The sequence below is a fragment of the Nicotiana sylvestris genome, chromosome 12 (assembly GCF_000393655.2).
Source record: "Nicotiana sylvestris chromosome 12, ASM39365v2, whole genome shotgun sequence".
Lineage (NCBI taxonomy): Eukaryota > Viridiplantae > Streptophyta > Magnoliopsida > Solanales > Solanaceae > Nicotiana > Nicotiana sylvestris.
In genome coordinates, this window is record NC_091068.1 from 49,539,859 (window position 1) to 49,611,947 (window position 72,089).

At 37.5% G+C, this 72,089-nt stretch overlaps 3 protein-coding genes, 1 long non-coding RNA gene and 1 other non-coding gene across 5 annotated transcripts; 2 read left to right on the forward strand and 3 right to left on the reverse strand.

The window, feature by feature from the left end:
* Nucleotides 1-16,289: 16,289 nt before the first annotated feature.
* On the reverse strand, nt 16,290-27,460 carry LOC104235515 (uncharacterized). Its single transcript, XR_011404508.1, has 3 exons — nt 27,094-27,460; nt 26,893-27,003; nt 16,290-16,576 (listed from the first exon to the last, which is right to left on the reverse strand). It is a non-coding gene; the product is annotated as an uncharacterized lncRNA (long non-coding RNA).
* A 6,875-nt stretch (nt 27,461-34,335) lies between these two features.
* Nucleotides 34,336-38,580, forward strand: LOC138883010 (uncharacterized). The gene is made up of 4 exons (XM_070163664.1): nt 34,336-34,395; nt 36,311-36,385; nt 37,014-37,738; nt 38,028-38,580. Exons 1-4 carry the CDS (start codon nt 34,336-34,338, stop codon nt 38,578-38,580), a joined length of 1,413 nt encoding a protein of 470 aa, XP_070019765.1.
* LOC138884410 (small nucleolar RNA R71) lies at nt 37,467-37,573 on the reverse strand. Its single transcript, XR_011404604.1, has one exon. It is a non-coding gene; the product is annotated as a small nucleolar RNA R71 (small nucleolar RNA).
* Nucleotides 38,581-40,107: 1,527 nt separating the features above from the next.
* On the forward strand, nt 40,108-48,702 carry LOC138883012 (uncharacterized). The gene is made up of 5 exons (XM_070163665.1): nt 40,108-40,390; nt 40,846-41,526; nt 41,865-41,970; nt 42,089-42,220; nt 48,483-48,702. Exons 1-5 carry the CDS (start codon nt 40,108-40,110, stop codon nt 48,700-48,702), a joined length of 1,422 nt encoding a protein of 473 aa, XP_070019766.1.
* Nucleotides 48,703-49,610: 908 nt separating this feature from the next.
* Nucleotides 49,611-57,267, reverse strand: LOC104235514 (linoleate 9S-lipoxygenase 6). Its single transcript, XM_009789302.2, has 9 exons — nt 56,999-57,267; nt 53,174-53,463; nt 52,283-52,523; nt 51,864-52,205; nt 51,702-51,787; nt 51,507-51,614; nt 51,122-51,426; nt 50,753-51,016; nt 49,611-50,650 (listed from the first exon to the last, which is right to left on the reverse strand). The coding sequence occupies exons 1-9, from the start codon at nt 57,192-57,194 to the stop codon at nt 49,897-49,899; spliced, it is 2,586 nt and encodes an 861-aa protein (XP_009787604.2). The 5' UTR covers nt 57,195-57,267; the 3' UTR covers nt 49,611-49,896.
* Nucleotides 57,268-72,089: the final 14,822 nt, after the last annotated feature.

Sequence of the window (72,089 nt, forward strand, 5' to 3'; positions counted from 1 at the left end):
GGAGGTTAGCTAAGCTAGGAATTGAGGATTTTGAACCAGTATTATTGTTTCCTGGCCATTGAGTGTGAGTTGGAGAGAAAAGGCTCTCCCCATCAGTCCCAACTCAATCCATGACTTTGGATGGTGGTCCTAGGGTAATGGGGTTGTGCATAGATCACTCGAATGTTTGGGAGTTGAGGAAGAAAAAGAGGTAGGTTGGCCATCATTTGAGCTTGATGATTTCTTAGGATTTGGATCAGCCTGAATCGTCTCCGTAGAGTGAGTGGGATTCTTGGCATCTTGGGAGGGTTTGGGGTTTAGATTTAATGTAGATAGAGGCTGAGGAGAGGGAATGATGATACCTATTTGCATGCTCTCTGAAAGGGTTAGCGTGCATGGCTTAATAGGAGATTTTGCATGGGATACGTTAGCCACGTGGCAGTCCGATGGGGATATTTGTATGGTGTTTAATTCATGAGGAGCCATGTAATTTTTGGCATGTAGTGTTGAGTTGTAGTCGGATTGGTTAGCATTTGTAATAGGAGTCTTAGAGTGATCATTAATATTATGGGGATAATTGTTATTAGGATTAGTAGAGTAGTCCTTTTGGACGTTAGTGGTTAAGCATTTGTCTTCTAGTGGGTCTAGGAGCGCATGAACCAGTTTAGCTTGTTGTAGGGGGTTCATGCATGCGTGGGTAGTGGTATTATGGATAGTATTGGGAGTTGTTTCTTACAAAACCATATGCTGGTTTTCTAGGTGTAGTTGAGAGAAGCGGTTTTGAGTTTCTATGCGGTTACCAACATTGTTGTTCCTAGGAAATTCAACAGGGGTCGTAGAGGAGAGATTGTACCTTCATTTGCTAGGATCTTTTGAGATGTATTTTAGTTTTTGAGTATCAATGTACTTACCTGTGGCAGCGTTAAACAATTTGACTTATATACCTGGACTTGGGTGTTTGCTACCTGTTTGTTGTCCTGCTAGTGTTTGCCTCTTGGATTGTTTTCTTTTTGTCATGAAAGACACTATGTGCTAGTCGTCGTCTTGTGTTGGGTTGTTGCTGCTATTTTTAACAATGTGTATCTCTATCTGAGTAACAGTGTTTTGAGCATCATTTTCCAGTTTTTGAGGGAAAGCCTTTGCTCCATGACCCAATCTCCCACATAGTTTACAAAGATGTTGTTCTGCTTCGTAGTGGATCTATTGTTTATGTGAACCTATGTAAATAGACTTGATAACCGGTTCTTCCATTAGGAGTTTGATGCATAATCTAGCATACCTACCCCTTAAGGACGATGAAGTGCATGCATCTATCTTTAAAAGCCTTCTTATGGCTCCCCCAATCCTTTGAAGAATTAGACTATCGTAAAACTCAGTAGGAAGTTGTGGTAGTCGTATCCAGACAGCAGTGAAGTTTTGGACTGCTTCAAAATTTGGTTGCCATCTTTGAACTAATAGAAAGTGCCCAAATATGAAGTAAGGACCTTTTTCAAGTATTTGGTTCATATTTTCTTCTTTTTGTAACTTGACTGTGAAATAGTTATTACCAAGGTCTATTAGTGGAAAATTTTCATTTATTTTCCATAGTTCTTGGATTTTCCATTTTAGTAATTGGTGAAAGATTTTTTTTCTTTGAAGTTTTATGATTAATGAGAATTTCCATGGAAGGTAGATTCTTTGCTTGTCTTCCAGGGATATTGGAATTGTAATCGGGAGTTTGTTGTTGTCATTTTTGGATGGGGAAAGCATGAGACCATTTTCAATATCCATGTTGGAACAAGTAATTGGTGGGGTGGAAGGGTCTGTAGTAATATTAATGGTGTTTTCTTGCATTAGGAGGGTGTCCTTGAAAGAAGGCACTGCTGGGATTGGGGGGACCTTTGGAGTTTCCAAATCTTTTCCCTGCTTTTTGTTGCAGTAGATGGCAGTGTTAGAGGGTTTTGGGGGGATTTGGAAAAGAACTTGATCGGAATTCATAAATACACTAGGTGAATTAAGGATGAGGAGTTAATGTGAGTGTGGGGGTAGTTTAGAGAGAAGGACAACAAAATTCGGGTATTCAGTTGAGTAACTTTAGAAAAAATTGAAGAAATAAAAGGTTGAGAGCTCGGAGATACTGATTCGGCTTTTTTTTAGATCCGGTCGGTGATCATCAAAACCGCCACAACCTTCTTATTTGCCCGTTACCACTACTTCCTTCTTCAGATCTGACTATATCTTCTTCTTTTTTAATCTGGTCATTATCACCACCATCTCCTTCCTACAATCACCATTTCTTCTTAATCTTTGATCAAATCCAAAAAATGAAAAAACTACCGCCAAGCAAAAATAGGGGTAGCAAACATAACTCCTTTGTGCTGGTGACAGACTCCTAACCACCACTTTTTTTTTTTAATATTCTGTCAGATTCTTTTTTAATTTTTTTTGCTGAAATGTAACTTTTTTTATTCGTTTGGGCTGCCACTTCAAAAGAGAGTGTGCTTCAAACATTAATATTAGTTTAAAACTATTAAATTGTATTTAATTAATACATTTATATGGAGTTCAGATGGTTAACAGGAATAAACCTCACAAGGCGTCTAAGTAAGTTTAGGGGAGTATCTTTGTATTTGGGCAAAAATATTTATGAAATACTTAGTAAGTACCCGTGTTGTATATCTTTGGGGTATACAATTTACATTTTAGTATACAATATATGAACTGTATACCCCGACGCTATACAACATACATAACTGCTACCATGTAATATTTTGAGGGGCGACTTTTAAAAACGGCTACATGACTAATAAATATTTTATCCGCTTAATTAATTGTAAAAATTAATTTATTTTTTCTTGTCCCATTTTCTACTTATAAGTAGGGTTGTCAATAGGTATTTAAATACTAACTGCACCGTACCATATCAAGCTGATTATTTGGGTTTTTAGTAGAAATATAGGTTATTATATAAATGTATAGTTGTACCGATAATTAAGGTAGGGTTTTAATTTTAATAAAAAAAAAATATTGAACCGTACCGAATAAAGTTATATAAGGAAAAAAAATTATATATATTAAATTTAAAAATAACAAAACATTAAAATTTTTTGGGCCTTGGGATTATGAAAATAATTTAAGCCAACAAGTAAATAAAATCGAAAGTCTCAATTCCCAAAAATTTATTATGTTATTCCTATTGAAACTAAGCTAGTTCCAGCATCTTGAGTAGCAAGCCACAATATATTGAATACTTCCCTTTTATATGATTTAAATTTCTCTTATTGGATACTTAATCTTTTAATATATTCTATTCTTCAGTCACCACTTGATTAATATCTTTTCACTCGTGTAATTTATGTTGCTATTGTCTATGCTTAATTTGTTTTACGATGTTGTACAATAGTGAGATGTATCTCTATTTTGGCTATCTTTCATATTTCTTAAATTATCATCTTTTTAAACAGTATAAACGTCTATATAGCGTGAATATTATTTTTGTGTGTTGTTTTTTATTCTTATTGATTATCTTATCTTGGTGCTCGTTTTTATTTCTATTATATAACATGAAAATTATTTTTGCTTTCTATTTTTTCCGGCAAAAATAATATAAAGAACAATGGTAGTTCTTAGAGAAGAAAATTATAGCGATTAGACCGGTCATTTTGTGTAATTGCACCATATTTTCTCTTTTGATGCTTCACACATATGTATTGGTGGGTTTTATGACTTACGGGGTTGATTAATTTCGTTCCGAGAAAGTTTTGGATTTATTTGGACTCTTTGGTTCTTGGCTTAGAAGCCTAAGTTAGAAAAGTTAACCAAAGTTTGACTTTTGTGAAAACAATCCCGGAACGGTATTTCGATGGCTCTGATAGGTTCGTATCATAATTTGGGACTTGCGCGTATACCCGAAATCGAATTCTAAGGTCTATAGGTTGATTTGTGTTGTTTTACTGAAAGTTGACGATTTGAGGTTTAGAGGTACTCCCAAAAGTTTGACTGTAGGTTGACTTTTGGCTATCAAGTTTGGAATTTGATTTTGGGACTTGGAATAGGTCCGTTATGCTAGTTAGAGGTCCGTTATGTCGCAAATGTTACTCCCCCTTTCGCATTTGTAAAGTCAGCGTAGGTTTGGGTTGGGTCGCATTTGCAACCATTTGGTCGCTTTTACGAAGATGGAAGCTCTGCAATTGCGAAGCCTTTGTCGCAATTGTGACGTCTGAAGAGGTTGTCAGGATTCACAATTGCAAACCCTGTTTCGCAATTTCTAAGGTTCGCAAACGCAAACTCAAGGTCGCATTTGCGATATCTGCAGCTGATCAAATGGATTGAGAGTCGAGATTTAGGCTTCATTTTTCATATCTTAGAAGCCTAGACTCGGTAAGAGGAGATTTGGAGATGTGGTTTCCATCTACAAACATTGGGTGAGTGATTCTAATAGATTTCCAAATATATTTCATGATTGTATCTCAGATTTTAACATCAAATTTATGAGAAAAGAGTAAAATTGGGGATTTTTGTCATTGTTATAAAAAAATAAAAAATTGAGTTTCGAGAATCGATTTGGACTCAGATATAAAAATAAAATACATATATGAACTCGTGGATGGATAGTCGGAATATATCCTTGGACCCGAGTTTTGACCAGACCGGCCCGGGGTTGACTTTTGGGGAATTATGTAAATATCAAAGCTTTATCTATTGTAATTGGTTTTTCTTGCATTGTTTGATGAAGCAAAATACATAATCCATCATCTAGAAACCTTCAACTTGATCCCATCCAGCAAAAAATCACAATGCACAACAAACTCCTTCTTGCCTGTAGAAGATATCCATCTCAAGTTATGGTAGAAATCATCGAAAACTCTACGAAACCCATTTGAACATAACCAAGCCATCAGAAGTGAATTTCTCTAATTCAACCAAGTCACACAGGTCGCCAAGACCAAGAGTATTGCCATAAAACACCGGTAGAACCACACCACACCAAGAGAACCATAAATAACTGATCATTCCCATTACCATGCTGATCTATACCACTACCAAGCTGATCTATTTTTTCGAGTTCCTCTCGACTTGCCTACAAGTTAACACTTCTCATTGTCAGTACACTACAATCTTTAACCCAACGCTCACCAAGAGAGATCCTAACATGAAACCACATCGCCCCAAAGCCCATAAGCCATTGTATTCCCTCTTAAGTACCCAAAAATGTCGCATTCGAGATACCCACACCGAAGAGACCTTATGTGAATTTGAAAATGTTTCCTTTACCCTTCTGATACTGAAATGTAGAATCCATAATGGTATAGAAAAACTGTAATTTTCGACACCATCCACTGCAAATCTCAAATTTTAGCCATTTACAAATATGAAAATTTCTCAAATACCACATATGAATCTTGAACCCATTAGAACCTCCTTGAGAGTCACCCACGCTGCCTAAATCTCTAATGTACCACCAAAATGTGCCGAATGACTTGTGCTCCATTAGCACACAAATACCTTAAGAAGTAACTCATTCCTCTAAGCAACCGAGTGAAATTCCTACTACATGAACACTACCTCCACCTCGAATACCACACCCAAATCATCCCAAGATTTCCACATATCCGCAAAGCATAATACATTATGCATCTAGAAATTTCCTTGCTCAAGTCACCCTCAGTACCAATCTCTTCAAATCATAACTAATCCACAAACATGCCTCAGGCCTGATCTAATGTAACACATACCCATGCAACTTGATCGACGATAGCAGATTCCCCCACTTGGCTCGAATCTATATATACCCACAATACTCTTACTCTATTACTACCATAACCCTGCACTGTAATTCAACTAAACCCTTCATAATCTCATGTATGGCAAATTATAAAATACCTTAAATAATCTTCTAAGCTCACATTCATCCTCGTGATAGTCAAGTCAACTATCTCAAGCGATCAAAACTCAAATTGCAACAATTGTAACCCACCAGTAGAAATAAACTCTCTACATAATCATCATGAGAATCACACAACCTTCGAACATCTTGCAGGAGATAACCCACCTGCTTAGCACCAAACTGTTATCTCTCTATACTCTTTCATGGCCACAACTACTATGCAATTGCTAAATCCTCTCAAGTCTGAACTCGTCAAAAAGACATAAAAACACACTTCATTACACAAACGTACAACTGAAAGATCCCTAATACACTCGAACCTCAGGACTGTACAACACACCAAGAATGAAATCAAGCGCCCAATAGTCTTTTCCACATCTCAAACAAACTCTTCTCGTCACATCCAATCCATCTGAACACATCATACGGTCATATCATACATATCATACACATCATATAGCCATCCAACCACTTACTGAGCCACAAATCCCACTTCTATGGATACTACCAGACGTATAAATCGAAAAGCATATATTCACACAACTGAAACTGTGACGACCCAAATCGATGGATCGCGACAGACACCCGGTACCTTACTCAACCGAGTACCAATGTAACGTATCTTTCTTATTACATCATCATGGTTAAATGGTCCAGAAGGGCCGTCATAAAATAAATAGAATAAAGCATGAGGTAATACTTGACATAGGATGATACAACATGATATACCGATTTATACATATGACGTACGGGCCTATAAGGCCGGCATGATCCTTAATAAACTCAAAACATAGGCTGACAAGACCATACAAGTATCCGTATACATGACATCTGTCTACAAACCTCTAAGGGCACATAAATATCATAAAGGTTGGGACAGAGCCCCTCCATACCAATCGATACATGTCCTATTCATACTGACCAAATAAGCAACTCCGGAGCAAATGGAGCGCACCAACACCTTCTGCTGAGCTGATAGCCTACTTGAAGGACTCTCAACCTGTCTATCGGGACCTGCGAGCATGAAACGCAGCATCCCCAGGCAAAAGGGACGTCAGTACAAATAATGTACTGAGTATGTATGAAATAAAAATCAGTAAATAAAAAACATGAGAGAAATATGGAGCAAAAGACTCGACATGTATGTCCGAATAGCTATGTGAATCATTTAATATTATAATGTCATGTATATGCATATAAATGGCATACCATGCATAGGTATATGTGTTCATAACATCATCAAGCCTCTAAGGGCATCCCATCATATCATCTCAGCCGTTGTGGGCAAAATCATAAATGTATACCAGCTAATCAGGTGGTGGTGCGTATATAACACCGTAACTTTTTTCCATATCCCATATACATATACATGTATATAACGTCATCTGATCATGGGTCAATGTACATGTATAAATGAATGCAATGCATGAGAAGTACATCATTAAAATCTCTCGGAACGTCATAAGACCATTATGTATGTGATTAATGTCATGAAGTAAACTTTATCAACTTACATATTTTCTGAGATCCATGAACAGACGATAGAATAATAAGACATATGGGGAATCAAGAACATAGGAATCTCTAGTATTTCTATGAGTAGAGTCATTTATAGAAGTTGTACATTTGCTTGTTTTGTTTGTATCGTATGGATCATGCCAAAAGGAAAGAAGGGATAACCTTAACATACCTGAGCCAATTCTCTTAACAATCCCTCTAACACCCGTCTTTTTTGATAAAACACGTAACGACAGATCGAAGTAGGGGAAAATCCGTATGATATTCTTGAGAAAGATTGTGCCGTGCTTTCTTAGAATTGCATCCCACGCAGCTGTACTGTTATGAAATTTCATGTGACTTTTTGTTGAGAATCCCATCCGTTACTTGTTGAAGCTCTCATCCATCCCCTTAATGAGTTTGAGAGTTTCTTATTATAGGGGTGGGCTCCACTTTGCAAGATGACTAAGCCACTAAACTCACCAATTTTTTCCACCTTGAAATGTGACTTAAGAGTCATTTATTTGGGCTGCCACGTTAAGGGGTGATTCCCCCTTAATATTATCCACCAAATATCTTAATTAATTAGTTAATCTCCCACTAAAATAAATAATTACCTAATTATCTATATAATTAAGAATTATCTTAAATTACTTAAAATACTACTCACTTTTAACACACCTTATACACCTTACTATCATGGTCATGTGGTACCTTGTATGACACTAGTCCATAAATACCGGGTATTATAGCTTGGACCATATTTATCCCAAAATGTTAAACTTCAACGAAACTCATCTTCTTCGATTTACTTACCCTCTCACCTTCATGAATTTACTTATTACTTGTTTGAAATAGCATAATACTTATGACCTCAAAATAATCTTGTCCTTGAATTGATGTCAATTGTCTTATGACAAATCCAACTTACAATACTACAGGGTATAACATTGTCGTAATATGCAACCGTATAATGCTACATGGTGTAACATCATCGTAATACGCCAACGTACAATACTACGTGGAGTAACATTGTCGTAATACTGCGGAGCATAACAGAAACCACCAAGATCAAGCTGTGATCTAAACCTGGCCTCAAGTCCTCCAAACTGGCCCACCTTCACAACATAGAGAACATATCTCACACCTCATCCATGACATCACAAGTTGTCGAGGCATTGCTGATACCAAATGCTCAACATCACATACGAGTGAGTGGAAGGAATTCAAATGCTCCAAGATGAATCATTGTCGTACGATAAGGAAAAAAGGATAGGAAGTTTATCCTAGATGTCTTGTAGCCTCTCAAAGATAGATATGGGCGTCATCATATCGATCCGCAAGACTCTACTAGACACTTGCTCATGACTCGTAGAATCTATGAACCTAGAGCTCTGATACCAACTTATCACGATCCAAAATTTATCTAGTCATGATGACACCTAACCCAAACCGCTAGGTATGCCAAGTTACAGTCAACACAACTCAAATGAGAATAATAAAAGTAAATGAGTAAAATAACTGAAGTTCTATACAATCTCCTAAGGATTGGTAGTACAAGTTATGAGCTTATAAGACTTAGAATTTACAAAGTTGGTACAGAATAAATAAAGCATTTGCTCGAAATATACATAAACAGATTTGCAAATATAAAGCTACCAAGGACAAGTGACAACTATAATCGGAATGCAAGTAAATCTTCCATACCAGCTCCCACCATACATAACAACCTTAGCTCCCAGATCTGCACGCAAGGTGAAGAAGTGTAGTATGAGTACAACCGACCCCATAACCTCAGGTTGAAAGCAGTAATGAGCTTAGAAAAAAGTCAGAGTCCAATACTAATAGCCAATAACAACTCGCAATAATATAATGAGAACTGTAAAGGTAAATAACTCAAGAGATATATGCTCAGCTTGTTCACAGTTACGGGAAGTAGGCATGCTATTTAAGTATAACAGTTAATTCCAAATCTCACCACTGAAAATAATTAAACATGAGTTTATCAAAAGAACTATATTCCCAATTCACAACACCAGATAAGAATTTTCATTTACCAATCAGCATAAGGAAAGGACATCTCTATTGCTACATGTCAATATACATGTCAAGTCCTCAATTATCATATACCGTCTAGCATGAGGAATATGCATCTCTATGCCTACATGTGAAATATACATGTCAAATCATCAATGTCACATTACCGTCTAACATTAGAAAAATGCATCTCTATCACTACATGTCAAGTATGCATATCAATTGAATGATTTCACGATGATATCCCCAGGTACTCTCACTCTCAACATACTTAAGCTATCTTTCTCAATGCCCACTTCATCACACAAATACAATCACTCAGTATTGTACGGTTGCCTGGCATCAATGCCCCTTACCAAAGCACGTGTATGTAATCATGATCCAGGTTGAACCTTGTATTGTATTACTATCCTATCTTGTTTTATCTGTGTTTTTCCTACTTGTTAGATTAATTGAGATATAACTCATGTTAGAAATTATATTTAGGCTTTGTGGTTAAGACCTCATGAGGCTATCTCTGTTGTTTTGGGTTATCTGATTTAACTATAATTTTACACTCGGTCATGATTCTTCATTTATATATCATATCTTAGTCTCTATTCATCATTCATTATTACATCACATGATATTATTATTTTTTCATATGTGGTGTTGTTGGGCTGAGTGATATAAGATCGTGAGCCCTTGAGACTTGAGAGGTTGATAAATGAGATGGGCCTTAGAACAATGTTGAGAGTGTTGTTGTGGATCGAGTTGTACGCTACAACAAGCCATATTAGTTATTATTATTATTATTATTATTATTATTATTATTATTATTATTATTATTATGATTATGATTATGATACACCCCATATTTTCGCACATGAGAGTACGTCGTAAGTCAATTGATGTAAGCTATGAAATGAGATCATCTTTGAAAGTAAATGAAGTAAGTTAATAATGTTAAGGAGGTTACAAATATTTAAGATCATGGACTGCAAGTACCAAGAGGGTTGGAAGGCTTAGAAGCTAGACGAATTGAAAAAAATAAGTTTCGTCACAAGTCGACAAGTTGGGAATGTTATAAGATGTACTTTTTGGGCGAGACTAGGGTGCTTAACATGATAAGGAGGTTATGTTATAAGTTATTTTTAGTTGTATAATAGTCATATATTATGTTTTGAATTCAAGCGAGTTGTGTAACAAAAGTTGGCAAAGATCATCACAAGTTACATTCATAAATATGCTGAAAATTAGGTCAAATGTAGCTGAGCATTTCTCCCAATGTACTTGGAATTACGGGATGATATACCTACCAAATTGAATATCTACGAGTCTAGTTTCCAATAGAATAAATTGTTCATTGATATAACATTAGAGTAGAGATATATTCGCATTTTCATGAAACTATGCAGACTGGTAGGTGACAAGTAGGTGCATCACCTACTTGCCAAAAAGAGAGGCCTCAATTAAAAGCTCCTAAAGTCGGCCAAGAGGGGACTTTTAAGGGCTTATAAACTCATTTAATTCACTCATATTTTAGATCACGAAAATCAGATTTAAACCCTGCAACTCCTCCCCAAAAATTCCACATAAACCCTAGGATGCTACGATGTGATTCTAGTGTCGAAAACCCCGGACAACTTGTTAGTTGCTCTTTCTACTTCTTGTAGCTGCATTGAGGAACTGATTTTTGATGAAGAAGGACTAGACTTCGTGGGTTATACTTATTCCAAGGTAAGGTTATGCTTCTCCTTCCATTATCTATGCATTTACGAGTTGTAACTCGATCGTAAAGACAAGATCTAGCGAATTTCGAAAGAGTGGTATGTTGTTTGTTGTTGTATCACTGTTGGCTGGTTGTGAACTTATTTTTAAGTTGAATTCATGGCTGTTTTATAGGATAAGATTGGATTAATTATATACTATTGGTTTTGTTTCTCAATTTGAAATAAAAGACAAGTCGAAACATGTTTTAGTAAACTGAAAAATTAGTTTTGAGTTGCTGAACCCGTGGGACTGTGTGGTGGGTTGTTTTGTGTTGCCGTTGGGTTTTCTCTGTTGTTACTATTTTTATGGATTTTTGGAGGAGAATGGGTATGTATAAACACCATATAATGGCAGGGTGGTTGGCTGGTCGTTCGTCGTTACATTTTCGGGTTGTTTGATACTACGAGGGTTGTCATTTTGTGTATGAACTGATTGGGGTGTGTGGTCTATTTGTGGTATTTTGTGATGGGTATAAGGTTGGAAAATAATGTATACATATTGTTATTGTTGTGTTCTTGTTGTTTTTGATGCTATGTCGAATTGGGAGGAAGTAAAGATTATAAGGGAGATGCTACCCGTTTTATTATAAAATAAGCTTGTCATTCATTGTGTGATAGTTGTACCTTCCATAACTTGATGATAGTATTATTATCATTGTTGTATATTAAGGTGCAACAAGATGAGTTTAACGGAGTTATTGGATAGATTGTGATAAGGTATGTTAAGGCTAAACATTTCCTTCATTTTGGCATGATCTCTTAACTACATGCGTTTGATAACGAGACACAAAGAGAAGTTCGTACTCCTAAGTTTATGTACATTATCCCAGTCTCATAAGTTACAGTATTCTCCCTTATTAACACTTTATATTCAGTTAAGTATTATCTTCTCCTAGTCAAGAGAGCAGAGGGTCTATATATATGTATATATATATTGACACCTTGAATCATGACTTAAGAGTCACTTCTTACTTAGTCCCTTGGCAGCCACGTTTTGGGCCTTTTTGGCCTTATCCCAATCCCAATTATTTATTAATCTTCTTGACTACTCCCTCTAGTTCACAATAAGTGACCAATTTGCTTTTAGCACGCAATTAAGAAAATACTAAATTCTATACAAAAATACCTACTATGACTAAACTACCCTTAATTAAATATTTAATGTGAGGAGTAAGAAATTTTTTTAGGGATATGTACATAGGGGTTATTTTGTAAAAACAAATTGAATTCTTTCTTGATTACATAACTGGACACTTATTTTGAACCAAAATAAAAAAGCAAATTGGTCACTTATTGTGAACCGGAGAGAGTATCTTATTAATCTCCCACTGACCGATAATTACCCAATTATTCACATAATTAAGCATTCCCTCAAATTACTTAAAATGTTACTCACTTTTAACACACTTTATACACCTTTCTCTCATGGTCATGTGGTACCTTGTATGACACTAGTCCATATATTCGGGGTATTATAGCTTAGACCGTATTTTACCCCAAAATATCAAATTTCGACGAAATTCATTTTCTTCGATTCACTTACCTTCTCACCTTCACGAATTTACTCATCACTTATTTGAAACAACATAATACCTATAATCCCAAAATAATCTCATTCTTAAATTTAAGTCGATTAACTTACGACGAAATTTTATCGTATGAGAATGCGAAATATAACATAGAGAATTTCCAATTGAGATGAGAGATTCCTTCTTGATTGATATTGCAATAATCTTGGTTGGAAGGATTTTTTGGATCTTATCTTTTATTGCATTTGGTATCAACAATGGGAAGGTTCTAGAATTAGAAGTGGCCTATAAATAGCCCATTAGAACCCATTGTAAATCATCCAGAAGCGAATAACAATTCTCTCTACTTAAAGTTCTCTCTGTAAACACTTGCTTCTTTTCTGCTCAGGCTTTGCCGGGAGCAAGCATAGACTATTCGTGAAATAATCTTTCTATTCACCTAATTGTTTTCTTGTTTAGTCATCCCACATCACTCTTAATATAAGAAGCTCTTAGGATATATCACAAATCAGAATTATTGATAAAATTAGAAAGAAATATAAAAGAAAAAAAAAAATACAAAAACCATGAAAAAAAAAAAAAAAACTGAACTATACAAACCTCGGTATTATTGGCAATATTCTAAAGGAAGTTCAGACAAAAGATGTTTGCGGAATTAATAGATATGAGTATATTAGAAAAGGTGAATTAGTCATACCACAATTTTTTAAAATTAACAACAAATAGGCAAAAGAATTGTTACAAAAAATTTATAACAAGGTAGGTAAGTATAATATTGCAAAACCGTAAGGGAGGTTAGTTTGGCGAAGCCGAAACATGGAGTGAAGTCTCCAAAATTATCCCCTTTTTTTATCGATAAAAGATTATTTTAAAAAAGCAAATCTTATTATTTTAAAAATTCCCACTTACCCTTATGTTGCTATGAAATATTTAACATGAAATAACATTTATAAAAATGTGGAGGCCAGCTACTCATCAAGGAAGCAAAACTGGAGCAAGTTTCAAATAGTATAGTTCGAAGTATACAGGGCAATTATTTTATGGAATGGAAAAATTTTGAATCCAAAGGTGCGCCCTGGTGATGTCGGATAGCTGAAAATTGTACAATTACATTCTGTCAGTCTGTTTCTTGCAAATTAAAATTCAGAGCTGATAATTGGGAACTGATGTTGCAGATCCAATAGTGTAGGCAATGAGTAAATGATCATGCCATGGTGATAGTAAGAGGCTTCAATTTGGAACAATCGCATGAATACACAAGCAGACTCATCTATGGCGTCTTCAAGGCTCCCAGAGTTCATCAATGAAAACCAACCTTTTGATCTTTCCTTATCACAAGCATAATTCACATTGATAAATAAACCTATGCCTCCTATATAAATGGAATCTTAATTTTTTGAATAGGACAAGCATTCTCAGATGATTGTACATATCACTAGGATAGGTATCGGATTAGAATAGTATAGCAAGGTCCAAATCTGTTCAGGTTCAAAAGCATATAGCTACAGCATAACGGCTTTAAGGAGATAGTTAATCGACATACACACAAATTATTTGATGCCGAAAAGACCAAATAATAGGTTGACAGTAAAATTTGAACACTGAAGAATGATAGGAAGATGCAGAGTCAGAAAGTTCTTCGAGAGGGGAAACCAACATTGTTAAGCTACTTGATGAATTGCATGGATTCGAAAGGAGATAAGGGGTATTAACAGAGGAGTTGCAAGGGCGGGAGTTAAAAGCGTTGTTAGCAAGAGCATTGGAGGCACAAGAGTTGTGTTGGAGATATCGAAATTAAAATCAAGAATGAAATAGTTGAAGGGAAGGGATAACAGTACAAAATCTTTCACGGAATGGCCAAAGTCCACGGAAGATATAATTGAAATTGCAAATTGCTAATCTATGGTTGGGAACTTGAAGGGAAAGGAAGGGGTAGTCCAATTCTATTCAGCAGCTTTACTGAAAAACAAGACTTAGAGATCGACCTTCGATGGAATTCCTTTGTAGAGTGATGGGAAGGGATTTACTAACTCGAAACACTGTTTCAAACGGAGGAGATAAGACATCTAGTCATCATGGCTTTTTCTATCATTGTGGTATTATCATTACTGTATTGTGGTATTATCATTACTGTGGATGTCATGAAATGCTAATCAGTTTTATCATGCAGGATCAGGCACGAAGCGTCTTTAATCTATCTTTGTTGTGCTTGTCCCGAAGAAAAGTGGAGCGATGGAGGTTCAACCTATTCTTTTATTGGTGAATGTTCATCAAATAATTGCTAATCAAACCAATTATGGACAATCTGACATCCATATCTCAAAATACATTTGATGGGGGAAGGCAAATCTTAGTCATAGTCTTGATAGCAGAAAGGAAAATCGTAGGAGAGTTGTTCATCAATATTGACATTGTGGAGATAGTAATGCAAGAAGTTAGTCCATTTTTTTAACCAAAACTCATAGCCTTTTACAAATTCAAGAGAAAAATCCATTGAACGTGATTGCACGCCTTTTCATTTTCCAGCTTGCAATGTATCCCAGTCTTCTTTTGCCTAATCCTTGTGTCAAGGAACTCAGTTCCAATCAATGTTGAGTGATTTGTCTGTCTTCTTTTTATAAAAACCATCAATGATTTTTAAGTCTTTCTGAGAGTAGGTTGGACACAATCTTGTAGAAACTACCTATCAAGCTAATGGGTCTGTACTCTCTCACTTCTTCGGCTTACATCCTCTAATGCATCAGCCCTATGTAAGAGGTATTGAAACTTTTTTTCAAATTGGCCATTCCAGTGGAAATAATCTAGAGCTCTCATCAAATCCATTTGATTACGTTCCAACATTTTTCATAAAAAACATAATGCATCCACCAAGATTCGGAGTTTAATCACTTGAACACTGTTGGCTGACCCTTAACTTCATCTTTCTCAAATTCCCATTGTAGCACTCGTCATCCTCACCCGAGATAGCAGGAAGGTTCCCGTGATTTCAGAATGGTCTTTGTTGTTCGATTTACGAGTATAACTTTTCAAAGAAGCAAAGAAACTCATCGCAAATAGTCTACTCATCTATTTCCACATTAACCACAAGTCTGTCGATATGATTATGACGTTTATGTGTGTTGACCATTTTGCGGGGAAAAACAATGTTCTTGTCCCCATAATTTGAGCCAAGGACATCTGGATTTCTGTTTACAAGAGATTTATTCCGCTTCGGCAATACCCTTCAGATCCATTAGTAGATCAGTCTAAAAGGCCGTCTAATTGTTGAATGGCCTTTAAGACTCTATTCTTTCTGTTTCCAAGAAACCCAAAACTAATAATATCCCACCCCTTTAGCTTGTTTTTTAGCATCGTCAGTTTGATAGAAGAAAATGTAACTGTACGACCTTGGCATCCGTCAGCCACGTACTGGGTTCATTGTCTATTAAACCAAGACGTCTACATCAAGATTATGTGTTTTGTTAATCGGCAGTTCACCAAATTAAAAGAGGAATTATTGCATAGATATTTTGGCTTCACACAAGTTGTCACGACCCTAAACCCCAAATCCGGTCGTGACGGCGCCTCTCGTAAAGACAAGGCCAGCCGACACTTCCCATTTCCAATTATTAACAGTTAAACCATAAGAAATAGATCTAAAGCATGATAAGATAATCCAAAGTTAACAGATGATAGCATAATTCGCGGAAAATAACCCAACACAGCCCGATACCGGGGTGTCACTAGTCATGAGCATCTAGCAAAAAGGAATACTCCAATATATATAACTACAGAGTTTAATACAGAAACTAAGAACATAAAGAAGTAAGATAGGGAAGAGCTCCGGGCTGCGAACGCCAACAACTACTTAGAGACTCCTCAGATCCGCCTAAGCCGGAATGATCAGCACTCGGGAGCGGGACCAGATACGCCTGAATCTGCACACAGGGTGCAGGGAGTAAAGTGAGTACTCCAACTTAGTGAGTAATAATCATAAATAAAGACTGAAAGCAGGAAATCACATAAGACACAAAAACATGCTATAATGAAGCAGTAAAAACCCTTTTAAAACAGTAAACTGGTGAAAGATAGGTAAAAATCCTTTAACTCAAATTTAACTTCCTGAAAAGCCTTTTTCAACAATAAAGCAGGTAATAGAAAGTTAATTATGAAAAAATAAACACATAAAACGCCCCTCGGGCACAGTATCAACAAATCTGCCCCTCGGGCAACGTCTCAGAATAGTACCAGCCCCTCGGGCAATCACATAGAACAGTACCAGCCCCTCAGGCTCAATCTCACATCATAATGGGTACCCGCGCTCACTGGGGGTGTACAGACTCCTGGAGGGGCCCCTTACGGCCCAAGCACAATATCAAGCAACCTCGTGGCATCATCACTAGGCCCTCGGCCTCATATCAATCAAGCCACCTCGTGGCGTACATATCTCAGGCCCTCGGCCTCATAATCAATATCAAATGTTTCCTCACAACATAGGCCCTCGGCCTTACTCAGTCAAAATCCTCACAAGCCCCTCGGGCAACAGTAAAACAGTGATTCTCAGCCCAATTATCATTTAAAAGATTATTTAAGTATTTAAAACATAGTAAACATGGCTGAGTACGAAACAGTGAAATATAACATTATTGAGTTCAAGTATAAAGTCAAAACAGTGAGGAAATACTAGTAAAAATCCCCGAAGGGTTCAAATAGTTGGCACAAGGCCCAAATATGACATTCAGCCCAAATCATGATGATAGCAAATAGATTTTAGTCAAATACGCGATAAAATAGTCATTCGGGACGAACCAAGTCACAATCTCCAACAGTGCACGACCCCACGCTCGTCAGCAAGCGTGTGCGTCACCTCAATATAGCACAACGATGTGCAAGTCCGGGGTTTTATACCCTCAGAACATCATTTACAATCATTACTCACCTCGAACCGGTCAAATCTCTAGCTCGCAACCCCTCGAATCGGCCTCCACTCGCGTCGAATATATCCAAAATCAGAACGAGGACGTCAAAATATGCTAAGGGAACGAAGCCCAAGCGAAAATAATCAAAGTACGACACAAATCCCAAAATTACCAAAACCCGACCCTGGGCCCACGTCTCGAAATTTGATAATTTTTATATCAATAGATTCCCTATCTCCCCACGAGTTCATGATTATCAAAAGTTCTGAAATCCGACCTCAAATGGTCCTTCAAATCCTCAAGCAAAGGTCTAAGTTTCCAAGCCCTAGTTTCCCCAATTTCAGCCCTTAAATTCTATTAATCATAGCTCTAATCCGTGAAATGATAGCCTAGGAACGTGTTTTAGGTCCAAATTCCTTACCTCAATGAAGTTCCCTTAAAATCCCTTTTTCAAATCATCCAAAAAGCTCCAAAGCCGAGATAGAAATGGTGAAAATATCTCAAAATTGTGAAGGACAATTTATATCTTCTGCCGAGGCATTTTTGCATCTGCGGCCCTATAACCGCTTCTGCGGTACCGCATATGCGTCCAACTAACCGCTTATGTGGTCCTTCACTTAACGGCTAAAATCGCATCTGCAATCCACATTCCGCATCTGCGACATCGCAGATGCGGTCCTCCTCACCACTTTTGCGGTTTCCTGCCTACACCCCAACTTCCGCTTCTGCGACTCCTCTTCCGTATATGTGGCGTCGCACCTGCGGTCCCCAATCCACAAGTGTGGAAATACCAGAAGCAGCAAAATGTGCAGCTGCAATAATTCCTCAAACTCCTCGTCAACTATCCGAAATCACCCCGAGGCCCCTAGGACCTCAACCAAAAGCACCAACATATCCCAAAACCTTATTCAAACTTGTACCAATCTTCAAAACACCTCAAACAACATCAAATCAACCAAAACGCATCGGATTCAAGCCTAAATTCCCAAAATCTTCTGAATTCCGCTTTTGATCAAAAATTCAACCAAACCACGTCCGAATGACCTTAAATTTTGCAAACACATCCCAAATGATACAACGAAACTACTGGAACTCTCGGAATTCCATTCCAACCCCTATATCAAAATCTCGCCTACCAACCGGAAATCGCCAAAATATCAACTTCGCCAATTCAAGCCTAAATATACTCCGAACCTCTAAAACTCATTTCGATCATGCTCCTAAGTCCCAAATCACCTCCCGAAGCTAACCGAACCATTGGAACTCACATCCGAGCCCTCTAATACATAAGTCAATATCCGGTTGACTTTTCCAACTCAAGCTTCCTCAAAAGAGACTAAGTGTCTCAAACCTTACCAAAATCATTCCGGATTCGATCCGACCAACCCGATACCACATAACACGGATAATCAAAGCATAAAGAAGTAGAAATGGGGGAAATAGAGCGGTAACTCATGAGACGACTGGCCGGGTCGTCACATCCTCCCCAACTTAAACAAACGTTCATCCTCGAACGAGTCAAAAAACATACCTGAAGCCTCAAACAAGTGAGGATATCTGCTCTGCATCTCCTAGGTAGCCTCTTCTACAGGCCGACCTCTCTGCTGCACTTTCACTAAAGCTATATCCTTTGACCTCAACTTTCGAACCTGACGACCCAAAATAGCTACTAGCTCCACATCATAAGTCAAATCATCATCCAACTGAACTGTGCTGAAATCCAAAACATGAGACGGATCCCTAATATACTTTCGGAGCATAGAAACATGAAATACAGGATGCACACTCGATAAGCTAGGTGGCAAAGCAAGCTCATAAACCACCTCCTCAATCCTCCGAAGCACCTCAAAAGGCCCAATGAACCGGTGACTCAATTTCCCTTTCTTCCCAAATCTCATAACACCCTCATGGGCGAAACCTTCAAAAGAACCTTTTCACCAACCATGTAGGACACATCTCGAACCTTCCTATTAGCATAACTCTTTTGCCTCGACTGCGCTGTACGAAGCCTATCCTGAATCACCTTCACCTTTTCCAAGGCATCCTGTACCAAGTCTGTCCCCAATAGTCTAGCCTCACCGGGCTCGAACCATCCAACTGGAGATCTACACTGCCTCCCATACAAAGCCTCATATAGAGCCATCATAATACTCGACTGGTAGCTGTTATTATAAGCAAACTCTACAAGTGGTAGAAATTGATCCCATGACCCTCCGAAATCAATGACACAAGCACGCAACATGTCTTCCAATATCTGGATAGTGCGATCTAATTGTCCGTCCGTCTGAGGGTGAAAAGTTGTGCTCAACTCAACCTGAGTACCTAACTCTCGCTGCACAAACCTCCAAAACTGCGATGCAAACTGAGTGCCCCTATCTGAGATGATGGAAACTGGGACACCATGCAAACGAACAATCTCCCGAATATAGATCTCTACCAACCGCTTTGAAGAATAGGTAGTACACACAGGAATGAAGTGCGCGGACTTGGTCAGCTGGTCCACAATCACCCAAATAGCATCGAACTTCCTCAAAGTCCGTGGAACTCTAACTACAAAGTCCATAGTGATCCTCTCTCACTTCCACTCTAGAATATCTACCCGTTGAAGCAAGCCACCCGGTCTCTGAACAGTATCAACAAATCTGCCCCTCGGGCAACGTCTCAGAACAGTACCAACCCCTCGGAAAATCACATAGAACAGTACCAGCCCCTCGGGCTCAATCTCACATCATTGTGGGTACCTGCACTCGCTGGGGGTGTACAGACTCCTGGAGGGGCCCCTTACGGCCCAAGCGCAATATCAAGCCACCTTGTGGCATCATCACTAGGCCCTCGGCCTCATATCAATCAAGCCATCTCGTGGCGTACATATCTCAGGCTCTCGGCCTCATAATCAGTATCAATTGTTTCCTCACAACATAGGCCCTCAGCCTTACTCAGTCAAAATCCTCACATGCCCCTCGGGCAACAGTAAAATAGTGATTCTCAGCCCAATTATCATTTAAAAGATTATTTAAGTATTTAAAACATAGTAAACATGGTTGAGTACGAAACTGTGAAATATAACATGACTGAGTTAAAATATAAAGTCAAAATAGTGAGGAAATACTAGTAAAAATCCCCGAAGGGTTCAAATAGTTGGCACAAGGCCCAAATATGGCATTCAGCCTAAATCATGATGATAGCAAATAGATTTTAGTCAAATACGCGATAAAATAGTCATTCGGGACAGACCAAGTCACAATCCCCAACAGTGCACGACCCCACGCTCGTCATCAAGCGTGTACGTCACCTCAATATAGCACAACGATGTGCAAGTCCGGGGTTTCATTCTCTCAGAACATCATTTACAATCATTACTCACCTCGAACCGGTCAAATCTCTATCTCGCGACGCCTTTGCCTCTCGAATCGGCCTCCACTCACATCGAATCTATCTAAAAGCAAAACGAGGACGTCAAAATATGCTAAGGGAACAAAGCCCAAGCGAAAATAATCAAAGTACGACACAAATCCCGAAATTACCAAAACTCGACCCTCGGGCCCATGTCTCGAAATTCGATAATTTTTACATCAATAGATTCTTTATCTCCCCACGAGTTCATACATGTCAAAAGTTCTGAAATCCGACCTCAAATGGTCCTTCAAATCCTCAAGCAAAGTTCTAAGTTTTCAAGTCTTAGTTTCCCCAATTTCAGCCCTTAAATTCCATTAATTATAGCTCTAATCTGTGAAATAATAGCCTAGGAACGAGTTTTAGGTCCAAATTCCTTACCTCAATGAAGTTCCCTTGAAATCTCTCTTTCAAATCGTCCAAAAAGCTCCAAAGCCTAGAGAGAAATGGTGAATATAGCTCAAAATCGCGAAGGACACAATTTATACCTTTTGCCCAGGCATTTTCGCATCTGCTGCCCTATAACCGCTTTTGCGGTACCGCAATGCGTCTGTGATGACTCGGCCGGTCGTCTTAAGAATTAATTCCCCGATCCCCTATTAACTACTTTCCTCGAGTTTATTTCTGCTATTTTGATTTGCCAGGATGTTCGATTTTGAGTTTCGGAGAGTTCTGGGACACTTAGTCCCTAAATGAGAGCTTAAGTGTTGGAAAGTTGGTCGTAGTCGGAATAGTATGAAGACAACCTCGGAATAAAAATCTGATGGTTTTGTTAGCTCCATTGAGTGATTTCGGGGTTAGGAGCATGTTCGGATTGTATTTTGGAGGTTCGTAGCTAATTTAGGCTTGAAATGCCGAAAGTTGAATTTTTGAAGTTTCCGGTCCGATAGTGAGATTTTGATCTGAGGGTCGGAATAGAATTCCGGAAGTTGGAGTAGCTCCGTAGTATTGAATGTGACGTGTGTGCAAAATTTCAGGTCATTCGGACGAGGTTTGATAGACGTTTTGATCCAAAGCGTATTTTTAGAGTTTTTGGAATTCTTAGGCTTGAATCCGATGAAAAATAGGTGTTTTGATGTTGTTTTGACCGTTACGAAGGTTGGAACAAGTTTGAGTGATGTTTTAGGATTGGTTGGCATGTTTGGTTGAGGTCCCGAGGGCCTCGAGTGTGTTTCGGATGCTCAACGGATCATTTTAAGTTGTAAAAAAGTTGCAGATTTTGTTCAGCTGTTGCAGAAGAATTTTACTCTTCGCATTCGCGAGTGGGCCCTCGCGTTCGCGAAGAGTCAGTTGAGAAGGTGAAAATTAATCCTTCACGTTTGCGAGGAAGGCACCTCGTTCGCGAAGGGCTAAGTGTTTGTACATTGCGTTCGCGTGGGTGGTGTCGTGTTTGCATAGAAGAAAATGAGTGGCTGAGTTTCAGTAGATTTAATGCATCACATTTGCTAGGTGGAACGCGATCGCGAAAGCCTGTCTGTGCAAAGCATCGCGTTCCCGAGGTATTGGCCGCGATCGCGTAAGACGAAAAATGGTCAAAATCATTTTGTGTTTCGCGAACGCGAGGGTTTGACCACGTTTGCGAAGAAGGAATTACCTGAGCAGATATAAGATTTCAATATCGAGGGTCTAGCCATTTTTATAAAAACTTAAGCATGGGAGCTCGGATTTGAGCGAGATTTTGAGGGATTTTCAGAGATATCGATTGAGTAACGATTCTAGACTCCTTTTGCTTGTAACCCATTAATCTAAACATGAATTCATCCTTTAATTTCGAAATTTGTATGAAAATTGAGAAAAGTTCTTAGACCAAGAAATTGAGTTTTGATTGGAGGTTTCACATCGGATTTGGATAATTTTGGTATGGTTAGACTCGTGAGAGTTTGAGGATTCTGAAACTATAAATTTTACCCGATTCCGAGATGTGGGCCCGAGGGGCGTTTTGGTCATTTTACCTAATTTTGCATATTAGCTTAGAATTTAATTGTGGAATCAGTTACTTGAAGTGTTATTTATATTATGCAATTAAATTGAATAGATTTGGGTCATTTGGAGTCGAGTACTCGTGGCAAGAGCGTAGTTTCGGGTTGACTTTGAGCCGGTTCGAGGTAAGTGGCTTGTCTAACCTTGTGTGGGGGACCTTCCCCTTAGGATATGATAGGAAAATTTTATTTTGTGTTTCATACAACTGACACTAGTTGTATGAGGCATTTTTTTTGTCTCACAGTTTTGTGGACCCAGAAGTATAAAATTGTGGTCCACAAATTTGTGAGACAAAAAGGAGCCTCACACAACTAATGTAAGTTGTGTGAGACACACCATAAAACTTCTCGATATGATATATTTGATAATTGAAATGCCTTGTACGTGAGGTGACGAACGCGTATTTGAGCTAATTGTTGAAATTCCGATTTTTCCTTAAGTATTTCAATTGAGTTCTTTTTTTTTCTTTTTTATTCTACTTCTGAATTTAGCCTGTTGCTAGTTTAGAAAAACATGTTTAGTTGACTTAATTGCCTATTTGCTTAAACTACCTTAATTACATTACGTGAAGCATGTTAGGCTAGAATTAACTATTTACTTGGTACGAAATTTAGCTTAATTGGGTATTCTTGTGTGCTGCTGTGTGTTTTTACTTTGGGACTACGGGACGGCATCCTGGGAGATCCCCTATACGTATTTATGATCTGAACTGAGGTGCGGGATACCAAGAGATCTCTGGCACGTATATTGAGGATACCAAGAGATTCTCAGGATACCGAGAGATCCCTAGCATATATTGAGGATACCAAGAGATCTTTGGGATACCAAGAGATCCCTAGCTAGCATATATTGAGGATACCAAGAGATCCTGGATACCGAGAGATCTCTAGCATATATTGAGGATACCAAGAGATCCTCGGGATACCAAGAGATTCCTAGCATATATTGAGGATACTAAGAGATCTTCGGGATACCAAGAGATCCCCGATTATTATCCTTGTTATGAGTGGTACTTCCTTGTGGTTAGCCTTCATCTCTGTTTCTGTTATTGTACTCTTATTGTCTTGTGTAGATTTTTACTGTAGATTTTCAATTGTAATGCTTATCTTATCTTGTCATCTTTATATTTATTTAATCTCAGTAGGGCCCTGACCTTCCCCATCACTACCCAACCGAGGTTAGACTTGGCACTTACTAAGTACCGCTGTGGTGTACTCATGCCTCTTCTACGCATATTTTTCATGTGCAGATCCAGGTACTGCTAGTCAGGCCTATCATCCTTGAGGAGGCGACTGCTCTAGAGACTTCGAGGTACATCTGCCGTGTCCGCAGACCGAGAAGTCCCTTTCTATTCCTGCTTTTAGTATTTAGCCCTTCTGTATTTTGTTCTGTTCTTATTAGACATTCCGGAGTTAGAGCTATGTAATATTGATCTTAGCTTGTGATTTGTGAGTTTTCGGGTCTTGGATGTATGTATTGGTATTGAGAGTTAAACATGGTGTGAGTCGAGCGGCACATTTAAACATTGTTACTACTTTATTTCTGTTTTAAATTGTTTTACTTCCGCAAATTTTGGTTTTTCTTCTGCAAATTAGGCTTACCTAATCGTAGAGACTAGGTGCTGTTACGATGGTTCACGGAGGGCGAACCGGGGTCATGACAGTATCCAACTAACCGCTTATGCGGTCCTTCACTTAACGGCTAAAATCGCATTTGCGATCCACATTCTTCATCTGCGACATCGCAGATGTGGTCCTCATCACCGCTTCTGCGGTTTCCTGCGTACACCCTAACTTCCGCTTCTGCGACTCCTTTTCTGCATATGCGACATTGCACCTACGGTCCCCAATCCGCAGATCGGAAATACCAGAAGCAATAAAATTTGTAGCTGCAACAATTCCTCAAACTCCCCGTCAACCATCCGAAATCACCCCGAGGCCCCCGGGACCTCAACCAAAAGCACCAACATATCCCAAAATCTTATTCAAACTTGTACCAATCTTTAAAACACCTCAAACAATATCAAATCAACCAAAATACATCGGACTCAAGCCTAAATTCCCAAGATCTTCCGAATTCCGCTTTTGATCAAAAACCCAACCAAACCACGTTCGAATGACTTGAAATTTTGTACACACATTCCAAATGACACAACGGAATTACTACAACTCTCAGAATTTCATTCCGATCCCTATATCAAAATCTCGCCTACCAACCGGAAATCGCCAAAATATCGACTTCGCCAATTCAAACCTACATCTACTCCGAACCTCCAAAACTTATTCCGATCACGCTCCTAAGTCCCAAATCATCTCCCGAAGCTAACCGAATCATCGGAACTCACATCCGAGCCCTCTAACATATAAGTCAATATCCGGTTGACTATTCCAACTCAAGCTTCCTCAAAAGAGACTAAGTGTCTCAAACCTTACCAAAATCATTCTGGATTAGATCCGACCAACCCGAGACCACATAACACGGATAAACAAAGCATAAAGAAGCAGGAATTTGGGAAATGGAGCGGTAATTCATGAGACAACTGGCCGGGTCGTCACACAAGTTACCACCGATCGGAAAGCAGTAGACTGTCATTTTGGTCTATGAATGCTGTTTATGATATGAAAATCTATTACAAACTTTGGTACCTGAAGAGATGTGACATTGAAAAGTCTGATGGTTCTAGGGGAGTAATTAGCTGCGCGGTTTGCTTTATAATGGTAATAACTGGAGTACTTGAAATGCTAAGAGTGAGTGCATAACTAAAAAAAGGGCAGCCCGCTGCACTAAGCTCCCGTTGTGCCCGGGAATTCGAGGAAGGGCCGGAAAAGAATTGTGGGGTGAGAGAGGCTCGAACTCTCGACCTCGGGATAACTCAGAAGCTATGAGACCTACACGCATAACTAAAAATAAAAAATGAAGATGAGGGTATATCTAAAAGAAAAAAGGAAAATGAGGAGTGAGTGCATAACTAAAAGACAACTCTGAATCCATTATAACAAGTTCACATCTCTGTAAAATGTCTTACATATGAAAATGAGGAATGGAAGAAAAGGAACGATGAAATTGAAGAGAAACATTGCAAAGAGAAAATGCATGAACACAACTTAATAAGAATTAATAGGAATTCCATTGAATGGCTCAGCACTCCAAGGCAGGTTGAAGCTAAACTTCCCGTGTCCTCTAATGACTAACTCACTTTGGACTTGTCAACCTCGTCCAACTCCACCACAATGCCAAATACATATCAACTTAAGATTCCTTCCCATGCCTACTATAATTCACGTCAGAATGCAAGGAGTCATATAACGTGAGTTAAACCTGACCAAGCTTCAGAAGGTTATCCATTCTTTTAACTTCATTTTCTCTTCTTATTCTTCCTCAAGAGATTTTGGGCCACCAATCGAACTGACTGCAGACAAAAACACACATAGAAAGAGAGAAAGAGAGAATGAAATTCCAGACCAATAGGTTCCTTGAGGCGTGATGCACATATGATTTTCTTTTTAGGTTAACGGTGTAAACGCTGTTAGAGTTTTAAGTAGTATAAGAAAACTCCCTGGGCGGCTTTGATTCAACGATAAAGGTAGCATAACGCGTAATGCATGGTAGGCGCACATCATGAGTTCGAATCCTAGCTAGTAAACCGTGTCTTGTATTTAAGTTTGTGTGTGTATATACACATATACGTTATACGTATATATGCACATAGAGACAGTTGCTAAGAATGTAAGAACCTCATATAAGATACTTGTCGTTGTTCGGTCACGGCTCATCACATCAAAACAATAAATACCACAAATTCCAGAAAAGACTTAAAGTATGTCATCTGGATAACTCTATCGAAAGAGACAATTAAAGATCACATGGATGATGCTCCTAGAAAAACGCAAATGCGAAGCATATTACGATAAACGAGATAATTGCGGGGCACAAGCAGATGAAAGAGCAAGACAAAGAATCACCTTAGTGTCATCGGGCATCATTTAAAAGATAAGTCAACCTCTTCTCCTTCCGAGCCCTCACCGAATTGGATGTGTTGCCTGCACTTGCTACACGATGCATCGCAGATATCCCTAGAAACCAACCAAACGGACTTCAATGTTCTGTTTGTATTGCAAGTTCCAATAAATAATTTGTAATTCAGAAGAAGAAAATCGACCTACCTCATTAAAATCGCTCGCTTTCAGTCAGTAGAAACCCTTCTGCTCCTTGCTGGAATTCTTTTCAGGTATATCGACTAAATTCCATTTGTCTTCACGGTTGAGAATGAAAGCAGATTAAATTATTGGTAGAACTCTGTGAGTTTGTCTTCTTCCTTAAGGCCTTGATGCTTTCGGATGAAATGATCTTTTGAATTCTTTTTCCTTTTTTTTTTCCTCCTCTTTCTCAAATTCAAACACAAAACCTTGTCAATTTCTCATTTAACCACGGATTATTTCAAACGGTGACATTATTCTCTCCAACTTTGGATGGGGTAAGCAGAGTTTTTGGCCAATATTATTATCTTCGAGAGTAGGTCTATTTTGGCCCCTTAAATATAACCCTGAGCATATTTGGTCTCTTAAGTATGCTAACATGGATCATCTTTAGTCTCACTAACAGAATCTGTCCAAGATCAGTTACAGGTTTGATTTCAGCACTCACCGTCTTTCTAATTTACTTATCGAAAATATTTTATAAACCAACCCCCACTAATAGTACAAAGCTGATAAATTTAAGATTTTAACGTTGAAACTTTTACTTTTAACAATTTTAGTTGATTTTTCCAAAAATAAAAGTTAAAATTTGAAAAAAAAAATTGAGCTGCCAAGATCACTTCTAGGCATATTATTGAAGCAAACGAATAACCGATTGCATTGTCACTTTTAGCCCATGCCAGAAACTATTTACATCTAATAGCCGAAAAAGTATATAAAATTTGTATAATTATGGTCACACACACACACACACACACACACACACACACACACACACACACACACACACACACACACACACACACACACACACACACACACATATATATATATATATATATATATATATATATATATATATATATATATATATATATTGGCTATTATTTTTACAACGGCTATACAGTGTTATTTTCTCATTGAAAACTGCCACAAAAGGGGATATTTTCATGGTCAATTTTAGAAGACATTATCTAAAAATGAGGAATTAAAGTGATAATTTGTGTTATCCAATAAAAGGACAGGAAACGTTTTTCTTCAGAGTAGAAGATTTGCTTAACGAATCAGAGTTGACTAACATTGTTAGTTTTTAACACATTCTGTCAATGAGATTAAAGGTGCTCCACTTTAGCATACTTAAGGGACTAAATATGCTCAGGGTTATATTTGAGGGACCAAAATAAACCTACCTTCAAAGATAAGGGACAATATTGGTCAATATTGAAACTAAAAGCATGTTTGTAAATCCACCTAAGAATTGGAAATTATGCAATTTGATATATTTGTTTGGCCAAATAATTATATCGTGATGGCACTAGTGTTTTAACACTAGGTAAGCCTAACACTTACAGAATTAATGGCAAAATTCAACCAACAACTATTAAATATGAAACAGAAATTTCTATACAAAGCCAACAATCCTAAAATCGGTAGTACAATTCATAAGCTCTACTAAGTTTGCTAGAAAATCTCTAAATACAATTGTTCCGGAATAGAAATAAATTGTACACGATTAACTTCCGAAGGTGACTCCGAGGCCTACGAACGCGACGACAAGTATACCTTGAAGTCTCCATAGCAATATCTGATCCGCTATCTAACAATCTACAGACTCCGAAGTACCTGAATTTGCACAAAAATATACAAAAGCATAGTATGAGTACACCACGGTCGGTACCCAATAAGTATCATGACTAACCTCGGTGGAGTAGTGATGATGTACAAGTCAAGACACTCACTAGACAAAGTAACATATGCAGTATAGAAGTATAAAGCTAATAATGGAAAACAGAAATCAGTAAATGACAACAAAATCATCATGTGATATAAACAGTAAAGCAACAAGAACACCGAGAAGAATCGTTGAAATCAAATAAGGAACACAGAGGACAATCAATTAATCAAGTCGTGCTAACATAATATTCACAACAAAATCACCCCATGATACCTCATCTCATAATCACAAGTCACGAGTCTCAACCCACCATCATGTACTCATGGTACCTCGTGCTCACATCTCGAATCACAAACCGCACAAACAACTCACATGTCAATATCTCAATCCACCCGGCATGATCACAGCCTCATATTCATAATCCGCCCGACACGGTCACAGGCTATCCGTCCGGAATGATCATAGGCTCACAATCACAATTCGCCTGGCATGGTCGCAAGCTCAATATCAACATGGAAACATATAATACAAGAACATATGGGCATGATAAATAAATGTCAAGTTTCATACTCCCGAGCTAGTATATGTGGCATGTTACGGTGTATGCTTATGCGAGTGAACTACTGCAGGCCAAGTCAACAAGTAATATCAAAGACATCGAGTAGCTCATCGAAACAACAAAGCACGTCGTGTAAGGTGTATGACAAGCACAAGAAAAGTCACACCATCTCACGAAATTCACCAACACAATGTCTCCAAACCATCACATATCATCCATGACATTGTTACCCTTATCTCTCCGATAGCCACCCATATCACTCCGTGTAATATCCACCTTTATCACTTCGCCCGGACAATAACATTTTCCACCCTTATCTCTCCGATAGCTACCCGTATCACTCCGTATAATAGCCAACCTTATCACCCCGCTCGAACAATAACACAATAGCTACCCTTATCACTCCGTACATTTAACAACGGTGAAATGCCACCCTTATGCTCCGCATAACAACAAAGGTGAAATGCCACCCTTATGCTCCGCATAACAATAACAGTAAAATTTCACCCTACTCCGCATAATAACAATCAAAACCATACAACAATTCACAAATGCTAGCATCACAACACCATGACGTATCAACTCATAACACTAGTGCCCATAGGCCACAACCTTTCTAAAGATCCAACAGTATTAATATTTTCACAACAAATAGCCTACGGCTCAAATACAATGTGTATAAAATCTCAATAACAATAGCATGAATGGGAAAGTAACTCAACAAGGAACGAAATCCCCTTTTTACACAACTTTAATCAAAATCGAGTAATGTCTTTCGATAACATCAATTACAATTAATTGTTTAAGAATAAACTCAACAGCGAAAGTATTTCCATGAAATAGCAAACTTCGGCTCCTAGTGTATGAATTAGGCTAACAATGAAAGTGAGGACACGAACTAGTACTACGTCTAAATGCATAAGAATAACCCGGCAACAAAAGGGATATCATGTACAACAACTTCGACTAAGAATAACTCCACAATAGAAGAAATCACACAATGATAAAAGTGATAACAACTTCATATAAAGCATATAAAAGCAAACTCGACAAGTAAAAAATGTGACATGTAATGACAACTTCAAATAAATCATGTGATAATAGACATGACGAACAGAAGATACAACATCTGCTAACAATTCCAAATGAATACATGAAAGAAGTCTAAGAGTCTAAACCGGTTAATTTCCACATATAAGCCCGAGTATATACTCGTCACCTCGCGTACACATCTTTCATATTACACAAGTAGCACAAACGACTCGAATCCTAAGGGGTAATTCCCCCACACAACGTTAGACAAGATACTTACCTCAAAGAAGTTAAACAGATACTCTAAAATGACCTTCTCATGTGAAATAATCTCCGATCGGCTCAAATCTAGCCAAAATAACTTAATATCATAAATAAAAACCATAGAAAATAATTCTGGATAATAAAGCTTCGATTTTTAATGAAAACTAAAAGTCAACCCAAAAAATCAATCATGGGCCCGCACCTCGGAACTCAATAAAATTTATAAAATCCGAACACCCATTCAATTTCGATTCCGACCATACTAATTTCATCCAATTCCGACCCCGAATCGATATTCAAACCCAATTATTCTCTTTAAAAAAGTTTTGACGAAATACATAAACCGCCCATTTAAGTTGTCCACAACGATCAAATGAACACCTCAACTAACCGTATTACCAATTAGACACTTTTTCTCAACAAAAATGTTACCTTGTGTACACTCGAGTCTAACATATTACAAGCGTGAAATATAATCGCGATGAGGGTGAAATGCCACCCTTATACTCCGCATAACAACAATAGTGAAATGTCACCATTATACTCCGTATAACAAGAACCAAAATCACACAACAATTCACAAATGCTAACATCACAAAAACACAACGTATCAACTCGTAACACAAGTACCCATAGGCCACAACCTTTCTAAAGATCCAACAATATCAATATTTCCACAACAAATAGCCCACAGCTCAAACACAATGTGTATAAAATCTCAATAACAATAACATGAATGGGAAAGTAACTCAACAAGAAATGATATCCCCTTTTCACACAGCTGTAATCAAAATCGATTAATGACTTTCGATAACCTCAATTCCAGTTAATTGTTTAAGGATAAATTCAATAGTGAAAGTATTTCCATGAAATAGTAAACTTCGGCTCCTAGTGTATGAATTAGGCTAACAATGAAAGAAATGGCATGAACTTACGTCTAAATGTACGAGAACAACCCGGTAACAAAAGGGATATCATGTACAACAACTTCAACTAAGAATAACTCCACAATACAAGATTTCGCACAATGATTAAAGTGAAAACCAACTTCATATATAGCATATAAGTGCAAACTCGACAAGCAAAGAATGCGACATATGGCGACAACTTCAAATAAAGCATGTAATAATAGACATGACAAATAAAAGATACAACATGCGCTAACAATTCCAAATGAATACATGTGTCACGACCCCAAATACCCAGTCGTGATGGCACCTATCACACTACTAGGTAAGCCAATACCCCGGTTTTGAGTAGAAATTTTCACGGGGCCTTACACCAGGTAGCCTCATACACGGGCCGACCTCTCCACTGCACTTTCACTGAAGCTATATCCTTTGACCTGAACTTTCGAACCTGACGCTCCAAAATAGCCAATGGCTCCACATCATAAGTCAAATCATCATCCAACTGAACCATGCTAAAATCCAAAACATGAGACAGATCGCCAATATACTTATGGAGCATAGAAACATGAAATACCGAATGCACACTCGATAGGCTGGGTGGCAAAGCAAGCTCATAAGACACCTCCCCAATCCTCCGAAGCACCTCAAAAGGCCCAATGAACCGAGGACTCAATTACCCTTCTTCCCAACTCTCATAACACCCTTCATGGGTGAAACCTTCAACAGAACCTTCTCATCAACCATGTAGGACACATCTTGAACCTTCCTGTCAGTATAACTCTTTTGTCTCGATTGCGCTGTATGAAGCCTCTCCTGAATCACCTTCACCTTGTCTAAAGCATCCTGCACCATGTTTGTACCCAATAGCCTAGCCTCACTCGGCTCAAACCTACTGACCGGAGATCTGCATCGCCTCCTATACAAAGCCTCATATGGAGCCATCTGAATACTCGACTGATAGCTGTTGTTATAAGTAAACTCTACGAGTGGTAGAAACTAATCCCATGACCCTCCAAAATCAATGACACAAGCGCACAACATGTCCTTCAATATCTGAATAGTGTGCTCGGATTGCCCATCTGTTTGAGGGTGAAAACCTATGCTCAACTCAATCTGAGTACCCAACTCTCACTGCACAGACCTCCAAGCCTATGAAGTAAACTGAGTACCTCTATCCAAAATGATGGAAACTAGGACACCATGAAAGTGAACAATCTCCCAGATGTATATCTCTGCCAACCGCTCCGAATAATAGGTAATACACACAGGAATGAAGTGCGTGGACTTGGTCAGCCGATCCACAATCACCCAAATAGCATCGAACTTCAAAGTCTGTGGGAGCCCAACTACAAAGTCCATGGTGATCCACTCCCATTTCCACTTTGGAATATCCATCTGCTGAAGCAAGTCACCCGGTCTCTGATGCTCATATTTCACCTACTGACAATTGAGACACCGAGCTACAAATCCCACAATGTCTTTCTTCATTCTCCTTCACCAATAGTGCTGTCTCAGATCCTAATACATCTTCACGGCACCCGGATGAATGGAATACCGCGAGCTATGGGCCTCCTCTAGAATCAACTCCCGAAGCCCATCCACATTGGGCACACATATCCGGCCATGCATCCTCAATACTCCGTCATCACCAATAATCACATCTCTGGCATCATCGTGCTGAACTTTATCCTTTAGGACAAGCAAATGAGGATCATCATACTGGCACTCTCTGATGCGATCAAATAAGGAAGACCGTGAAATCACACAAGCCAATACCCGACTGGGCTCCGAAATATCCAACCTCACGAACCGATTGGCCACGGCCTGAACATCAACTGCAAGAGGTATCTCCCCAACTAGAATATACGCCAAACTCCCCATACTCACCGCCTTCCTACTCAAGGCATCGGCCACCATATTGGCCTTCCCCGAATGGTACAAAATAGTGATATCATAGTCCTTTAGTAGCTCTAACCATCTACGCTGCCTCAAATTGAGATCCTTCTACTTGAACAAGTGCTGGAGGCTATGATGATTAGTAAACACCTCACAAGACACACCATACAAATAATGCCTCTAAATTTTCAAAGCGTGAACAATGGTAGCCAAATCTAGATCATGAATGGGGTAATTCTTCTCATGGGGCTTCAACTGACGCGAAGCATAAGCAATATTTCTACCCTCATACATCAACACACACCCAATACCAACTCTCGAAGCATCACAATACACAATATATAAACCTGAAGGCAAAACTAACACTGGAGCTGTGGTCAAGGCAGTCTTGAGCTTCTAAAAGCTCTCCTCACACTCATCCGACCACCTGAATGGAGCACCCTTCTGAGTCAACTTGGTCAAGGGTGATGCAATAGATGAAAATCCCTGAACAAACCGGCGGTAATAACCCGCCAAACCAAGAAAACTGTGAATCTTTGTGGCTGAGGACGGTCTGGGCCAACTCTAAACCGCCTCTATCTTCTTTGGATCAACCTGAATACCCTCACTGGACACCACGTGCCCCAAGAATGCACTGAACTGAGCCAAAACTCACACTTGGAGAACTTTGCATAAAGCTTCTCCTCCCTCAATCTATGCAACATAACTCTGAAATGCTCCACGTGCTCCTCCTGACTACGCGAGTATACCAGAATATCATCAATTAAAACTATGATAAACGAGTTGAGATAAGGTCAAAACACATTGTTCATCAAATGCATGAACACTTCCGGGGCATTGGTCAGGCCAAAAGATATCACCAATAACTCATAATGACCATATCAGGTCCTGAAAGCTGTCTTAAGAATATCAGAGTCCCTGATCTTCAACTGGTGATAACCTGAACGGAGATCAATCTTGGAAAACACTCTCGCTCCCTGAAGCTGGTCAAACAAATCATCGATATGAGGCAAAGTGTACTTGTTCTTGATTGTTACTTTGTTCACCTGCCTGTAGTCAATGCACATCCTTATCGTGCCATCCTTCTTCTTCACAAATAGAACAGGCACACCCCAAGGCAACACACTAGGCCAAATAAATCCTTTATCAAGGAGTTCCTAAAGCTGCTCCTTCAATTCTTTCAACTCTGCTGGTGCCATACGATACGGTGGAATAGAAATAGGCTGAGTGCCCGGCACCAGATCAATGCCAAAATCAATATCCCTGTCCGGTAGCATACCCGACAGGTCTGCAGGAAAAACATCGGGAAAATCACTCACAATAGGAACAAAATCAATACTGGGAGTCTCTGCACTGACATCCATCACAAAGGCTAAGTATGAAAGACAACCATTCTCAACCATCCACTGGGCCTTCAGAAATGAAATCACCCTACTGGGGACAAAATCAGTAGAACCTCGTCACTCAATTCGTGCACACCCGGCACAGCCAACGTCATTGTCTTAGCATAACAGTACAATATAGCACGACACGGAGATAGCCAATCCATGCCCAATATCACATCAAAGTCCACCATACAGAGTAACAATAGGCAATGCACGTGGTAAACAAGAGTGAATCAAATTTTGAAGTCACAACATAAAGTCTTGAAGTTACAACATCAACTTTTGAAGTCACAACTTCAAGACTTAAAGTTGCAACATCATCTCACATTTGCTATACAATTTCTATAAATAGACACTCAAAATGTATTGTGAAAAGTGTATCTTACGGGAGAAAACTAATCTTTGGTCTATCTCTTTAGTATTTTCTACTAGTTGTCTTTCTTTTAGAAGAATAAGTTTCCTTCATAAGTTCTTTGTTCTAAATTAGTTTTTATTACTTAGTAATGGAGTAACTTCTTCTGTTGGGATAGTTGATGAAGCTTGATATATATAATACTATCTCAGTTTAATACATCTTTATATATATATATATATATAATACTATCTCAGTTTAATACATCTTTGGCTTGAAACTTTCTTTTTATATTTTGTATTGTGCCGTAATAATAGTTTTAATTAATCATTATTATCACTTCTACATAGTTTTTATCTCTAAGTTATTTTTATACTGATTTTGTAATTCTCACAAAGCAAAATTGATATATAATAACCAATGGATAAAATAGTAGAGTGAGAGTAATTTTTAGCAAACTATTATTCCAAGTTCGTAAACTTGCTTGCCTCAGTTTTAATTCTCACGGAGGAATTGTTGTAGGCAAGATTATTGATTTTTTTAAGTAAGAATATTCTCACGAAGTTTTTACTACCTCTTAGCACAATTCAAGCAAGAAAAATATTTCGATCTAATCGTCACTAGTTTTAACTCAATTAATCACATAACCTAACGTAGTGTTATTAATTGACTACTTCTTAGTGAGCTAAATATAATTGTATTAGCAACAAGCAATTATTCCTTAGAAAAATACATGTAAAAATTAAGATTTTATTGTAATATATTATCAAGTGAATTCAACGATTCCCAACTCTTTTAAATTATAAATCTTCCGCAATTTCTTGGTTTTTATTTAAGTAACTAACAAGTTTTAAACCTCACTCACTTTTCATCAAATTGATTCTCTCAAATAGCATTTGAAATATTAAAAATCTGTAGCATAGATGTTCCAGTCTCTGTGGGATGATATCATAAACTATACTAGAATTTGACAAAGCACGAGCAGGAAAATCCTATACACATTGGCCTCGTCAAATTTTTTGTGCCGTTACCGGGGATTGGCATACATCTACTTTTGATTAAATATTTTGTTACTAATTTGAGAATTTATTACTGTTATTTTTGTTTCAGTTAATATTTTCACTAATCAAGTGCTATAACTACTACTGTGATATTAATCCTAATGTAATGTTTATGTTCATAATGGTATTGTAAAAGTTTTTTTCCTTTTTGTATTATTTCTTCCTACTAGTTCCATCATTAACTGTTTTTTAGCAAATTATACATACTGTTATTAGTACTCTCTCCTTTATCATAATAATAGTGTTATAACTACTATTTACTGTTTTTATAACATGTATATTTATAACTGTTATACTATTGTTAGTTCTTTCACATTGAAGTTTTTTTTACTACTGAAAAATATTCATATGACCATTCCAACTATATGTATTATCACTAATTACTTTTGTCCATATATAATAGTATTATAGTATTGTTTCTTGTCGTAGTTCACTGTTGCGTCATTTTGTTTTACTTTATGTCTATTTTATTATAAGTTTGAGTATAATATTATTATTCTCTATAGATAATAAAATTATCGTACAATTATTTTTGCTTAGCACCTGCTATTTTTATCATTTTTGTAATTTTTATATACTTATTTTTTTTCCTTGTACTTTCTTTACTTAAGAATTTTAAGTAGTTTATGACCTGCTCTTCTACAAAAGAGTTGATCAGTTACGATCCTGAAATTGAAAGATTTATTCGATTGCGCAGGAAAGAACAAACATCGTCTTCCCAAGGAGCATTTTGTAAAGAAATGGAAAACTAGGAAGTAGAGGACATTAACCCACTTGGGATCCCACCACCGGTCCATGTAGATGAGCAATTTGATGAAGTGGCGCCAAGGCTAGCAAACAGAATCCTTAGGGATTATGCTAGACCTGATCGCTTCAACTGTGAATCTAGTGTCAGGAAGCCCCCAGTGGTAACCAACAACTTTGAAATCAGGACCGGCCTGATTCAGACAATTCAACAATCTTGTATCTTCACTAGTGATACAAGTGAAGACCCACAAAGTCATTTAATTGATTTTTTAGAACTTGTAGAAATTGCTAAGTATAATGGAGTACCTCCTGAAGCTATCAAGTTAAGGCTATTTCCTTTTTCTTTAAAAGGAGATGCCAAGACTTGGTTGCGAAGTTTGCCTCAAGGGTCCATTACGACATGGGACCAGATGACTCAGAAGTTTTTAAACAAATATTTTTCCCCTGCTAAAACAACAAAGTTAAGACAAGACATATCTAATTTCTTGCAGACTGACACTGAGTCAGTTTATCAAGCTTGGGAAAGATTAAAAGTAATGTTAAAAAAATGCCCACACCATGACATTCCTGAACATATGCAATTGTATATTTTTTATCACGGGCTAAAACCCTCTGCTAGAAATGTGATAGATGCAGCTGCAGGAGGTTTTGTAATGGGCAAAACCACAGAGGAAGCGTTGCAACTATTGAATGAAATTTTTGAGAACGGTATCCAATGGTCATCTGAGCGGTAATCATTAAAAAGGTTGTTACGGTAAATCAGGATGATGCTTTAAATACACTAACGCAGCATATAGTTTCTTTGGCACAAAAGTTTGAATCTTTTCAGGTGAATACATAACAATCAAACCAATATGAGACTTGTGACATGTGCGGAGGAAACCACCAGAACCATGAATGTCAAGCAACCAATCAAACGGATGAACAGGTTAATGTCATCGGTTACAAGCCATATCCTTTTGGGAGTCCAATGGCACAAAAGCATCCGGGATTTCAGTGGAGTAACCCAAATGGTGCAGAAAACTCTCAAAGCTTCCAGAACAACAGGTACAAGGTCCGCCGGGATACCAGAGTCAAAATTGTGGGCAACCGAGTTATAGACCTTATCAGCAAGCAGGACCATATCAACAAGCAGGGTCATACCAGCAGAGGCCCCAACAAGCTCATCCAAGTCTTGATGACCTTTTGTACAAATATATTAAGGTCACTGATGAAAAGATGGAAAGCCAAAATTCATCCCTAAAAAATCTGGAAATTCAGTTAAGCCAATTGGCAGCTCTTGTGTCAGAAAAGATTCAGGGTCCCTTACCAAGCAATACAGAGAAAAATCCAAAGGAGCACCTTAAGGCCATCAATTTATGGTCAGGTAAGGAACTAGATAAACCTTATCCAGACAGACAAGAAAAGAACCAGGCAGAACAACCGGTAGACAAGGGTAAGAATATTGAAAAATTATCTGAACCATCAAAGAAGAAAGAAATAAAGAATAAGGAAGAAAAAATTTCTGAAAAAATGGTTGCCCCACCTCTGACAATTCCTTTTGCACAAAAAAATAAAACGAGAAAAGCTTGATGGTCAATTTGCAAAGTTTTTGGAAATATTGAAACAAATTCATATTAATATTCTTTTTACTGATGCTTTGTTGCAAATGCCTTCATATGCTAAATTTTTAAAAGAAATTTTGTCAAGTAAAAGGAAATTGGAAGAAGTTTCTGTGGTAATGCTTACTGAAAAATGCAGTGTTATACTTCAAAATAAGTTACCACAAAAACTTGGTGATCCTGGCAATTTTACCATTCCATGCACTTTGGGAGGTGTATATTTTAAAAAGCACTTTGCGATTCTGGAGTTTCAATAAATTTGATGCCATTTCCTATATTTAGAAAATTGGATCTTGGTGAAATGAAGGACATAGGTGTTTCTCTTCAGTTTGCAGATCAAAGTACTAAGAAACCTAAGAGAATAATTGAAAATGCGCTTGTAAGAGTAGATAAGTTTGTTTCCCTATATTTTATAGTACTTGAAATGAAAGAATGTCCTGATGAACCGATAATTTTGGGTAGACCATTTCTTGCTACAGGAAGAGCAATCATAGATGTTCATCAAGGGCAACTAATCTTGAGCGTTGATGAAGAAAGAGTTATTTTTGATATGCAAAAGATACTAAAATTTTCAGGAGATGAGGCATCATCTTCATGCTTTTCTATTGACATGATTAGTGATCTTGCAGATGAATTCAAAGATGATCAATTAATTTCATACTCAATGGAAAGATGTTTAACCGAATCAGGCACCGCACAAGATGATGATCCCATAATTAGGAGAGAAGCTAAAATACTAGAAAAAGATTCGGAGGATAAGGAGATGCAATCAGAAGAAGTTAAACCAAAAATTGAACTCAAAGTTCTTCCCTCTCATTTAAAATATGTTTATCTTGAGCAAGAACTATTTCCAGTAATTATTTCATCTTCTTTGACTGCAGAACAAGAAGAAAGACTAATTCAAGTCTTAAAAGCTCACAAAGGAGCCTTAGGGTGGACTGTAGAGGATATCAAAGGGATTAGTCCAACAATTTGTACGCATAGAATCCTCATGGAAGGTAGCAACAAGCCAATAATCCAACCTCAAAGGAGATTGAATCTTGCAATGCAGGAAGTGGTGAAAAAGGAGATTGTCAAGCTTCTAGCGGTAGGTATTATTTACCCAATTTCAGATAGCCCTTGGGTAAGTCCAGTTAAGGTAGTACCAAAGAAAGGAGGTATGACAGTTATAAAGAATGAAAATAATGAACTCATATCTACAAAGACTGTTACAGGATGGAGAGTCTGTATTGATTATAGACGTCTCATTGATTCTATCAGAAAAGATCATTTTCCTTTACCATTTATTGATCAAATGTTAGAAAGAATTACAGGATATGCTTTTTACTGTTTTCTTGATGGCTATTCAGGGTATAACCAAATACCAATTGCACCCAAAGATCAGGATAAGACAACTTTCACATGTCCTCATGGAATATATGCATGCAGGAGAATGCCATTTGGTCTGTGCAACGCCCCTGCTACATTTTAGCATTGTATGTCAGCAATTTTTTCTGACATGACTGAAAAATTTCTTGAAATTTTTATGGATGATTTCACACTCTTTGGCAAAACATTTGAAGATTGTCTTTACCACTTGACTTTAGTTCTTAAGAGATGTGAAAAGACAAACTTGATTCTGAATTGGAAAAAATGTCATTTTATGGTTACAGAGGGAATTATTTTAGGACATAAAATCACTGTTAATGGGATAGAAGTTGATAAGGCTAAAATTAATCTTATAGAAGGATTACCCCCTCCCACAACTGTTAAAGGCATTAGAAGCTTTCTAGGTCATGCAGGTTTTTACAGACGGTTCATAAAAGATTTTTCAAAAATTTCAAAACCTCTGACTATGAAAGATGTTAAGTTTTATTTTTCAGGTGATTGTATGATAGCTTTTAATAGCCTTAAGGAAAAATTATCAACTGCCCCTAGTTGTGTCCCCTGATTGGAGTCAACCTTTTGAGGTTATGTGTGATGCTAGTAATACGGCAGTTGGAGCTATTTTAGGCCAAATAAAGGATAAGATTTTTCGTCCTATTTACTATGCCAGTAGAACACTAAGTGAGGCTCAACTAAATTATGCCACAACAGAAAAAGAGTTACTGGCAGTAGTATTTGCATTTGATAAATTTCGTTCTTATTTGATAGGAATAAAGGTGACTGTTTTTACTGATCATGCAGCTTTAAAATACCTCTTAGCCAAAAAAAGATGCTTGACCTAGATTGTTAAGATGGATTTTACTTCTGCAAGAATTTGACCTTGAGATAAAAGAGAAAAAAGGAACAGAGAATCAGGTAGCTGACCATTTGTCTAGACTAAAAGACACTCCCCTTGAGTTCAACGAGATAAAAGAAGAATTTCCTGATGAACACATTTTTTCAATTGACTCTGTTGTGACTCAACTACCCTGGTTCGCAGATATTGCTAACTACTTGGTTGGAAGATGGACACTCCAAGATGCCTCTTACCAGCAGAGAAAAAGGCTTATTTCTGATGCTAAGTATTATTTGTGGAATGAACCTTACTTGTTTAAAATTTGTGCAGATAATATCATTAGGAGGTGTGTACCTGAAGAAAATATGACCAAAATTTTGTATCACTGTCATGATGGAGCAATTGGAGGTCATTATGCTGCAAACCGAACAACATTTAAAGTATTGGAGGCCGAATTTTTTCGGCCAACACTCTTCAAAGATGCCCGAGCATATGTTGCACAATGTGACAGGTGTCAGAAAATAGGTAATATCACTAAGAGAGATGAGATGTCATTGCAATCAATACAGGTATGTGAAATATTTGATGTTTGGGGAATAGATTTCATGGGTCATTTTCCTTCTTCTCATTCATTTGAATATATCCTTGTGGCTGTGGATTATGTATCAAGATGGGTTGAAGCCATCTCCACAAGGAAGAATGATGCTCATACAGTGTGTAATTTTCTTAGAAAAAATATTTCACTAGATTTGGCACACCTTGAGTCATTATTAGTGATCAAGGAACTCATTTCATGAATAGGCAATTTTCTACTTTACTATCAAAATATGGTGTGACTCACAAAACTGGAACACCATATCATGCTAAAACACAAGGGCAAGTTGAGGTTTCCAACCGCGAGTTAAAAAGAATTCTTGAAAAAACGGTTGGAATTTCAAGAAAAGACTGGTCTTTAAAATTAGATGACGCATTATGGGCATACCGAACGACTTTCAAAACGCCAATTGGAACATCCCCATATAAATTAGTCTTTGGAAAGGCTTGCCATTTGCCAGTTGAATTAGAACACAAAGCTTTTTGGGCACTGAAAGCATTAAACTTTGAATTAACCTCTGCTGGTAAAAAGAGATTTTTTCAGGTTAGTGAATTAGAAGAACTGAGGTTGGAAGCTTATGAAAATGCCAAAATATTCAAAGAAAAAACAAAAAATATGGCATGACAATTTGATCCAACAAAAAAGTTTCAAAAGTGGAGATCAAGTACTTCTTTACAATAGCAGGCTGAAGTTATTTCCAGAAAAATTAAAATCCAGGTGGACAGGTCCTTATAATGTTACAGATGTTACTCCATATGGGGCAATTGAAATTCAACAGATCAATGGAGGAGACAAATTTAAGGTAAATGGTCACAGGTTAAAGTTGTATTTTGGAGGACATTTTGAGCAACAACCATCGGTAACCTTGATAGCCTAAATATTCCGCTGTTAATAAGTCGAGCTGACGACATTAAACTCAGAATTATAATTTCGTTACCCATAGCCATTGAGGGTGAAGCAATGGAACCTCATAAGCCCAATATAATTTATACAAATAAATGCTTAACCAATTGATCTGGTTAATATCCAGATTATTGTACAACCGGGACATCCCATGAAGGCCTCTACAAAAACAGAGCCATCTATACAGGAGTAATTCCATGGTGGTCGGTATGCCTAAGTCACTGGTTGGTTAACCATCTGATTGTGTAAAATAATTATTGGCTCCGGTAAATTTTCTGGTTTATATCAAAACCAGGACCCCATGACTGTTAAGGTGTTAAATTAGTCCAATCTATTACACATAGAACATGTGTGGTTACAGTTTCTTTCAAGCTTTCTTCTGTGACTGTAAATTTGAAAGCTAAAAAGATTTTATTTTTAAAAAAAGTTCTTTAGTACTTTATGTATTTATAAAAAAACAAAAAAAGTTTTTAATTTTCGTAAATAAAGTACTACTTATATATAATTCTCTTTCATGGATTATTGTTTTACTGTGGGTATTAAATTCACAAAATAAGATCTCTTCATTTTTTGAATATTAACTCTTTCTTCTTGTATCACATCACTTCCAAGCTTATTATTCCAATTTTGTGAAAGCGAGGATTTGCATCTTCAACTCAAGAAATCATTGGAATTGAGAAGAGTTATGAACATCAACAGGTAGATTCAGTAATTCTTTACTAGAACTTGCTTAGAATGTTTGTCAAGGCGAAATAATAGTTGATACTAATTTTTGAAAAATGAATTAGACTTTCTTTGATTTCTTATTTTTGGCCTGAAAATGCAACCAAAACAAAAAATGTATCCCTAGTACCCAACGTTGAAGCCTGTAAACCATTCTTTCTTGTCACACCACAAGTTGAACTAGTAAATTATAGGTACCTTCGTATATGTAATTACTTCTTCCTAATTGTTTCTCTTCAGCTGAAAGTTCAAAGATGGAGCTTATAAAAAAAATTTGGCGGTAGAAAAGGCAAAAAAGCAGCATACATATAGATTCTTCATATATAGAGAAAACTCTATTGTACAGAAATAGACAAGAGGAGTTGCTCTGATGGTAAGCAACCTCCACTTCCAACCGAGAGGTTGTGAGTTCGAGTCTCCCCAAGAGCAAGGTGAGAAGTTCTTGGAGGGAAGGATGTCGAGGGTCTATTTGGAAACAACCTCTCTACCCCAGGGTAGGGGTAAGGTCTGCGTACACACTACCCTCCCCAGACCCCACTAAGTGGGATTATACTGGGTTGTTGTTGTTGTTGTTGTTGTCTATTGTACAGAAAGTATTATTTAAAAAAAATATATGAAGAAAAAGAAATTGCTTCAAATTTCAGAATATATATAGCTTCAATAGCTACAAATAAAAAAGTTACTATAAATATTTCTTTTATCCTACCAGCCTGAAGCCTAATATTACAAACCGAAAAAGCCCTAAAAGATTTCAACAAAATAGTGTTTAAACTACATTAGTGGCGATTTACATAATGAACAAGCCTATGGATAAAGAAGTATAATTCTTATTGATGGTGGCCATAAATTTATCAATTCTTAAGAGTCATAGGGAGAAGAAATACAAGTTCTTGCCAAAAAGAGATGGAATCATCAGAAGGGTAAATGTTTTGTGAGGTTGAAAAGGTTAATCAGTTTTAGAAAATGAGGAAATTCTTATCTTGAATAAATTTTCTTTCCACAAGGTAAACAATGATTTTTGAAGAGAGTTGTTCAAAATGAATAAATTAATTAATTAATTAAAAAAATGTTTTTTTCCTCGAGGACGAGTAAAAGTTCAAGTATGGGGGAATTTGATGAATATAAATTATTCATGTATTTTCGTACGTATAAATAAGGATTTTTAAATAAACCATGAATAAATATATTCGATTCTCCTATATTTTCTAACAAGTTCTGCAGAGGAAAGTTGAATTAAGGAAAGAGTATTACAAGCAAAACAAGGAGGAAAAAGAGCAATGCACGTGGTAAACAAGAGTGAATCAAATTTTGAAGTCACAACATGAAGTCTTGAAGTTACAACATCAACTTTTGAAGTCACAACTTCAAGACTTAAAGTTGCAACATCATCTCACATTTGCTACACATTTTCTATAAATAGACACTCATAATGTATTGTGAAAAATGTATCTTATGGAAGAAAACTAATTTTTGGTCTCTCTCTTTAGTATTTTCTACTAGTTGTCTTTCTTTTAGAAGAATAAGTTTCCTTCATAAGTTCTCTGTTCTAAATTAGTTTTTATTACTTAGTAATGGAGTAACTTCTTCTGTTGGGATAGTTGATGAAGCTTGATATATATAATACTATCTCAGTTTAATACATCTTTGGCTTGAAACTTTTTTTTTATATATTTTGTACTGTGACGTAATAATAGATTTAATTAATCATTATTATCACTTCTACATAGTTTTTATCTCTAAGTTATTTTTATACTGATTTTATAATTCTCACGAAGCAAAATTGATATATAATAACCAATGGATAAAACAATAGAGTGGGAGTAATTTTTAGTAAACTATTATTCCAAGTTCGTAAACTTGCTTGCCTCAGTTTTAATTATCACGGAGGAATTGTTGTAAGCATGATTATTGATTTTTTTAAATAAGAATATTCTCACGAAGGTTTTACTACCTCTTAGCACAATTCAAGCAAGAAAAATATTTCGGTCTAATCGTCACTAGTTTTAACTCAATTAATCACATAACCTCACGGAGTATTATTAATTGACTACTTCTTAGTGAGCTAAATATAATTGTATTAGCAATAAGCAATTATTCCTTAGAGAAATACATGTAAAAATTGAGATTTGTTTGTAATATATTATCAAGTGAATTCAACGATTCCCAACTCTTTTAAATTATAAATCTTCCGCAATTTCTTGGTTTTTATTTAAATAACTAACAAGTTTTAAACCTCACTCTCTTTTCATCAAATTGATTCTCTCAAATAGTAGTTGAAATATTAAAAGTCTGTAGCATAGATGTTCCAATCTCTGTAGGACGATATCATAAACTATACTAGAATTTGACAAAGCACGAGCAGGAAAATTCTATACACATTGGCCTCGTCAGCTAGTCGCGTTTGTGCAGCGCGATTGTGGGGGCCTTGTCGCGATCACGATGAGTACCCCCGAACAAAATTTACATGTTCTTTCATATTTTGTGCCCTAGACTTGGATATGGACAATTTTCTTGGAGATTTTCATACAAAGACTAAGGGGTATGTGGTTTCTACTCATTTTTTGTGTTATTTCAGGAATCTACATGACTTATTAACACCCAAAATATGAAATTTTGAGATGAAATTTGGGATTTTCGTCCACTTTAAGAGAGTGTATTTTGCGAAGTTGAGTACAGATTTGGACTCGATTTTATAATTTAATAACATATTTTGACTCAAAAGGCTATGGGTGTCATCGAGATTAGGTATCGATTTCATATTTCGAGCACACGGGCCCGGGTTGACTTTTGTTGACTTTTTTCAATAATTGATATTATTTGCTACATGCGGGGGTGATGTATATATGAGGTGATTAGGTATCGGTTTCATATTTCGAGCGCACGGGCCCGAGTTGGCGTTTGTTGACTTTTTCCAATAATTGATATTGTTTGCTACATGCGGGGGTGATGTATATATGAGGTGACGAGCTATATACATGTACCATAGATTTTCATGCTTGGGGATAGATTCTAGATTACTTTATGCTTTGTTTGATTGTGTGTTCTATTTGATTCTACGTTTCACTCAATTGATTGACTACATGAGCACAATAGATCATGCTAGAGTTAATATTGAGACTAATGATACCTTATTTTGAGCATGATAACTATTCTTGAGATTGTTGATATACTTGATTTAGATGTAGTCACGCGTATGTTATGAACACACATTCGTACTTGGTATTCTTGTGTTATTCCTTAAATTGAAGTATGATTATTTAGTTTTCTTTACCCACGTTAAAGGCTATGAAGTGGCTTTTAATGCTTATTTGGGAATGATAATTATTTGAATGACGTATTACATATTGGGTCCGTTGTCATACATACGTATACGCATAAATCTCACTTAGGGATCATTCCTTGTATATATACATATATCCATACATGGTTATATCTTTGTCCATATGCATTATATATGCTTATATCTTATTTATACATTCCTGCATATGGTTCTCTATTACAACTCCAAATTCCGACCATAGGGTCGTGATGACGCCTAATATCCACTTGCTAGGCAAGTCAACATTAGCACAATAACTAAAGTAGCTTAACAATAAAAGAGGCATTAATACTAATGAAAGTGTGATTAGCACAAACGGATAATAAATGTACAACTATCATTGTCTAAAAACTATTCCCAGAATGTGGTATCACAAGTACATGAGCTACTAGAATACTACATATAAAGTGTGAAATAAAATACAAAGTTGTCCGATAAAAGATAAACAACATAGAAGATAGGAAGTGGACTCTAGGTTCTTCGATCACCAAGCAGTACTACCTCAAGTCTCCTGGAAGAAGAAGATCCTAGCAATCACCGTTGAGCGCTAATGAGACCAACACTAGGATCTGTACAAAAGGTGCAGAAATGTAGTATGAGTACAACTGACCTCATGTACTCAGTAAGTATCGAGCCTAACCTCGACCAAGTAGGGACGAGGCTATGACAAGACATTCACTATAAACTTGTACGAGTAATAAGCAGAAAAGCAATAACGAAATAGAGAAACGAATAACCACATGATAGCCAGAATAAGAAATAAATGACAGAAGACCCCAAAATATCATCACCTCAGAGTTACAATGCGGTTTCAGAATATAACAACCAAGAATAACTACAATACATCCTTTCTGTTGTAGCGCAAAACCCGATCCACATATCAATACCAATACTATTGAGGCGTGCAACCCGGTCCCCTCCCTTCCTTAGAAATACTTCTCAAAACGATCAAAATCAAGTCAAATATTATCTAAGGAAGTCAAATTCTAAAAGAAATATCCTCAATCAATAAAGGTTCAATCTTTGAAGAAATTTTAAAAGTCAAAAGAAATTCAACCCGGGTCCACATGATTGAAATCCAAAATTAAGCCCAAATCCCGATAACCCATACCACGAGTCCAAATATATAATTAGTCTTGAGATTCGATCTCAAATCGAGGTCTAAATCTCTAAATACACAATGTTAAGTTACTACACCAAAACCCTATCTCTACACTTTAAAATCCAAATTTAGAATAAAAATCTACGGGTAATAATAAAAACTAATCAAAAATAAGTTAAAGTTACTAACCGTAGAAGATGAGAAGAAAATCCTCTTTTAATGAAGTCTAAGTCTCAAAAATAGAATAAAGTAAGCTAATCTCAGAACCCTTCCTTCATAACCCATATGCAGATAACGCAATTGCGAACTCTTCCTCATAATTGCCTAGCTCGCAAGTTGAACAAGTGCTCACAAACCTCACAAAGCGAGGGGACATTTGCAAATGTGAACCTTACATTTGCGAGCTGTTGTTAGCAATTGCAACAACAATAGTACCAACAATGGACAATTTCTCAAAATTGTCCGAAACAATCCCAAAACTCACCGAAATCCCGGGGATCCTATTTAATAATCCAAACAAGTATATAAACCTAACATTGTTTGTTAGCTTAAAACATAAAAACAACATTATTAAAAATAAAGAATCAAGCATCAAAACTCAAGAATTTCAAATGTACACAACTCAAATTTCTATGTTTAGACTAGAAGCGTTCCAAACATACATAAAAGTCCAAAATCATCATCTAAAGCTAGCTGAACTATCAAATCATCAATTTGTATTCATTTATACAAAAGTCAACCATTGATCAACTCCAACAACTAAAAGCTTCCAAATCGAGAATTCTTTTTCCAAAACTCTTCCGAACTTCTCGAAAATCAAAATCAACCATGCATGCAAGACATAAATATCAAAATGAACCTACTAAAAGTCTCGAATCGCAAAACACAATGCTAGAAGTGAAAACGATGGTTCGGATCGTTACACACTGTCACAAAAGTATAAGAAACTGCTTTGCTGGAGGCCGTTGAGTATTATATATCTCATCATATACATTATTTCATATTGCAAACTAACCTTTTGCTTTTTGAAGAAATGTACTTGAGAGGACAGGGAAATCATCTTGGAGAATAGCTACTTTGATAGAAGAGATTTTGGAATATATGTTCAGGTTTTGCATATCTTCAGAGAGGGTAATGCACTTGATGACCCACTTGGATGATGAAGTACTAGATCATGGCAATGTTATTTGCAATTCTTTTGTGGAACTGGATGTCAGGGGAAGAAGGATACTTAATAGTGATAAGCTATAATGTCCACATTTGAGGGTGAGGGCTGCCAAGAGATGAAGACATGACACATAGGAGGGAGATGTATTTTCTTGGGATACTTGGCCATCATGTTCAAGTACTAAGGGGGGACAACATGGGTGTCTCTTTTAGAACTAAAACAAAATATTTTTTTGCAGTTACTATCAATATACAAAAGCTCAGTAGTTTGATAGCTTGTTATTCAAAGATATTGCCAAGGTTTTATCAATAGAACAGTGTTTAGAAGGTACCAATTTTTCAAGGATTTGACCCATTGCAACAATTCTCAATACATTTAGTAGTGGTATACCTGGTATACCAGGGTGAGGAAGTCGCCGTTTTGGCCCGGGATTGATCAATGCTGCAATTTTCAGAAGTTGCAAGGGTACTGTCTAATTCTTACTCAATGGAACAATGTTCATGATTCGCTAGGTTATGCATCCAGTTTTACGCGATGCTGTTCACTACATACATGGAGATGCAAGTTACAGTATAGTGAAATATATTCCTATGATTAACATCTTTATAGCAGAAAAGAAAGGGATTACGAATTGCTGACTACTGTGGCTACTATTTCTGTCTATACTACATGGCTTTCAACAAGCAGGAAGGAACTCAATATCTTCTACATTTTGGTTATGGAATTTCCCAGTTTGATATGTCAACGTTACATTCGGATACTATTTTTATGGTACTAGCTTACTTTGATTATATTATGCAGTTTAGATCACTTTGTACAACCAAAAAAGAGTATTATGTGTTCTATTTTGATAAAAGGTATTATATAAAGTCTTGACTCATATTTGTTTTTTGTAAGATAATGTTTGAAAAAATTATAAATTATAACCCCGAGGCATCATACCTAGTGGATTGGCGGTAAATAAAAAAAAAGAAAAAGAGCAGAAAGCAAATAAAGAAGATAATTTTAATACATGATTCTGAGATGCATATCACTAATACTCAGAATAATTACAAGTTGCAGAATATACAGGATTTATTATCTGCATTATTCTCCCAACAAACTGGAACCAAATGACAGGTTGTGCTAAAAGGAAAATAAATCAAACATATAGAAATAAGGCAAATAAACTTAAAAGTAATGAAACATCATTACAAGATTTATTGAAACACCAGCTTTCTTCATTCTCCATTCTCCATTTGCAGACTTGTTCACATGGCTCATTACTATAATAAGGTTTATATAGAGACACTGTTAGGAATTCCTTTGCCTGTTAGTCCCCCTTCGCTTGTTGGGAAGAGTAGTGTGTACGGAGCCTTAATAGGCCCTGACCTGTTCCTCCATATCTGGTCACCATTCATTTCTATTATCCGATTTTCAATGTCACTCAACTTGTTGCCGAATCTCTCAAAAGCAGCAAGGGGTACTTCGTCGTTTGTCCATTTAGGGGAGTCCCTCTGTCCGAGGTAAATTTCATCTGAAGTATGTCTTGATAATATCTCTATAAGGGAAACACCAAGCAGTGTCTGCAATTGAGCAGTGATTGTTCTTAGGAATGCCTTATCAGGATTTGTCTTTAGCAATTCATACTCAGAAGTTCCTGGCTCTGGCATCAATCTTCGACTTACTGTAGGACGATTTGGGAGATAACCTGCATAAGGATACTGACCAAAATTGACTGCTGCATGAAGTGCAGAAGCTGTCCATATAATGATGGTGCAAGAATCTATTAGCTCTTGGCAATTTTCCATTTTAGGCCACCATGGTTCATCTTTTAGGTCACCATGTCCCTCTTCGCGGAGTTCCTTCCACCAAGCTTGGAGTTCATTGTCTTTTAGAATTGAGTCATCAGATTTATAATAGAAGCTGCAATATTCTGTTACCCAACTTTTGATCGCTGACCATATTTCTAAACCATCCACAGCGTATGGGTAGTCCTGTATCAACAAACGAATGCCATGGGGGGAACTCGAGTCCTCAACTGCCATTCCTCTGAAATCAAATTATGATATTATGGTCATATAATTAAGCAAGCTCGAACAACCTATAAAGGTTAGTCCTGAAATTTGATGAAGCTTGTCATTTATTACGTACCTTTTAACAAGATCAGTGGGAAGTGCTTGATCAGGGAAAATCCAGTTTTTGTAAACCACAGCTGACATTTCCATGGCATATTTGGAAGGAAAAACTGTACTCTCAAGAACTCCACCAGCATTGATTAGGATTTGTCTTGCCATAGCATTTATGTTCATTGTGTCACGGAAGTGAGGATGCAAAAGCTTATGAATCGGGTGAAGCACACTTAATTGCCTATTTGTTGCAATCACAAATGGCTCAATCACAGCATGTGTATTCAACCTACAAAGATGACCAGATCGATGTCTTAGAATAGTGCTAATATTTGAGTGTTGTTATTGTATGTCATAAATTCATAAATAGAGAAGCCTTTTGAAAGGATATTACCAATGACTAATTAGCTGATGAACACCTGAGTCATTCACTGCAACATAAGCTTTAGCCAGTTCCCAGATGGAGCCCTCGACACCTTCACCAGCTGGGGTATACACTTTGCTAATAGCACCAAATTGGTCTCCATCTGGATGTGGCAAACTTAGTTCAATTGCTAGCGGCTTCAAAGATCCGTTATCTTGAAAGAAGAGCAATGTTCTTGAGGCATAGGTTTTTGTTGTTGTCGCGTTTATTCTCCTCAAATATGGCATAATGGTATCATGGTGGTTCAGTATGAAAAGCCTATTACTCTTGATTGCCTTCCAAAAACAAAAAGGGCAAAATCCTTATTTGTCAAAGGAGTCTAAGTTAATTGTAGGAACTAGGTGTGAAAAATTACCTCATCAATTGTTAGTCCATCCAACCTATCCTCTATGTGTTGTATGGTAATTGTACTATCTTGATTACCATATACTTGAGGATCCAACTTGCTTTTTGGAGGAAATTCCTACAAATAAGACACAAATATTTTATCCACAGGGAGACTAGAGAAAAACACAATAAAGAGTTGGTCCCAGCCTTATTCCCAGCTTACTTGGAGATTTCTGATTATGACAGGATTCACACCAGCCAACATTTCTCTTCCAAATTCTTCATCAGTTCTCCATGCAGTTTTATCCTCTATATAAAATATACAGCCAAATTATACATCCAAAAGTGTTAGGTGTAGTTATTAGGATGTAAGTAATGTTAGTACCTTTAATAACCAAAGGTGTGGGGAATTTCATTATTCCTTCACCGTCAGTTCGAAGAAGTTCTTTTACCATCTCAAGAGGAATGGAACTAATGAGAGCTTTAAATAAAGGGCCTTGAGGAAGCTTGATGCCTCCTTCATAGAGTCTGAGCACATCCTCAAAACTGTCAAACTCGTTAGGGGTGCTATCGAACAGCGCATGTAATTCAGGGAGGATGAATTGAACCATGGATTTCAAAGCATAAGTTAGGAAATCTGATAACTTCAAGTGTCCAAAACGTTCGTCTCTTGGTACATAGATGTCTAAGCTCAAAAGCAGTGGAATCCTGCTTTCACTTTCAGGATCTAACAAAAAAGGCCATGTCACTGAACTAAACATGTTTGGTAATTATATAAAAAATGAAGTTAAAATACTAATTAACCTGTTCTTGTTGGTGGTCTGCCTGTTCTTCCTCTTCGAGGGTACGGGTAGTCAGAGGAGCCACCCAAGATAGGTCTGACATGTTGTGCACCTTGGTCAGGATCACCTAAGTCATTATAGAAAGCATAGTCATAAACCCTGTCCCAAGCCTCAAGCTTTCCTGTCCCATCTCCTCTTAATGTCAGTAATTCGTTTTCTCTGTATTTGCGCAAAGGTGCTGGTGTTTCACTTGGAAGATATGTCTGCATCAACAAACAAACACATTAATGTTACTCCCTCCGTTCCAATTTATGTGAACGTAACTTTGAGAGGTGGTTTTGCTAGAATAGGCAATAATGAGATCACTGTTTTAGTAAATGATGCGGAGAAGGGTAGTAACATTGATCCACAAGAAAGCTCAGCAAACTCTTGAACTAGCAGAAGCTAATGTGAAAAAGGCTGAAGGAAGGAGACAAAAAATTGAGGCAAATCTAGCACTCCGACGAGCTAGAACACGGGTGGAGGCTATCAATCCGATTTCATAACTAGTTGGTACTTTCGAATAATAAAAACAAAGTTCTGTTTCTAATCCTATTTAGATTTTGTCGGGTGAATACAATCAAACAGAATCCAATTCTGATGCAAAAATTCAAATTCAACTGGGCACGGAGTTTAAGAAAAAATGAAACTTTTGTAATTTGTGGTCCTAAACAAGTCAAAAAGGGGCTCATAGTATTTGTGTGGTTTATAAAAGAAATTGTAACTTTAAGCTAAATTGTTTCCAAATTTAGAAATGAGTCATTCTTTTTGGAACGGACCAAAAAGAAAATAGATACACATAAACTGGAACGGAGGGAGTAATTTTTTTGTTCCATTTACGTGCATGCCTAAATACTCGAACGAGTAACCATACCTTATTTGCAAAGAAGATGCGGTCCGACTTGTATTTATTTGCAGGATAAACCCAAGAATTACAGACAAAATGAACCTTGCCATGATTGGGAACATCTTCAAGGGTAACTGACTTGAGGAAGAACTCAGTGAAATGCAAATTCTTGATAATGAATGCACCTGGAAGCCCAAACTCCTCGTCCCAATCAAATGTGACACCATAGGCTGATTCACCTGCTGTTAATGGGGTTATGGTAGTGAGCCAGTTCTCCAAGTAGGCTGGATTGCTGTGTTTGCCTTGTAAATCATTTGCTGCAATGTTGGATAAATTTGTAAATCTTTGGCTACTGAGACTGATGGTAAAAAATCGACACAAATGATATAGGCCGATTGTCGGTTTATTAAGAAAAGAATTTAAGGTATATACCCGGACAGTGTAATTATTTGTTTACATCATCATTATAGTTTAATATGCTATAATATTTTACTTACTATTTATTATAAATTATTAATTAAATTAATTAGAATTACCTGCAATTACTTTTTAAATAAACAGATAGTGTAAATATTATTTTTCACCATTGTGCATATAACTCTTAAATAAATTTTGCGAAAGATCACATGCAGAATGTTGGGGACATTCTTTAGGTCTAAAGACTAATTTGAGTAAAAAATAATACATACACTGCTCTAAAGAAAGTTATATACAAATATTTTTGCCAACTTTGTTTTCAATTTTGTCCAATAATTTAGAATTTTATTTATTAGATTTTCCATAAGGGAGAGTCGTACGTGATAAAGATTGATGTCCCTTATTGAAGCGAAACCGCTGAGGTGATGTGACCTTTTTGTGCAAATGAAAGGGCAACAATTATGACTAAAATATACTTAAAAACAATGGAGGAGATAAATCATTCTTCTTTCTTATCAAAATTGTCAGATAAAACGGAGGTTTAGATTAGCTAATTCCTCCGCCACCACCAACCAAGTAGATTGTCTTAATAAACAACTCTCTGCACCACAATTATGTATTTCTTCCGGTTCATTAAGAAAATACTAAATTCTATACAAAAATACCTACTATGACTAAACTACCCCTAATTAAATATTTAATGTGAGGAGTAAGAAAACTTTTTAGGAATATGTACATAGGAGTTATTTTGTAAAAACAAATTAAATTCTTTCTTTATTACATAACTGGACACTTATTTTGAACCAAAATGAAAAAGTAAATTGGTCATGAACCGGAGGGAGTAAACAAGAGAGAGAGAGTACACGATCTCTTCTCATTTATTCTAATTTTACACGTTAGGAAGGTCATTATTCACTGCCTTGTTTACTTGGTTTGAGATAACTCATTGGCTAGTATTCTATAATCAGCAATTAATAAATTAAGTGACAAGATAGATCTTATGTGTCACGCGGCTTAATAAAACTAATGTCTGTATCAACTATACGTATGTAATATTCAACATATATCAATAGTAGGTAATAGGGGTGACAAACGGTCGGTCGGATCAGGTCGGATATGAGTGGGTCAAAATGGGTGATCTAAACAACGGATAAAATATCCGACCCCACCCATCCATATTATTAATGACTTCTTGAATATGATTGCTTTTGAGAGAATTACTAGTCTTCCAAAGTACTAAGGAACTTTTGAGAGAATTACTAGTCTTCCAAAGTACTAAGGAACTCCCAATTTAAGTTTTTGCAAATGTACTTATTGATTATCCATTTTTTAAGTGAATAATATGGATCTTATTCATATTTGACCCACTTTCCAAAAGAACAAAGTGATGGGGAATTTGAAGCTCTAAACACTAAGGGTCTGTTTCGAAAGCATCAGGTAATTGGAATTTTGTAAGAATATCATGGACTGCATGTTTGATAAAATGATTAATATTTATAAATAATGGCATAACGTTACTCAAATATTTTACAAAAATATTAATCTATCAATTCTAACTAAAAAATGAATAGCATGCAATCTGAATTAATAAGTGAATACTACTAAAGCAAATAAAATAGAAGCGAAAATATAACATAAATTCAAAATTCAAAAGAAATTAACATAATACTCTTATGTAAAATTACAATATAACATAAAATAAGTTAACATAATTTAAGTAAACATAATTCAAAAGAAAAGGAAAAGTAAATCTATAACCTTATTCAATAACAATTTTCTACTTTAATGACATCACCCATTACATGTTCAATTTATTAATGATTTAGTATTTCTAGTATTAGGAGGCGTAGTTTCAAAACTCCAATACACAATTATGCTAAATGGAAAAATAAAAAATATGGGTGACTACATGGAATGACAAAAAATAAAGGTTGAAAAATGAGAACTTTATTCAAATATTAAAAAGTGATCTATTAGTTTAACATAGTTAAGTTTTCATATAACATCTATCTAATAACAAAGTTATTACATCACTCATTATAAGTCATGTTTGTGGTGACTTATTTTTTCTAAGATTAAGATGTATAATTTTTAGAAATATAACAATAATAACATCCTGCTAATTATATCATGTATTTACCAGCAATTGTCAGTTTTCTCTTGAGAATTGCAGAGGGTAATTATACGGAATTACATGTTGACCAAGTAAAAGCAGACAAATATGCTAAAATTGTGTGATTACACCAAATTACAACCAAATTCAATTAGAGGATGACTTTCCACACGAGCCCTAAAAGTTAACAAACAAAATTTGGAAGGAAAACGTGCTAACTTTTCACCGGTACTAAAAGAGATTTTTGAAGTTTAATTTATAATCCGTTATTTTTAGTCTAATAATCTTGTGTAATATAAGCATTACTAAACTTTGTTGTCTAGAATCAAATTAGCTCAAATATATTTAGCTTAAGCTTTTTTTAGATATATGTCAAATATAATCCCTTTAAACATTTTTCCAAGTGGTGAAAGTAGTTCCAAACTAACCTTTAGCACCAAAATTATCTACATATTACAGGAATCGACCTAGAAGACTCTTAAAATTTGAACGCCAAGTACTTATAAGAGTAAAATTATCAACCACAAGAGCCATAGTAGGGATCAAGAAGTATCATTTCTCTTTCAGAGATACTTTACACTTACAGTATTCCCTACAAGTAGACTACTCTATAGTTGTTACATGGAAATAGTTTATAATTAAAGACTTACTATAATTTTAGTAGTAGCGGTCAATACTCCTTTTTTATCTTAAAACCCCCCATAATAGTATTCCAAACAACTTGTTCATAATAAGAATAGTAGAAGTGAAACACATTTTTTATCTGTTTCGTTTATGTGACACTCTTTAATTTCTAATCTGTTCCAAACGACATATTATTATTCTTAGAAACAATTAACTTGAGCGCCTTATTTTGTCCATAATAACTTGATGTTATAGCCAGTAGCGGAACTAGCCTAGAGGAAGAGGGGGTTCAATCCTCGCTAAAAATTATACTGGTAAAAGGGTACAAACTAATTATTTTTTATATATATACATAAGCTCTTGAATTCCTTTGATACGAGAAAAAGTTCGAGCAAAATGGCAAAGTAGGTTCAAAAATTGCTTTAGATCACAAGCTTAAAACGTATGTGCGACATTTTTGAATCCCATTTTATAAAATTCTGGCCAGTTACCATCACAAATATATCGTTCCAAGTTCCAAAAGCATATCTTCTTTATTTTAGACTCCCTCTCCAATCAAACACCATCACTTAGAAGGAGACTGAGAGTGTAAAAAACAAGACAAATTTATATATATGTGTTACTGAGTTGTGAATTTTGATGCTGTAGTTCACTTGCTGATAAATATTTAGCATCCACATAAAGAGCAGAGAACTTACCTGGATCACCATGAGCAGAACTGATCAATTGCAAAGAGACCTTCTGGCCAAGGAACTCGAGAACTCCATCAACAACGGAGCCAGCGATATCAGTAAAGTCTAAAGCATTCTTCTTCATCATCACCACAATTCCTTTCACTTTCTTTGAGTCATTATGCCCAATCAGTCCATCAACAATATTCTTTATCGGAAACATGATGATACAATCTCGGCGCTAAATAAGGGAGAGTAAGAATGAAATATAGAAAGAGATGATTTTTGTTGTGAAGTTTCAATGCAATGAGTCTCGTATTTATAGCAAGAAACTACTAGCTAGCAAGAAAGCAAATATTAAAAAACAAAAGAACAATAGCCAAATCTATGTTCCACGTTTTTATTCTGTATTATGCTTTCCATATTTCATGTGTTTTAAAATTGTATTTGTCTTTTTTTTGGAGAAGTTTTGCAGCACATGAACTGGTTTCTATTTTTGTTTTCCTTTATGAATTTGTACTGTTATTTAATTTGACACTTTGGTTTGTTCTTTATTTTGGCGCTCTCTCCCTCAAGGATCACTTCAGAGGCATATTTAGGATTTGATTGCTACGGGTGACACTGTATATAATGCAAACCTACCACTAATCGAGAAAATTAAATTAAGGTATACAATATGTTGGTTCGCTCTGTTAAAGTTAATTTGATTCAGTTTCATTTAGAATTAATTCGGTTCATTTTATAAAATATTTTATGCATAAATAAATACGTAATAACCAAACTAATTTTTTTACTTTATCGAAACCAAGGAAAAATTTAACATTAGATGAATTAAAAATTAAAATGATTAACATGATATTAACATACAAAATTTTGAAATCTAGAAAATGAAAATAGTAATAAAACTATAATTTAATTAAATAATAAAAATAGGGTTGTACAAAGAGATCCAAAAGACAAAGATGAAGAAAATTAAAGAAATTAACCATAGCAGCTACGGACATGTTATGATCATTCATTTAATTATATATATATATATATATATATATATATATATATATATATATATATATATATATATACAACTTTCATAAAATACCATTGAAGGTAAATCCGAGCGTCCGGGTTGTGAACTGCCTCTTCTCCTCTACATAGATCCACCCATGTTTGCATCGACTAGTCGCATCTTATGTTATTGAAAGCAACTTCATTTTGTCAGGTGGAGTAATTTTTATGCTACATATTATGTAAGTGTCTGGCTACATATTTCAATATACACTACTACTTATCAGGAAACAAAATTTATTATGAAATAATTTTAATTTTCTAGTGAACTACAGTCTAATTACACACAGAGCTCATTAGGACATATTTTACCCTATGTTCAGTTTCCCAGTTACCCTAACAGCTTTTACGTTGTAGTTACTTTCAGAAACCCTTCTTAAGTAACTAATTATCTATTAGTGGGTCGATTATTAATTCATATAAATTTTTCCCCTCATAGGATGTGATCAAAATGAAGCATTTATGTGCATATTCTACATAAACACAGCAAGATCTAGCTTTATTTCTAGGATGGTATTTCTTGAGAAAATGCCTAAATATGCTATTGTACTTAACGAAATGGCATATTCATACCACTCGTTAATAGTTGGGTCTATTGGTGTCATCGACATTACAACATTGGCCTATCTGTGCCACTATTATTAACGGACAACTCATCAGCTATTTAAAAAATGAAATTTTGATTTTTTTTAATACTAGTTTTGACACGTGTCAACTAGCTAGACCACCACATAACTTGACCCCACTTTCCACTCTAACCCCAGTTACCCAACTAACCCCAATCCCATTTGTTTTTGTTACCCGATCTTAATAGCCCCAAAATCTCAAGCCCTTATTTCATATCATAGCACATGTAACATATGGATATCCTAGTTGGTTGGCACTATGAAATATCACGTTATTTGAGCATGTAAGTAATAGGGGAGGAACATCATTAACTTCTATCAAATTAACCTCTCAATTACTGCTTTGAGATTCTATTTTACTAGTATTGTTTTTATTCATTTTTTCCTTCATTTATTCTACAGTAAAGTGTCCACCTCCTTTCCTGTTGGTATTGAGATAATGCTCACTTTAGTTGGCTGATATGAAGTAAGGTTTTGGGATTTTGGGGGGAATTAATATAGGGTAACCAAAAAAAAAAATGGGATTGGGTTAGTTGGGTAACTGGGGTTAGAGCGGGAAGTGAGGTCAAGTTATGTGGTGGTCTAGGTAGTTGACACATGTCAAAACTAGTATTAAAAAAATCAGATTTTCATTTTTTAAATAGCTTAATAATAATGGCATAAATAGGCTAATATTGTAACGTCGATGGCACCAATAGACCCAACTATTAATGAGTAGCATGGATAGGCCATTTCGTTAAGTACAATGGCATATTTAAGCCTTTTTCCTTATTTCTTTAGCAAAATTATCTCCTTTGTTTAAGTCGTATTTCTAATACTTTTACCATTTCTAAATGCAAAACAGATGCGTCAAGGTACACTCCTTTAATTAGTTTGTTTTTTACATTTTTCTGTAGTGATGTCTAGAGCTAAAATCATCCAACTACTCTACTACAGTATAAATAATGAGGCCTTATCTAATCTTGGTTACCTACTGTTTTCAATAGACATATATTGTGAAAAACACGCCGGAGGAGTCCTTTTCTAAACAAACAAATTTTACTATATATATCCAACAGTCAATATTCATGATTACATAGTGGATCTCAATTATTTGTGTAATCATTAATTTCTTAAGTGATTATTTAATGAATTTCAATGGCCATTTCCTTCAATAGGTAAAAGCTCGATTAGCTCGACTTCGAACTACATAGTACAAGCTGTACCTCAAGATAAGAGTAATAGCCAAAATGTCATCTCTTATTTTAGAAGTCAAATCGGTATTCCGAGGTCTTGAAAACCTTCTTTTATCTTACCTTAATTTACGTGCGCAATCCGGACGCTGGAAAGCTTTTATGTGAACTTTAAGAGAAATATTGAATTTTGCCTTTAAAATTGATTAAAGTTGACTTAGGTCAACATTTTTGGTAAACGAATCCGGAACTGTGATTTGACGGTCCCGTAGGGTCCGTAGTAAAATATGGGACTTGGGTGTATGCCCGGAATCAAATTTCGAGGTCCCTAGTCCGAGAAAAGAATTTTTTAAAAAAAATTATTTGATGGAAAATATAAAGACTTATGGAAATGAAATGTTGTGTGTTCTTGATGGTATCGGGCCCGTATTTTGGTTCCGGAGCCCGATACAGGTTTAAAATAATAACTAAGTCGAATCTATGAAATTTGGTAAGAATCGGAGTTGATTTGGTATAAATCGGACCATTAATTCAGAAAATGGAATTTTCAACGTTCTTAAAGAATTTCATGAATTTGAGGTTAAATTCGTAGTTGTTAATGTTATTTTGATGATTTGATCACACGAGCAAGTCTGTATGATGTTATTAGACTTGCGTGTATGCTTGGTTTGGAGCCCCGAGGGCTTGGGTGGGTTTTGGATAGGCTACAGAGTGATTTTGGACTTAGGGAGATTGCTGGTATGTTTCAGCTATGTAGCAGGCCCCTGATCTCGCAATTGCGAGATCAGGCATCGCAATTGCGAATTGCGATATAAACAGTGATTGCAAATGCGAGCTTTTGCTTTGTATATGCGAAAAAGGTCAGGGCCAGCTTTTCTCCCAAATGCGAGATTTACTTCGCAAATGCAAAGTTGTCCAGGTCGCATTTGCGATGCTCTTCTCGCAATTGCGAGCTTCGCAAATATGAAGCTCCAGTCGCAATTGCGACATCTGCGACCTGTTAAGTGGGATTTTGACGAGAATTCAACTTCATTCTTCAAAATTTCGAACCCTAAGCATCCCTAAGAGACTTTTAAAAGGCTCAAACTTTTCCAAATCATAAGCAAGTGATTTCTAACTCATCTTGTTCAATCTAATTCATCGTTTTACATAATTTCACTCTAAAATCTAGGGATTTTCATGGGAAATTGGGTGTTTTGGGTAGAAATTAAGATTTTCACATTTTGGGGATTTGGACCTCAATTTGAGGCCGGATTTCAAAACCAATAGCATATTTGAGTTCGTGAGTGAATGGGTAATCGAGTTTTGTTTCGAACTTTGGGTTTTGACCAAGCGGGCCTGTGGTCGGTTTTTGACTTTTTTGGGGAAAACATTGGGAAATCTATTTTCATGCATTAGAATTGGTTTATTAGCATTTATTGATGTTATTAAGTAAATTATACCTAGATTCAAGAAGGTTAGAAGTGGAACGAGAGTTAAAGCGGTAATTGAGGCTTGATTTTGTCCGTGGAATTGAGGTAAGTGTTTGGTTTAACCTTAGCTTGAGGGAATAGGAGTTGTGGTCTTATTTGCTATGTGTTAGTATTTAGTACGACGTATAGGTGTGGTGACGAGTATTTATACGTTGGTGTCAAACATGCCCGTGAGTCTTATACCATGATTGTTGTGACTCTATTATGCATTGTCCATGCTTAAATTGATAATTATCAATGTTGAACAAGGCTTATGATCATTTCTTGGTAATTGACCATTGTGGAATATTGGCCCAAGTTGAGATTCAATTTGTAAAGTAACTGTTGAAATGCAATTGGTTATAGCTGATTCCCTTGCCGGGATATTATTGTTTATATTGTTGATTCTTTTGCTGTGACGTATTGTTTCTATTGCTTGGGTGAGAAAGAGTGCAAAACACGAAGGATAATGTCGTGCATGATATTGTAGGTGAGCGTTAATGCACGAAGGGTGATGTCGTGCCATGATTTGAGAGTTAATACATGAAGGGTGATATCGTGCTGATATTTTGAGAGTTAACACGAAGGGTGATGCCATGCCATGATTATGAGAGGTAATGCACAATGGGTGATGTCGTGCCATTTTTGCTATTTCATATGGTGAGAACGAGAGTAAAAGCACGAAGGGTGATGCTGTGCACGTGTTACTATTTTCCTTATTCCTGCTGATTTAACTATGGTGTCCTTTATGCTTCTCTATTAGTTTATTGTTAGAACTTGATATTCGCCGCAACATGTCCCCTTCCCATCTTATTCTGTTGGTTCATGCTATTATGGTTCTATTTGCATATGATTTAACTACATAGGTTTATGTGGTTGTCGTGTCCTAGCCTCATCACTACTTCGACGAGGTTAGGCTCGACACTTACTAGTACATGGGGTCGCTTGTACTGAGACTGCACTCTGCACTCTTTTGTGCTGATTTTGGTGCCAGACCCGGTGAGTAGCTGAGGTAGCTGCCTTCAGTCCAGGGAGACCAAGGTAGATCTGTTGGTGTCCGCAGAGCCTGAAGTCCTCTTTCCTATTTTAGCTTTCTGCTGTCTCTTTTCATTTCGAGAACAGTTGTACTTCTTTTAGACTTGTATTTGTAGTAAAATCTTTGTCGTTCGTGAAATTGTGACACCAGATTCGTGGGTGGACATGTATTGGATTATTTGGATTTGTTATAGCACTCCCACACTTTTCATCTGCTTAGCTTTAATTACTGTTTATATCTGTTTGGGTTGATTGCTAATGTGTAAAATCTTAACAGTTGGCTTGCCTAGCTTTCACGAGTAGGTGCTATCACGACTCCCGAGGGTGGAAATTCTGGGTCGTGACAAGTTGGTATCAAAGCTCTAGGTTGCTTACGTATCACAATTCACGAACAAGTTAGGTAGAGTCTGAGGGATCGGTACAGAGACGTCTGTGCTTATCCCCCAAATACAACAGAGTTTAGAAAAACTTCACATCTATTATTTCCTGTCGTGCGACTTGATTTCTCAATGCTAATTGAACTTCCACTCTGTTCTTTCGCAGATGGTGAGAACAAATACCGCTTCATCATCTGACCAGCAGCCCGAACCCCTAGTAGCTGATCCTGCAAGGGGCAGAGGTCGACGCTGTGCTAGAGGCCGAGGTAGAGGCAGGGCTCAGCCTAGAGCTCGAGCAGCTGCACCAGCGGCAGAGCCTCAGGTAGAGTTCGAGGAGGAGGTTCCGGCCCAGATAGTTCTAGCAGGGCCAGCTCAGGTTCCAGAGGGGTTTATCGCCACCCCGGTACTTTACGATGCTCTAGTCCGTCTAGTGGGCCTTATGGAGAGTGTCACTCAGGCAGGCATATTTCCTATAGCACCAGCTGTATCTCAGACTCCTGCTACTCGCACTCCGGAGAAGATGGCTCCCTAGTTTCAGACTCCGACAGCTCAACTATTTGGGGTAATTCAGTCGGGTATTGTAGCACAGATCGGAGATGGAGAAGCCATGTTTGTTGATGCCTTGTAGAATCTAGTCGAGGTTCACCAAGCTTTTTACTACCACATATAGTGGTACACTTTCAGAGGATCCCAGGACTATTTGGACAGCTGTCATGAGGTTCTACGGAACATGGGGATAGTGGAGACCAATGGGGTCGACTTTGCTATTTTTCATCTGTCAGGTTCCGCCAAGACTTGGCAGAGAGATTATTGTTTGGCTAGGCCATCTAGGTCACCGGCTATGACTTGGGATCGGTTCTCTCGGTTATTTATGGAGAAGTTTCTTCCTATCACTCAGAAGGAGGACTATCAGAGATAGTTTGAGCGTCTCTAACAAGGTTCTATAACCGTCACTCAGTACGAGACCAGATTTATTTACTTGGCCCAATATGCTCTTCTTATGCTTCCCACCGAGAAAGAGAGAGAAATAAAGAGATAATGAGGAGGTTCATGGAGGGACTTGCTCAGCATATTCGATTGTAGATGGATAAGGAGATAGGGAGCAAGATTTCTTTTCAGGATGCGGCCAATGTGGCCAGGAGAGTTAAGATAGTTCTAGCTCAGGGGAGCGTTCAGGGGTCTAATAAGAGGCCTCGTCAATCTGGCAGGTTCAGTGGTGCCTCGTTTGGAGGCAGGGATTCTTTTGGTAGAGACTATCCTCCCAGGCCGTTTCATCCAGCACTACAGGCTTCTCATGGTGCTCCAAGTGGTCGTGGTTCTTATATGCAGTATTCACATCAGCTACCTTACAGTGCATCTCCAACTCCTATAAGTGCACCTCCGCTCCAGAGTTTTCAAGGTGGTTACTTAGGCTGTCAGGGTCAGCAGTCCCAGCAGCCGAGGGCTTGTTATACTTGTGGCGATACGAGGTATATTGCTAGATTTTTCCCTCGAGCATCAAGCAGTTCTCAACATCATGGTTCCCGTGTCATGGTTTAGGCACCGGGTGTTCCACCACCCGCTCGGCCAGCTAGAGGTAGGGGTCAGGCAGCTAGAGGTAGAGGTGGAGGTGTTAGAGGTGGAGGTCAGGCCGCTAGAGGTGGAGGCCAGCCAGTAGGAGGTCATCCTGGGGATGTAGTTCAGAGTGGTGAGGCCCAACCCCGATGTTATGCTTTTCTATCCAGACCTGAGGCCGAGACATCCGATGTCATTATCACAGGTATGATTTTAGTATGCAGTAGAGATGTTTCAATTTAATTTTATCCAGGTTCTATATACTCCTATGTGTCATCTTATTTTGCTACGTATTTGGTTGTGCCTCGTGATTTTTTGAGTGCTCCTATATATGTGTCCACGCCGGTGGGTGATTCTATTGTTGTAGATTGTGTCTATTGCTCGTGTACGTTTATTATTGGGGGTCTTGAGACCCGTGTAGATCTCTTACTTCTGGATATGGTTGATTTTGATGTCATATTGGGGATGGGTTGGCTGTCACCTTATCACGCTATATTGGACTGTCATGCCAAGACCGTGACCTTAGCTTTGCCAGGGTTGCCTCTTTTGGAGTGGAGAGGGATCCTGGTCATTCTACCAGCAGGGTTATCTCGTATATGAAGGCTCGACATATGGTTGATAAGGGATGTTTGGCCTATTTGGCGTATGTTTGTGATTCTAGCGCTAAGGTTCCTTTTATGGATTTCGTGCCCGTTGTTCGTGAGTTTTCAAAGGTATTTCCCGCAGATGTGCTGGAGATGCCACCCGACAAGGATATTAACTTTTGCATTGATTTGGCTCCGGTCACTTAGCCCATTTCTATTCCGCCATATCGTATAGCTCTTCCAGAGTTGAAGGATTTGAAGGAGCAACTGCAAGACTTGCTTGATAAGGGCTTTATCAGACCTAGTGTCTCCCCCTAGTGTGCGCCGATGTTGTTTGTTAAGAAGAAGGATGGGTCAATGAGGATGTGCATAGACTATCGATAGTTGAACAAGGTCACCATCAAGAACATGTATCCATTGACGAGGATTGATGATTTGTTTGATCAGCTTCAAGGTGCCAAAGTGTTTTCGAGGATTGATTTGGGATCTAGCTACCATCAGTCTAGGATTAGGGCATCTGATGTCCCTAAGACGGCTTTTCGCACTCGATACGGGCATTATAAGTTCTTAGTGATGTCATTTGGGTTGAAAAATGCCCCAGAAACTTCTATGGATTTGATAAACCGGGTGTTCAAGCCTTATCTGGATTCCTTTGTGATTTTCTTCATTGATGATATTTTGATCTACTCCCGCAGTCGAAAGGAGCATGAGCAGCATCTTCGAGTCGTTCTTCAGACTTTGAGAGACAGTCAGTTGTATGCTAAGTTTTTGAAGTGTGAGTTTTGGTTGAGTTCAGTTGCCTTCTTGGGTCACTTTGTATTAGCAGAGGGTAGTCAGGTGTATCCGAAGAAAATAGAGGTCGTGAGGGACTAGCCTAGACCTATATCAGCTATAGAGATTCGAAGTTTCTTGGGTTTGGCGGGTTATTATCGTCGGTTTATGGATGGGTTTTCATCTATAACAGCCCTGATGACCAGATTGACCCAAAAGGTTGCCCAGTTCAGGTGGTCGAACGAGTGTGAGGCGAGCTTTCAGAAGCTCAAGACAACTTTGATTACGGCGTCGATGTTCGTATTGCCCATAGGTTCAGGTCCATATTACCGTATATTGTGACGCATCTCATTTTAGACTTGGTGCGGTGTTGATGCAGAATGTCAAGGTTATTGCATATTCTTCATGACAGTTGAAGATTCACGAGAAGAATTATCCAGTTCATGATTTGGAGCTAGCAGCCATTGTTCATGCGCTGAAGATTTGAAGGCATTATTTATATGGCCTGTCATGTCAAGTGTTCACAAATCACAAGAATTTGCAGTATTTATTCAAGTAGAAGGAGCTAAATTTGAGGCAGAGAAAGTGGTTGGAGCTATTGAAAGACTATGATATCACCATCTTGTATCATCTGGGGAAGGCCAATGTAGTGGCCGATGCTTTGAGTAGGAAGTCATCCAGTATGGGTAGTCTTGCGTATATTCATGTCGGTGAGAGACCACTTGCTTTGGATGTTCAGGTTTTAGCCAATCAGTTCGTGAGGTTGGATGTTTCTAAGCACAACCGTATTTTAGCTTGTACAATTGCTCGGTCTTAATTATTTGAGTGTATTAGAGATCGACAGTATGATGATCCTCATTTGCTTGTCCTTAGGGACACAGTGTGGCACGGTGGTGCCAAGTAGATTACAATGGGAGATGATGGAGTTATGAGGATGTAGGGTCTAGTTTGTGTGCCTAATGTTGATGGACTTCGAGAGTTGATTCTAGAGGAGGCCCATAGTTCCCGGTATGCTATTCATTCGGGTGCCGCTAGGTGTATCAGGACTTGCGGCAGCATTATTAGTGGAGGGGGATGAAGAAGGACATTGTTGCCTATGTAGCTCGGTGTTTGAATTGTCAACAGGTAAAGTATGAGCATCGGAGACCTGGTGGTTTGTTCAGAAGATTGAGATTCCTAAGTGAAAGTGGGAGCGTATCATTATGGACTTCGTTGTTGGACTCCCGCAGACTCAGAGGAAGTTTGATGCAGTATGTGTTATTGTTGATAGGCTGACTAAGTCAGCGCATTTTATTCCTGTGGTAGTCTCCTACTCTTCAGAGAGGTTAGTCGAGATCTATATCCGGGAGATTTTTTATCTTCATGGTGTGCATGTGTCTATTATTTCTGACCGAGGTACACAGTTTACCTCACATTTCTGGAGGGCAGTTCAACGTGAGTTATGTACTCGGGTCGAGTTGAGCACAACATTTCATCCTTAGACAGACGGACAGTCCAAGCGTACTATTCAGATTTTGGAGGATATGCTTCGAGCATGTGTTATTGACTTTGGAGGTTCGTTGGATCAATTCTTGCCATTAGCGGAGTTTGCCTACAATAAGAGCTATCAGTCAAACATCCAGATGGCTCCCTATGAGGCATTATATGGCAGACGGTGTCGATCACCAGTTGGGTGGTTTGAGTTGGGAGAGGCACGGTTGTTGGATATAGATTTGGTACAGGATGCCTTGGACAAGGTTAAGATCATTCAGGATAGGCTTCATACAACTCAGTCCAGACAAAAGAGTTATGCCGACCGTAAGGTTCGCGATGTGGCATTCATGGTCGGAGAGCGAGTATTGAATCGGGTACCGCCCATGAAGGGCATGATGAGATTTGGGAAGAAGGGCAAACTAAGTCGTAGGTTTATCGGTCCTTTTGAGATTCTTGATCGAGTGAGAGAGGTGGTTTACAGACTTGCATTGCCGCTGAGTTTATCAGCTGTACACCTAGTGTTTCATGTGTCCATGCTTCAGAAGTATCACGACAATCCATCCCACGTGTTAGACTTTAGCACTGTCCAGTTGGACAAGGACTTGACCTATGAGGAGGAGCCGGTAGCTATTCTAGACTAGAAGGTTCGTCACTTGAGATTGAAGAATTTCCCTTCAGTTCATGTGCAGTGGAGAGGTCAACTTGTTGAGGCAGTGACCTAGGAGTCCGAGTCCAATATGCGAAGCCGATATCCCAATCTTTTCCCTGACTCGGGTACTTTTCTATGTCCGTTTGAGGACGAATGGTTGATTTAGAGGTGGAGAATATGATGATCCAAAATGTCATCTCTTGTTTTAGAAGTCAAATCGGTGTTTTGAGGCCTTGAAAACCTCCTTTTGCCTCACCTCGATTTGCATGCGCCGTCCGGACGCGTTTCGTGAAAGCTTTTATGTGAACTTTAAGAGAAATATCGAATTTAGCCTTTAAAATTGATTAAAGTTGACTTAGGTCAACATATTTGGTAAACGGACCTGGACTCAAGATTTGTCTGTCCCATAGGGTCCGTAGTAAAATATGGGACTTGGGCGTATGCCCGGAATTGAATTCCGAGGTCCCTAGTCCGAGAAAAGAATTTTTAAAGAAAATTATTTGCTGAAAATATAAAGATATTTTGGAAATGAAATGATGTGTGTTCTTGATGTTATCGGGCCCGTATTTTGGTTTCTGAGCCTAATACAGGTTCAAAATAATAATTAAGTCGAATCTGTGAAATTTGGTAAGAATCGGAGTTGATTTGTTATAAATCGGACCTTTAGTTGAGAAAATGAAAATTTCAATATTCTTAAAGAATTTCATGAATTTGAGGTTAAATTCGTAGTTGTTGATGTTATTTTGATGATTTGATCGCACGATCAAGTCCGTATGATATTTTAGACTTGCGTGCATGTTTGGTTTGGAGCCTCGAGGTCTCGGGTGGGTTTTGGATAGGCTACAGAGTGATTTTGGACTTAGGGAGATTGCTGTTATGTTTCAGCTATGTAGTAGGCCCCTTATCTCGCAACAGGCATCGCAATTGCGATGTAAACAGTGACCACAAATGCGAAAAAGGTTAGGGCCAGCTTTTCTCGCAAATGCGAAGTTGTCCAAGTAGGCTAGAGGTCGCAAATGCGACAAAATTGTCGCAAATGCGAAGGCAGCAGAGACTACGAGGGTTCGCATTTGAGATGCCCTTCTTGCAATTGCGAGCTTCGCATTAGTCGCAATTGCGGCGTCTGCAACATGTGAAGTTGGATTTTAACGGGATTTCAACTTCATTCTTCAAAATTTCGAACTCTAAGCATCCCTAGGCGATATTTCAAAGGCCCAAACTTCTCCAAATCATAAGTAAGTGATTTCTAACTCATCGTCTTCAATCTAATTCATCTTTTTATATAAAAATCTAGGGTTTTTCCAGGGGAAATTAGGTGTTTTTGGGTAGAAATTAGGATTTTCACATTTTGGGGATTTGGACCTCAATTTAAGGTTGGATTTCAAAACCAATAGCATATTTGAGTTCGTGAGTGAATGGGTAATCGAGTTTTGGTTCGAACTTCGGGTTTTGACCAAAGGGGTCTGAGGTCGATTTTTGACTTTTTTGGAGAAAACATTGGGAAATCTATTTTCATGCATTAGAATTGGTTTATTTAGCATTTATTGATATTATTAAGTAAATTATGCCTAGATTCAAGCGGATTGGAAGTGGAACCGAGAGGTAAAACGGTAATTTTGAGGCTTGATATTTTCTGTGGAATTGAGGTAAGTGTTTGGCCTAATCTTAGCTTGAGGGAATAGGAGTTGTAGTCTTATTTGCTATGTGTTAGTATTAAGTACGGCATATAGGTGTGGTGACGAGTATCTATACGTTGGTGTCAAGCATGCCTGTGAGTCTTATACCATGATTGTTGTGACTCTATTATGCACTTTCATGCTTAAATTGATAATTATCAATGTCGAACAATGCTTATGATCATTTCTTTGTAATTGACCATTGTGGAATATTGGCCCAAGTTGAGATTCATTTTGTGAAGTAACTGTTGAAACGCGATTAGTTATAGCTGATTCCCTTACCGGAATGTTATTTTTTATATTGTTGATTCCCTTGCCAGGACGTATTATTTCTATTGCTTGGGTGAGGAAGAGTGTAAAGCACGAAGGGTGATTCTGTATGATATTGTGAGTGAGTGTTAATGCACGAAGGGTGATGTCGTGCCATGATTTGAGAGTTAATGCACGAAGGGTGATTCCGTGTCGATATTTTTAGAGTTAATGCACGAAGGGTGATGTCGTGCCATGATTATGAGGGATAATGCATGATGGGTGATGTCGTACCATTTTTGTTGTTTCATATGGTAAGAAAGAGAGTAAAATCACGAAGGGTGATGCCGTGCACGTGTTACTGTTTTCCTTATTCCTGCAGATTTAACTATAGTGTCCTTTATGCTTCTCTATTAGTTTTGTCACGACCCCAAATACCGGTCGTGATGGCGCCTATCACATTACTAGGCAAGCCAACCAATCAACTAACCACGATCCATTTTCCTTTAACATTAAGCCATTTTCTAACACAAGTTTTAAATACTGAAGTCATTATAAGCGTTAAAACAACAGAAATATGCGGAAGGTCAAAATAACAATAACTACACAGCCCCAACAATCTGGTGTCATAAGTCTATAGCCTCTAATACAAGTCTGAATACCTAATACATCAATAGTCTAGGAAATGTGGAAAAAATAATAAGATAGTAGGGAGAGAACAGGGCTGCTGATGCCATGCAGCTACCTCGAAGTCTCCGTCAAATACTGAACAGCTGAAAGCCCTCACTCGGCCACTCGGGCACCTGGATCTGCACACAAGGTGCAGGGAGTAACGTGAGTACGCCAACTCAGTAAGTAACTAGAGGAAATAAAGGCCGAAAGCAGTGACGAGCAGTTTCAAAATACATAACTGAATAATCAACAGAATATTAGGTCATTTTTACGGTTTAAAATCAGTTTTTGTTATAAAATCACATTTCCAGTTTAAACATTTGGAATCAAATGCTTAGTGGTATATCAAACAGAGGCTTATTTAAAAGAAGAGTGAAATCAGTGAAAACATCATAACAAGGCCTCTTGAGCAAGGAATCACTTAGAATACGGCCCCTCGGGCAGCCTCTCAGTCACTCGTGACTCAACTCTCGTCACACAGTATTCACTCTCAGCATTCGGCTCATTAGTATCTCATAATAATAGAAATTATAGCAGCCCGATCCGTAATTTATTGTCGACTACGCTCACTGGGGGTGTACAGACTTCAGGGGGGGCTCCTATAGCCCAAGCGTCATATTGTTGCAGCGCGCAGCCCGATCCATAATATATACATATCATATCCTCACTATTAGGTTCTCAACCTCTCTCAATCATTAACCTCACAGCCTTTCGGGCACAATAATAGAAATTAGGGAACCCAGCCCAAACAGTCCTCACAATTAGAAGTGAAAAGATAAAACTAGTTTTAAACATTTAAACAGGTAAGACATGGCTGAGGATATATTTTTTGCAAGTAATAGTGAGGAAACATAGTCAAAATGCCCTTAAGGGTTTCTACAAGTCGGCACAAGGCCCAAAACATGACATACAACCCATAATACAGCATAAATATCCAAAATACAGAATAATATAACGTTTCCAAATCAAATACGCGGCTTAATAGTCGCTACAAGACGGACCAAGTCACAATCCCTACCGGTGTATGCCCACACGCTCGTCAGCTAGCATGTGCGTCACCGCGTTTATCAAAATAAGTCAAATACCGGGGTTTTGTACCCTCAGTTCCAGATTTACAATGGTTACTTACCTTAAACCGGTAAAAATACTACTCCACGACCCCTTTGCCCCTCGAAGCGGCCTCCACACACGTCGAATCTATCCAAAATCAGAACGAGGACATCAAAATATGCCAAGGGAACGAAGCCCAAGCGAAAACAATCAATAAATAGTACAAATCCCGAAATGACCAAAACACGACCCCCGAGCCCACATCTCGAAAATCAAAAATTTTCATATCAATAGATTTCTTATCTCCCCACGAGTTTATACATATCAAAAATTCTTAATTCTGACCCCAAATGGTCCTTCAAATCCACAATTAAAGGCCTAAGTTCTCAAGCCCTAGTTTTCCAATTTTAACCTTTGATTTCCATAAATTCTAGCCTTAATAAATGAAATAATAGCATAGGAACGAGTTTTAGGTCCAAATTCTTTACTTCAATAAAGTTCTCTTGAAATCCCCCTCTCAAATTGCCAAAAAAGCTCCAAAGCCGAAGTAAAAAATGGTAAATAGCTAAAACCGCGAAATGAAATAACTTATATGTTCTGCCCAGGCTTTTCCGCATCTGCGGTCCAAAACCCGCTTCTGTGGTACCGCATATGCAGTGAAATCCTCCGCTTCTGCGGAATTCACTTACCCATCCTACATCGCATCTGTGACCC

Excerpts from the sequence above, each read along its gene's own strand:
- LOC104235514 (XM_009789302.2), bottom strand. The coding sequence starts at position 57,194 with ATGTTTCCGATAAAGAATATTGTTGATGGACTGATTGGGCATAATGAC. Across the intron at positions 52,524-53,173 it reads GCATCTTCTTTGCAAATAAG|ACATATCTTCCAAGTGAAAC; the intron begins GTATGGTTACTC and ends TTGTTGATGCAG. Across the intron at positions 51,427-51,506 it reads ATGGACTAACAATTGATGAG|GCAATCAAGAGTAATAGGCT; the intron begins GTAATTTTTCAC and ends TGTTTTTGGAAG.
- LOC138883012 (XM_070163665.1), top strand. The coding sequence starts at position 40,108 with ATGACTGAAAAATTTCTTGAAATTTTTATGGATGATTTCACACTCTTT. Across the intron at positions 40,391-40,845 it reads AAGCTTTCTAGGTCATGCAG|AATTTGACCTTGAGATAAAA; the intron begins GTTTTTACAGAC and ends TACTTCTGCAAG. Across the intron at positions 41,971-42,088 it reads AGTGAATTAGAAGAACTGAG|GCTGAAGTTATTTCCAGAAA; the intron begins GTTGGAAGCTTA and ends TTACAATAGCAG.
- LOC138883010 (XM_070163664.1), top strand. The coding sequence starts at position 34,336 with ATGACCATATCAGGTCCTGAAAGCTGTCTTAAGAATATCAGAGTCCCT. Across the intron at positions 34,396-36,310 it reads GAGTCCCTGATCTTCAACTG|TTAATATTTTCACTAATCAA; the intron begins GTGATAACCTGA and ends TTTTTGTTTCAG. Across the intron at positions 36,386-37,013 it reads TAATGTTTATGTTCATAATG|GAAGTAGAGGACATTAACCC; the intron begins GTATTGTAAAAG and ends ATGGAAAACTAG.